The sequence below is a fragment of the Cuculus canorus genome, chromosome 3 (genome assembly GCF_017976375.1).
Source record: "Cuculus canorus isolate bCucCan1 chromosome 3, bCucCan1.pri, whole genome shotgun sequence".
Taxonomy (NCBI): Eukaryota; Metazoa; Chordata; class Aves; order Cuculiformes; family Cuculidae; genus Cuculus; species Cuculus canorus.
In genome coordinates, this window is record NC_071403.1 from 60,614,261 (window position 1) to 60,665,501 (window position 51,241).

Consider the following 51,241-nt stretch of genomic DNA (forward strand, 5'->3'; position numbering starts at 1 on the left):
TGTAGTCCCTCCTGCTCTTAAGCTTGTGAATCTAAATAAACAAGGTAGGAAGAAGACAGAGGTGATATCATTTAGTAAGTGGCAGCACACTGCCTAAAATGGAAATCACTGAAGTCACACTGCAGCATCTCAGTCACTAAGTCACCAAGTCTCAGAGCTTTTGAGGGGGGCACGTCCTTATTCCGAGCAAACATTTTATGCCCTTCCACCAATATTTACTGTAAAAGAGTAGGATCAAAACAGCATAGATATGGTAAGATCCATACACTGTGTATTTGTGTGTGCTTTGAAGGCACAACAGACAATGCTTGAGGGGTAAAGATGGAGAACAAAAGCAAGGTTTCATTAGATTTAGATTGAAGGTTTTAATGCCTTAAACCCCCTGACATGGTCTTTGATTATCCTCCTCCACCTCCCGGGTCCTGCGTTACCACCTGTGAAATACTCTGCTAGATTACACTGGTTCTCATAAAAACACTTAAGATGTTATAAGCATATGTAAAAAGTCAAACTTTGATACAGGCTTTCTTCATCTTGGAATTGCAAGCTATTTTCATGTTCTCTTTTCCTGCAGGTCCCAATCACCCATGACCTCCTTTCCTTGCATGTGTGTGTGATAGATGTGCAATGACATGCAGGTTCAGGAAGACAGAAGCAACAAAGACTGCACAGCTACCAGCTGGGAGTTGCAAGGGTAAGGGAAGTTACACCTAGAATGAAATTGCTCCTCTCCTTTCATAGTGCAGCTTTATTTATGTCGGTCTTTTGCTCTCCTCATCATCCCTGTTCCCTTTCAAGTCTTTGCTATTAAAGTTATTAGGAAAATTATTCATTCAATTGCTTGTAGAAGCTGCCCAAAGATAAATACATTCAGCTTAATAAACCTTGTTAGCAGGAAGGAAGGGGAGAATACCTAATTAATGTATTAATGATTATAATGTACTTTGAAGATGAAAAGTGCCGTGAGCTCTAAGGGCACATTTCTGCCATCCAAAGTCCCTAGGAACTGTGTACAGAAGCTACTTCTAAACATTACTGCTACTACAGCGTGGCAGGGTAAAAGATGCATGTACTGAAACTACTCCTCAATACACTGGATCTGCATGTACAGGTCAACCCATCTCCCAAATATTGCCTGTGTTAAAACAACACAATGTCCTTTAAAAACAGGAATGGAGGAGTGCCAGGAGGAACCACTTAATGTAGTTCATCCATGCTCTGTGGGTACACAGACCAGCTATAACACCACAACGCTTATCTAGAAAGAATAGATGGAAAATTCGTATCTTGGAATTTGAACACTACCATTTCTTACCACTCACATTAATGGGTTTTCCCAACTCTTAGCATGCTAAGAACCTCCTCTCAAACAAGAGCTGCTGGGACAGTCCACTTGCAAACAGACAGCATGCAACAGGTCTGGTAATGCTTTTAGCAAAATAGCAGCTTAGGGCAGAAGTGCGGGCAGAAATACTGTGACAGATGATAATCCTTAGCTATTGCACTGAAAGGGCACGTGGGTCAAAGGAGATTTCCAGCTGGTGAAGTTTCCATGGCTCAGGAACAGAATTATTTCTCCCCCTAGGTTTCTCCTCATCCACACAATACAGCACAGGCTGAGATCTGAAGAACAGACTTGCCTCTTGCTGCAGTAAGAAATCTGCCTTTACAGCAAGGGAAAATAAGGTGCTTTAAAAGTCTCTTAGATGTCACTGCACAAACAAAATACGAGCTGCTAATAACAGGTTTCTTAGACACACATTTCCTTTGCATGTGGTACCAGGAGGCACATACTCTAGGCTCTCATTATGATGGGCTTAGGTTGTGAAAACTTCAACGAACATATTTTAAAATGTCAGGCTGAAGAAATCAGGTGCTAGCTGCTCACATTTGCATAGTTGTCTCCTGAAAACACTAAGCAGTCTCAACAAAACCTTGAAAATAAAGTAAAATGGACATTAAAACAATAGCAAGTTTCACAGGTGTCTGGTGCAAGGACAAAGGGGGCAGAAATTATGCTGTCAGTCTACATATTTTCTGGTTATCACTTGGAATATTGTCAATAAACCAAATAATGCTGTATTACTCACCTCTGTAGCATAAAAAAAATAATCTCAGTTCACCTAGGTACCCAGAGAGCATTAAACATTCTACAAACCTCACAAATACCATATGGGGAAGACTCAACAGCAGCCAAAGAAGGCAAGGCCTTGGCAAGCAAAGCACACAGGTGACCTGCAGCAGATGCAGAGACAAAGCCACGCCAAAGCTCTAAGTTTTCCTGCCATCCACTGGTGCTCAGAACCAACTGCACCCCCCGTGCCTCACAAGGAGGAACAAGCAGCAGCCACTTGCACTTGGACAGACCAGCTGGGCTCAAGAGGCAACATTTTTTGCCAGGCTAAAATCAACATCTGTTTGTTCTAGTGTCTCTTCTCAGTGATAAGCATGGATGGCTACTTTCCTTCCAGGGGATTACAGGCTGACAACTACGGACCTGATGAAAAGCAATACATCAGCCTCCTCTCCTTAAGTCATTACACTGTCCGATAAAGCTGAGGCTTTGTTTGCGCTGGTCACGTAATTCAATAACGGCAGTAGCTGATCAAATTTGTATGTGTCCTAAAATAAAAATCTGATTTTTTTGTAACATGGTCCTTTACTCTTTCTTTCTTTTCCTGGGATATTAACAAAATCCAAGCCCAACAATACTATTTCCTGAGGTTACTGAAGGGAACTCCCACACACCGCTCTAAAACTGGCATGAAAAACTAAACACAAATCCATCACTTATCCCTGTAATGTTGTTTCTCTTCTCCTACCCACCGTCTCTCACACCTGGCAGTAAGTTAGGACAGTGAGCACCTGCCCACAGATCACACTGCTGCACAGATGGAGGTCCATCACCAAAGAAGGTTTCTAGGCACTTGTAGTACACCAAATAAGCAATGGATGTTTAAGATGCACTGAAAACCAAGAACAGACTGGTTTTCAAAGCTGCTCTGCTTTCAGCCACCAGGAGCTTCTTTCCTTCTTGTAAGCTGCTGATTCCTATCCAAAATCAGATCATTAACAAAGTCATCTCATCAGCAAAGATGACTGCATCCCAGATCTCCATTCCTACTCTTTTTCTTCTCTCCTTTCCTACAGCAGAAGCAGGCCATGGTCTTCATCCTTAGGCAAGCCATGATCAGCCTTGTGCACGTTCTTGAGAAGCCCCAGCACAGCTCTGGGAAAGCCTGTAGAACCAAGCAGAGGCTGTAGAAATAAAAGCAGGGATGCCTGAACCTAACAGAAAACTCGGCTGCTGAATGAATAAACAGGGGACATATCCCTGATTTCCCTCTCCTTTTATTCTTTGCTTGTTTTGCAAATCCTCTCCACCAGCTCTCAGCAGAAAGACCCCTGTCCTTAACTTGTGGGAAAGAGCTGAAAAGGAATTAAAATTACTTCCCTGACGGAAAAAGAGGGCCAAGGCTCTGCAGCGGCCTCCAAGAAAAGATGTCTAGTTCAAAACACATCATCTATCACCTTCAAGAAAAAATTCTGAATCCAACTTCTGCACTAAGTAATTAAATCGATGCCAGTTTTTAGGAGCAGCAGTTGGTCTCCACTAATCTTATAGAGAAGCCCCAGAACTACATATCAGAATAAGGTTCTTCTGACATAACTCTCTACCTAGAAAGGACGAAGCAACTACTGCTAGAAAGTCATTGCACGCCTGTATCTCTTGCCACTCTGTGCTTGCATTAAAAGAAGACTACAAAAGACAAAATGGATTTTGCCATTTTCATTCATTACCATCTTTAGAAATCGGTACAAAAAAGTGAGTGTCCTTCATCAGGTGGAAAAGGATGGCAATACAGCTGAGGCACTTGGAGTGCTTTTATTTAGTCTTTCCAAATTCTCTTGAAGAACAGTCAAGGGGTTTGCTAGAGGGCTCTCCTAGACTAAAAGCTCTTAGAAGGTCACAGGGACACACTTTCTTTCACAAATCTTCCAGGCTTTAAAGTCACCCAAAAAAAAAAAAAAAAAAAACCCAAACCCAAAACCCAAACCCCTTTCATACTTTAAAAAAAAAAAAAAAAAAGAACTATGTGAATACAAATCAGTGCTACTCAGTAGCAACTCAGGTTCCACTTCCACTTGCCTGTGGCATAAATCTTACCAGGCAGATACAATAACAGGAGCATTTTCCTTTTTTTTTTTTGGAAACTTTAACTGTTGGCAGAATACTTCATTGATGATACAGTAGCAAATGTCAGCCCTGCCAACAAGGATACAATGGCACTTTTGTGTGGTTCTTATTGAAAAAAATCAAGCAGCCATCATGCTGAAAAAAAAAAATCTAAAAAAAAAATCATTTTTCCATGCAATCACTGTTGCAAACACTGTTTCAGACACAAATGCAGTTCTCCACCTAAATGGTTAGAATCTGCTTCAAAGAGAAAAGTAATTGTCAAACCTGAAGGCAAGCTTCCTTACAAGTCTGTTACACACAAAGATTATAGAATCCCAGTATAATTATTATCTTAAGATCATGGAATACCAGGTTAGAAGGGACTACAAGGATCATCTGGTCCAACATTTCTTAGCAAAACCACCATCTAGACAAGATGGCTCAGCACTGTGTCCAGCTGAATCTTTAGTGTCCAATGTTGGGGAATCTGCCTTTTCTCTGGGGAGATTATTCCAATGGCTGATTGTTCTCATTGTGAAACATTTTCCTTTGTGTCCATGCAATCTCCCTGGGAGCAACTTGTACTCATTACCCCTTTTCTTTTTCACAGACTTCTCATAAAAAGAGAGTATCCAGCTTCTTTGTAGCCACCCTTTAAATACTGGAACATGGTGATAAGGTCTCCCCTAAGCCTTCTTTTCTTAAGGCTGTACAAACCCAGTTCTCCCAGCCTTTCCCGATCTGGCAGGCCTCCCAGCCCTTTGATGGCCCTTCTCCGGGCCCTCTCCAGTCTGCCCACACCTTTGTGTGTAGCGGAGACCAAAACTGAAGTGGAGACCAAAACTGAAGAGGGTAATCCAGGTGTGGCCTGACAAGTGCTGAATAGAGTGAAATGATGACTTCTTTATCTCTACTGGTGATGCCTTTGTTGATGCAACTCAGCATCCCACTGGCTTTCTTCACCGCAGCAGCACTGTGTTTGCTCATATTGAGCTTGTTTTCCCCCAGGACCACCAGGTCCCTTTCCACAGAGCTTCTCCTAGCCGGGTAGATCCCAGCCCGTGATGCACTTCTGGATTATGCTTTCCCAGGTGCAAGACCTTAACACTTGTCCTTGTGAAATTCTGGTTGGCCCAATCTTCTAGCCTATCCAGGCCTTCCAGCAGGATGGCTCTCCCTTCCAAAGTGTCCACTTCCCCACTCAGTTTGGCATCATCGGCAAACTATTATTACTGTAGATATTTTAATGGTTTGATAATAATGATACAGGAATCTCTCCTTTATTTGTGCTATTATGATTTAACCCACAAAGGAGCCTTCAGAAGGAACCTTTTGTTATCCAGCAGCACTGGACTCACATCAAGAAGTAAACTGAACCATTTCAAATGAGAAGGAGAGTACTCAGTATGTTGCCTTCTACCAGCAGGTAAGAACAGGAAAAATAACTTCTTTCTAAATTAGAAAAATAATTTCTACCATTTTACACTTTCACCATTTTTGGCATTTCTATCCAAAATAGCAAGATAAATCAAGCATCAAGCCCCACCCCCAGAGAAGAAGAAAAATCAGCTGATTTTTACAGCAGTTTCACAGAAACAAGGGATAAACAAAACCAAAGTGATCTTTGCTGGTCATGAACGTTCTGCTTGCCCATCCTGTCTCTTACTTTATATTTGAGCTGGGTTTGGCACAGCATACTTGGGCACTGCCTTGGCACAAAGAATGAACACCACACCCAGAGCCACAGGCTGAACCTGCGGCACAGTCAGCAGGACCCTGATATGTCAGCCTGCAAGCTCTGCCTATGGCCAGAGTACAGAAGAAGTGAGAAAATGCTACTGTTAGTAGCATACCTGTTAGTACAGTAGCAGTGAGGAAAGCCCTTGGAAGAGATGCACTGCATCAACAGTTGGAAAACTAGCCAAGATTAACTGTTGCAGAAGCCTGTAAGGACTGTGCTTTCAAGCTCACTGGCAGGAAGCTAATGCTCAATTGAAACAAAAGTTGCAACCCTGCCCTTTAGCCTTGAGGTGGTGCCTCTTCCAAACTCTTTTACCTTCCTGGTGCTAATCGCTCATCAACTCACTCAACCTAAGGAGAAAGACATCAAACAACGCGATTTCAGATGGTGCTTTGGCACCCTTGCAGGATGGCTCCACCTTGTGACAAAACAGGAACACTGCACCCTCATGGGAATGTACTCAATAAAACAAAGCCTGCTTTCTCAGCAGGTGGTCCTCTGCCAGTGACTTAATTTATTCTAGCTAAAAAAAACCAGCAGTTCTTGGGACAAAGACCTAGGATTAGCAGATAAATAGAGAATTCTTTTTAACCCCTTTGTAACTTCTACACAGAAATGCTGCTTTGCATTTCAGAACTCCGCTGCATAGTCTGGAGAAAGAGGAAGGCTGTGCGTAAGAGGCAGTTGCACACCATATTTTAAATAAATATTTAATTGTGGCAGGGTTTCAATTTTTCATTCATTCAAGCACTGTGTCCTTTTTATAGTAGGAGACTTCTATTCCTTTCACCCCTGCCCATGCAAGTTACACATTTTCATTTCCAAGCCAAGTTAAATTTGATAAAATTAAGAACGCTAATGAAATAAAACTGATAGCAACTTAAGTAGCTTATCTCCTTTAAAATGATAAGTAAGATGTTATTTACTCTGTGGTCTACACTCAAAAGCTTTTGACTTATGTGCGTGGTTTGCAACCATATGGCTACATCAGGGGAGCCTTGACACTTACAGGTCAGAGATGCTACCTCACTTCCTTTCCCCCTGCTCCAAAACCTAGCTGTGCTTTTTTTCATTGTTCTTTCAAGATCCTCTCTCAACATTCATAACCTTCCTTCATTTTACTTGCATATTAACTGTCTTCACCCTGGAGACCTCCTCTCTTTCATGCCCATTTGGCTGCACCCAGCACAAACACATTTCCCTTCTGAGACCTACCAGGCACTTCAGTGTCCCACAGCCTGGTGGGGCAGCAGTAACTGTCCTTCCCAATGCTGGCCCACATCAGCTTTTCACTTCTGAAACAAAATACAGAAATGGCAGCGATGTACAGGGTCCAGCTTGGATGGAGTTAACTTGCTTTATAGCAGCCCATATGATGCTGTGCTTTGCATTTGTGGCTAGAACAGTGTTGATAACGCACCACTGTTTTGGCTACTTCTGAACAGCACTTGCGTAGTATCAAAGCTTTCTCTCCAAGCTTCTTGTTCAAGACAGGAGGAGGATCATCTTCAATTCAAAGGATGAAGTTTAGCCAGCACAGGAGGCTCCACATGGCAAAGATGGAGAAGGGGAGTGGGCACCAGTGTGAGTTGCAGAGGTACCTACTGCCAGGTCAATGGCAGACCTCTTTTGTTCGTGCACTGTGGAGTCTCCAGCCTCAGCCAAATTTCATCCTTTGGACCTTGCTATGAGGCACATTCCAGTCTTCCTCTGCCCATTCCCCTATCTGCAGATTAAAGCAGATAATCATGTGAGAGTAGAGTTCTTACTACTAACTGTGTACACGTGTGAAAGTGGTTTACCCACTTCGAAACTAAAGATCCAAACTTTTACCTATCATTTTCAACAAAATAAACTTCTGTAGTTTAGCTAGTGAAAGAGAGCTCATTCATAAAGGTACATACAGGTTCAAATGTGCTTAATTTACCACCATTTATTAAATTACTGTCAGCTGAGCTGCAGTTAATTCCAGGGTTTGCTCTTCACCTAGAGTGAATGCAAAGCACCAAGGCTGATTTTAGACCGAATAGGTCTAGGATAGGTCTCGGTACTTAGCATTTGCCACAAAATAGAAACGTACACTGACAGCAGCCACAGCTCAGATGAGGAAGTATAATTCCTTAATGACAGTAAATCGACCAGAGTTCTAACTAGTCAGTCTTTTTAATTATCGTGACATCACAAGACAATTCCATTGGGAAGGAAATTCAATAGGTCAGACCAGGTTGCCCAGGGCTGGACTCAGGAGTAAAACCAACCAAGCAAAGAGATACAAACTTTCAAATATTTTACTGTATTTCCACAGTTTTGCACAGCATCCACCAGGCAGCTGTGTTACATTCACAAATTTCTTCAGTAACAAAATGTAAAATAACAGGGTACAAAAATAAACACTTTAACTGTTTTAATTCTGCTTACCATGGAAGCGAGAGTAGGAGTTATAACCCCCCCACTAGCTTTTACACCAGACTATTGCTTCCACAGCAAAGCACCATGATGTGCCAAAGCCTGAAGCCTGACATCTGCTGACAGACTGCAGTGAGCTCCCCAGGGTTCCCAGCAAGTTTGCCGGGACCAGCGCAGGTGCAGTAGTTCTGCCATTTGTGGCACCCAGCAGGACCAGACCTAACAGCACTTCCTCCCACTGCATTCCTTTTTTCCCCATAATGAAGGCTGGCTGGATAGAGATAGATGCAATTTATGTTTAGAGGACCACCTTCAAATTTGATCCTACTAGTCATCCCAAGCAAACAGCAACTGAGGATTTTCTGAGTGCTGTAAGATCAATTCATAACAGATTATGTAGCACCACACAGGATTCATCATGCAGTATACTTTTCCTCCCCATGTTTTTTTGCTTTGTGGTAGTGTTTGTAATCATTATACAGATCCTTAAAGACTTCGCTTACACCAGCCGGTAGTGATGCATTTAAGAACTTGACGTCCCGTTCAATGCAAAGGTCAAGGATATGATATATCCCTTCTGTGAGATGTTTCTTCACAGCCGGGTGCAAAGTCACCTGTGGGAAGAACAAAACTGCATTGAACTTGAAGACAAGAAGGCAAGAAAACATCCTTTCCACATTTAGTATACATTAAATGCTGACAACATGTTATCCAGTACATGAGACCATCTGGAACAGCCTATAGGATAAAATCCAAGATTTTGACTTGTGCAATATTTTCCTGATTTTTGCAAACATATTTTGCAGTACAAGCACGCCCCTTGCAGTAAAATAAACAAGAGTGTTACTGTACACATCGCTGCAGAGGCAAAGACACTGATCATCTTGGAATCACATGAAAATTCCTCAGCAGAAAAACTGTTATCGAAAAACCGTAAAATATGCACCCTGGATAATGTCTCGTATTAGCTGTATGCTACTAAGTCTCAGTTTCAAATAAGTGCTTCCTTCAAGCTACTCTAGTATTTACATTGGGTAGTCAATTGATTTTAATTTATCACTTAATAACTTGATATTTATCTAACAATCTGTATCTGAGTACTTTAACATACAAGCCTTAACAAAAGAAGCCTTCAAAAAGCTCAGGAGATTTGCATTTCCTTGATCTCTTTTAACATCAGAAATCAGGTACCTCGCCTGAAGTCATGCACAAAGTTGAAAGAATATGATGAACGACTTGGGACTCAGTGCCCTGCTCCTGCCATTACCCCTGCTCATCTCCACAACTAGCAGAACCACCACTACAACCAGAAATATCAGTGCTGATCCTGGAATCCTCTGGTGCTCCAAGCTAACCAGACTTTGTCCTGTGCTCACGATCACTTACTAAACATTTCACTGCCTGAGGGGGTGTGGGCTTTTGGCATAATGACATTATTTCTGCCACAGAACCATGTCTTATCTTTGCTGAATCCCAAAATTAGCTTTATGCCTCCAGACCTGAGTCTCTGCACTCCAGGCATATTGAAAATTGCATAAAAAGTTGTCATTAAAATTCAGACTTCTTTCTTCCTGAGGCAACTAATAAACTTTCCATTAATGAAGTGCACTCCTAATCGCTGTGACAGGCTTCTGCTCTCTTTCTGCTCTAAATGTAAACCAGCTAATATATTTTATTAGACCTGCTAATACAGCTGGGAAGAAAACAGAGCAGACACATAAGCCTTTCTTTGGATCAGCTATCTTGATGAGTTTGCACATCCAAAAGTTTGTCGTTTTCCCCCTTTATGTTAGTTGGTCTATTGGTTGGTTTTTACAGATGTTTTTCTCCGTATACCATGCACTAAAGTAACAGAATGGCTGAGCATCACAATTCCCAGTGAATGCACTGGGCTGGCCTCTCACTTTCTAGGGCAGAGAAATGATTGCAGACAGCAGAGACAAGAAAACCCACAGCTATTGACAAAATGGACCAGATGTCCCACTTGGGATAAGCAGATACCTCAGAGCTGCAGTAAATGGAACTGCACCCCTTACATCACAAATCAATCTGGATCCATGACTTATTTAGGTCATTCTTGCTTTGCAGTGCAGTTTCCTATAAACACACTCCAATAACACTATGGAAAACAGAACCAAAGATTTAAACAGCTGCCACTACTGGCTGGCAGTTAATTATGCTTCTAAGTGTTTTATGGTTTATATAGTTAGCACAACCAATTTGTCAAGCATTACAGAGCACTCAATGTGAGACACTAAATGTGTGAAGAGGTATTTCACTATTGCTGAATTAGGCAACTGCTCACTAACAAGAAGGAAAAAGCACTGTCAACAGTATGAAAGAGGCTATAGACGTCACCCACTCCAGTGAGGAATCTTTCTAGACTAACATAAAATAATTCACGAGGCTATTTTATTTCCTGGTACAAAGAGGAAGCACTGAGGGAACTGTTACACAACTACTTTAGGAGTCAGTGACTGTTTAGGCCAGTAGCTTACATGGGTTTTAGTTTGCAGACCCTCAAAAGGTTTCCAGTAAGTGTGCAGATGCCCATTTAAACATTTATATCTAACATGTTTTTCTCAGCTACCTTTGATGGATCCCCAGGGTCTTCAGATCACAGGCTAAAGGCCACTGAATTTGACTCAAAAGAGAAGAATAGTTGAAGGACTTTTACTCTCCCTCTGCAGAGCAACATGAAAGATGTGTACCTGCCTCCTTAAGACAGGCACTCTGAGGCCTCCCATTCCTCCGATATCCATCAATTCTCACCAGTCTAACAAGCAAATAAATCACCACTTACTTGTTACCTATCTATTCTGTCAGACAGAAAACACCCCTTTGTCATAGCATCTGATGGCTCACTACACCAATTCCCCTTTCCATGCCCAAAGGTTCCATGCATACATTACTGATCCATGGTTTCAGTTATCATCCATCACCTTCCATTTCCCAGTGATAAGTATTGTACAAAACTTTCCCAGAAGTCTCATGAGACTTTGTACACTGATAATACTGAATAAGAGTCCTTTAACTTGCAAAGGTCATTTGGCAATTCAAGTCAGGCCTTCTGACTGAAGGCTCTACAACCAGCAATTAACAGATTTCAGAGTTCGGACAGTTAAAGAGAACAGAAATGGTCTTCATAGTAATTCGTACCCAGTATTTGCTGAACTGTTATGTTTACTATGTAAACAATAACCAACATACCAGAAACGCTAAACATGGCTAAAAAATGACACATCCCACTTTTTGCTCCCAAACCTTGGGAAGAAGACAAGCAATAAGAAGGCAGCCAAGTTTAAACTACATGACTTCATGGTTAGTCACACTGGTTACACCATAAGCCTCTAAAAACATAGGACCAGTTAGTTATTTTTCTGGTAAGAGAGTTTAAAACCAAAGGCTAAAATTGCTCTTCGTGTTTCAGCCCAGGTCCAGGCCAGAGCCACAGATAATCTGCAGTTGCAACATCAGCAGCATTCAAAACACTGGTGAAATCCAAATCCATTAGGCTGAATAGAATAACAACTTGAACATAGGTCTCAATGCGAGAAGCTACTGATCTGGCTCTGGCACTCATAGGAGTAGCTGTTTTCAGAAAGGATGAGAATGATATCTTTGGTACGGAAGGAGAATTACTGAAAAACTAACAGTTCCCCAGCTTGGTACATTTTCTCCATTTACTCACTCATTTAGACCAGATTAAATGGCATTTCCCAGGATAATTTTTCTCCATTACTTTCCTCAATGGGGCCCTACCTGCTATCAATCCTGGATAACTAAGACTAGCTGGGAGAAGAACCTAATGATCACATGGAGAAAAAACACTACTCAACATGACAGAAAAGCCAACCAGTTTTATAGGTAGGCATTGCATTGTTTCGCCTTAAAAAAAACACACACACCTTGAGAAAGTTTTCAGGAGCTGTGTAAGAAAGTACCTCAGGAACTTTTGAGCAAAGTAACCAAGAGTCTGTATCAAACCTGTATCCCCAAGAGGTACAGTAACTTTGATAACTTCACAGATTTTACAAGACTGAACACATCTGCCTTTGGAACAGGAATGCCAAAGCCAGCATCAATACCATAACACTTTCCAGATGGATGGGAACATTACCTTCTGCAATTCAGTCACATACTGAGCCACAATGAAAGAAGAAAACACAGTGAAATTTTCCATTTCTGCAGCAATATGAGTATACATCCGTTCCACCAAGTGTGCGCACTTCAGTATAACTTCAAACTCATCTGTGTTGCCTAAAACAGAAAGTGAGTTGCAGTCTGACATTTAAAGCTTAAAAAAAACAGGAAAAAAAATAATCACCCAGTCTCCCCTATGATTCTTGAACTACACAAAACCAATACCAGCTTGCCTATTTTATCTTCTTTTCCTATCAAGCCACAGCTGAGAGGCCCCACACAACCCCACAACATGCCACATACATCTCTTCCAATGGTTATTTTGTAAGAGCACACCGATTCCTGCTCCACACGCACTGCAAGGCAAAATGTATTTGTTATACATGCTAAAGTGCTAAAAGCAGCAGTTGTGGTCTCTTCCATGATTCAGTCCCCAAAACTAGTACTGCAGAGCAGATAACAAGTAGAATGGAAAATTATATTCTTTGCCTACAAAAAATCAGAAGATATCTTTCAGAAACAGCATAGTAAGAAAGCTTTGTGATGCAATTTATTACATGAAATACAGCAGCAGAAGACACAGCACTGGAGATATTTAAAGTGAGACTGCTGCAATCGCCAAAAAATTTGCTCTTTCAGTAGGCAGTGAATGAAGAGATCTAGCACACACAAGGCACAAGAGAAATCTGGAAATTACTTTCACATTATCTGTTATGAAAATAAAACAATCCTGCAAAGATAAGCAGCATGTTTTTAAACTTTAGGACACTGTACCCCTAAGTTTCCTGTGAGCCTTGCCTTACACAAGCATATTACAGAAGCTGGCAAATTCTCTAACTGTTCTGGTTTGAGCTAAAACAGAATCAGTTTTCAAACTTTTCAGCTAAGTTACACCTAGGTAATGTCATTTTCTGAAAGTTAACTACATGGTTTTGGACAGTATCTGTACCTAGAAGTAATAACACTTATATTTTACGACCACTATCAAGTAACAGGGCACTTATGTACAGAAATACTGTTGCTTACATCTCCCCCTGTGGAGATGAAAGTCATTCTCAAGTTGCTCGAATGCCCTAAGTTAAAGAGGTGAAAAAGGGTTGCACCTGCAGGAAGGAGTGGACAGGACAGGTGACCCAAAACTGACCAGAGTATTCCACCCCAAACACATCACACTCAGTATAAACTGAGGGATAACAAGGGTCAAGCCCTCTTCTTTGATGCCCACCATCTAATATGGACCTCATTGGGAACACAATTACTTACATTTAGCTGCTAATCACATCAGGCCAGGGCTAAACTATGACACCAACTTTGGCACCAGTTTAACATACCTTTTCCTCTATCATTGAGCCTTTGTTAGGATATTCCTCCATGACTCACATATACACTTACATTCACCCACAGTTTGGGGCAACGTATATGCTGAGATACATCTGAACATGGAATAAGCTGTAGGACATCAGTGGAAAGCTGGGATATAAGCAGTTGCAGGTCACGAGGTCAACTTGTCTCAAAATGTCACCACTACTGATGACAAGATATTTGTGTCCTGACCAGCATAACGCACGGAAGGATTACCTTAATCACTGTGAACATATTTGACTTGGTTACTTTGACAATGTAAATTCTACAGCAACTTCCAATAATCAGTGTTTAGGGTTTCTTTTCCCTCTTCCTTTTGAAATATTTTACTACACTAAACTCCAAATCCTTAACCATACAGAAATGTCATCTAATCCCAACTGATACTTCAGATATATGTAATGTTCTGGCTTTATGCTTAGCACAGAACAATTCAGGTGACAATTCAGGTCTGCAACAAACATAGTTCCAGTCTCAAGAAGCTCCATTTAGTAAGACCTGTTTGGGGCTATAACTCAGGCATATCAGCATGTTATCACCAGAGTTCAGTCACAGAGGTGTATAGGAAAAGCAGAAATTGGGCACTGCAAGCCCTACCAGTTCCTGTCTACTTGCCAGCCAGTCACTGAAGAACACCTTATTCACCTAAACCAGAGCTTTTTGCATGCAGCTCCACAGAAGCCCCAGTTATCTTCATAAGCCCACAACACTACAAAGCTCATCCTCAATTTCACACAGGGGACAGACAGGACTAATGGTTCCAATGCCACAGCTAGGTTTTGAGGACTTTGCTTCTGATGTCAGACTGCCCTGTTCTGCATCTCCTCTTCTAGAACACATAAAATTACAGTGTGTATATATAGTGCATAACTGGAAAAGATACGGTACCTTTGTCTCCTTTCTGACGTCCTTCATGCATGACAGAAACAACCAGACGATGGAAACTGCTCAGAAAGGATGGTGCTGCTTTCAACAGCACCTGAAAAGACATGAAATAAAAACACCTGAGATTATGTAGTAAAGGGAGTGGAGAGGGTAGAGTTATGCCACCCCATGGTCTGAGGGAAATAATTTCCTGTGAAAGAAACTATATAGCTTACACAGCTCTCAGGAGCAGAGACTATCTTTTCATTCTGTATCCATACAGTATCTAAAACAAGAGAATCCTGGAGCAAGACTGCAATCCTGGCCATATTAAAATATAAATAACAAGCAAAGAGGATATTAGAGTTATTCCACCTCTCCAAAGCAGCATTTGATTTAGTACTGTAACGTCCAGGGAATTTACTCTTTCTGGTAGAGAACCTGTGTAGCCAGACAGATTCACAGAAGGCAGGGTCCAGTAACACTACAGATCACTGTGTAAAAATAGCCTGGATAGACAGCTTTCTACCACAGGTTGCAGGGGCATTCTAGCAACACACACTGCCTTGCTTTTCGAATTTGCCATTTCCCCATCTTTAACTTTTTTCTCTCTCAGTCCTAACACAAACTCACGAGGCCCCTTTCCTTTGTCCTTCCACCTCCGTCTACATACTCAATTGCAGGAGTATCTCCAGACCCATGCAAGTCCCGGCAGGTCTTAACTTTCCCATGCCAGAAGGCTGACAAAAGCACCAGGATGGTACAATATTTGAAGGTCACCAACTTCTAATGTCTAAGCCCTGTTTTCAAAGGCCTGCGGAATCTTGATCTCCACTGAGAATGAGGTCCTAGAGCCACAATCATTTGTCTTTCTAGAAATCAATCATAAAAAGCGAAACTTTTATTCTAATCTAGCATCAGATGTCATTAAACAATCTGCTGCCAAAGATGAACACTTCAAGCATAAAACAAAGGAAGAGGGCAACTGAAAAAAATGTGATTTTGAGATTCCTAGCCTTTTAAATGACAAGTGGTACAAAGCACTTTCATACTATCAGGACAAATTATTTCAAAGCCAATACTAAAAATTACTTTCCCATCACCAACCTCTGCATTGGTTCTTTCTACCGTTTTCCCCCCCTCCACCCATCCCCTCACAGATATACCTTTGGATGACATTGCACAATAGAGAATAGTACTTCATGGACTCCCAGGAAGACACTGCGATAGTCTTCTGTTTTCAGATGATCCAAAGGGACTGTTAGGAGGATGCTGAACACCAACGCCACATGGTGTGGATTCAAGAGAATCCCTTCTCCTTGCCTTAGCAGAGCTGCTACAGTCTCTAGAATAGATACAACTATGGTTGAAATCAGTGATTGGTCCTGACAGGCCTCTTTGGCTTGCATCTACAAGAAATCAGGAAATAAATCAGGAGAAGCGTATTAGTCACCTATCACTAGCATTCTCTGACTTGAGGATATATGCTCTGACTTGAGTCAATGGAACTCCAACAGTACAAGCTGCACTGGCAGGGAGACTCCTGTAGTTTAGCCATGTCCATGCAACTGCACCCCCTGTGAGGATATTTCAAGCAAGCACTGCTGTGAGTGTGGAGCACTGTAGTGTTCTAACTAGTCTCCAGTCCCCTGACAACTAGCACCTAGTTGCACCTTCTCACATGAATGCATTGATGCAGTTATCTCCTCTACAAGCACACCAACCTACCAAGAAAGGGCACAAATTGCATGCTTACAGTTCTCAGGCACTGCAGAGCCAACCTTGGACAAATTCTGGTCTAGAGACACCATCACTATGAGTGCAGAAAAACATACATCACATGGCTGACAGTTACCTTCTCCTTTGGACACATGAAAGTACAGGAGACTCAGACTCTCTCCTCTGCAGCCTAACAAGTTTCTCTCAACCTCCAGATGACATGGCGCAGTCCCAGAAAAGTACTGGTAATAAGGAAAGGATGACCTACACGCTGTACTCAGAGGAGTAGATTTACTTGAGGAAGAAGAGAAGGGGTCTAGACAAAAAAGTGCAGGTGAATCTATATGGATTTATGTAGTATCCACAACTTTTTCAATCCTGTATGCCTCTGTGTATGTTAGACGTAACTACTACAGACTTCATAAATAAAAGGGATAGGTAATGAAGTTACAATAAAGAAATACTTACAGCTAAAGCTGTGATTATCTGTGGGCTGGCAAACCAGAAAGCTTTCTCTTTGTCTCCATTTAAAGGGCAGCTGAGCAACAATTTGGTTAGTGTAACAGCCGACAGTACTTCCTGCAGAAAGCAGATTGATGATCAGTCACAGATACAAGATGCACTGGCTCCTTTCAAGTACAGAAGAGCTCTTTCAAGGGCAGTGGCAGTTTTGAGCACTACCAGAGCCTTGACACATGAAAGTCCTCTCACCAACAGATCTCTCTGAAAACCGTGAAGGAAGCTGCAGCTCAACAAAATCCAATACGCTGAGCAGCACTGACCCAAATGTACTGTGTGCTACATTTATTTTAGAATCAGCAACAAGGTTTATGTGATTTGTAAGAAAGGAAAGCCTTCTCCTTCAACTGCCATTAGATAACAGAGGGAAGCTGGGGGAATACAGGGACACAGGTACACTATATGCTAAGAATGCTGCTTTTGGTAGAGATATTTTTTTACTTGCTGGCTGTTATGACAGACTGACCAAAGAAACATTAAGAACTATAATCAAGTGGCAGGAATTATACACGTAGTACAGATATTCCAGATACATTTTTAAAAGGACATTTTAGAGAAAAAAAAAGAATTGATGTAGTACATCTGTGTCTATTCCTGACAAATCAGAGAGAGCCTTATAAACCCCCGAGTTTAATTGTCACGTCACTGAGCTTTCCGTGGAGGTTTCAGCTGGATATTTTTGCCAGGAGTGTTCCATATATCATGATGCTGCTTAAGCTGCTCTGGAGAAAGGCACAGTATTTAAAAAGCTACTGAGAGGTATCTGATTACTAAAGAGTAAAGGTCTTTATAGAGACAAATACCAAAAGCACAATTGCAGTTTTGGTTTTACTTAAAAACGCCAGCACTTGTAAAACCACCTCTAACCCTGTTAAGAGCCAGGGTGGTTACACTCGCTGACTGCCAGCATCTGCTGTGCAAGAGCTCTCATTGGCAAGCAGAAAAAAAAACTGAGCATGGCCTGTAACATCACAGCTGCGCCATTTCCATTGACAACACACAGAATTAAGACTATTAGTCCTTAAACTAGACAGAAAGTTTTTCCAGTAGGTTTCCATGATCTTTCCACCCCTCTCAATTTATAATCAGAGCAGATCTCAGCAGTCAACACGCCCTCAACTATGTAAATTAATTTGACGCAACCACTGAACATAAAGCAGGAAGAGGAAAAAAAATATTTATCAGACGTCATTCAGCCAACAAGTTTTTCAACATATAAAAAAACTGAAGAAAGGAGTTGATGGTAAAGTAAGCTCATGCCTTACTTTAGCCTTCTGTTGCCAAACATTCCTCATTTCAAGTCCCTGCAGCACCAGCCTCATTATGGCATAAAACTCCTCAGTGGAGCAGTTTCCCAGCAGCTGGACAAGCACCTCTGTCAGCTCCATCTCCATACTTTGGATCACCTGGGCTGTGACTGCAGGACCTGCATATTCAAGAGACACAAGCATGTCTTAATCAATTCCGAAGACAGTGACTTCCACATGTAAGAACAGGGCAAAATGAACTTTAAAACCACTCTGCAGATACAGTTTAACATTTGAACACATAGAGGGCCTCTAGCTTTCCCTTTACCTCCCTCCACTCTAGGGCAATGAATTGATGTTCTCAAGTGTTTCCTACCCTAGGTCCACAGAGCACTCATCATATCAATAAAAAGCCTCCAGTAGTATGGAAATTTTACAACAAAGCACGCACAGAAGCCAAAGGACTAGGCTGAATGAGCCACTGGGCTTGACTACAAACACTGGCCAGAGGGCCACCAGAAGTCACAAAAGCATTAAGCTCACAAAGTTCAGGCCTCTGCTGATCATAAGCCATGCTCCCCACCTACTCAGTTATTACTACATAGACAGTCCTCAACTAACTTGTATCTTAACTAATCCTGACAGCTTGTTTTTAAGTTCCTCAAGTACTCACAGGGACTGGGGCAACGCTGAAAGTTGTCTTCAACAGAAATCCACATTTCATGGTATTAAATACTTCACTTATTAATTAGAAATTCTTATAGATTTTTATGGTCACTAATTATGTCTCCAGCTTAAAGCATTTTACCAGTCTTAGTCTGGTAAAGTGAGGCAGAGGATGAGAGAAAGAAAAATCAGCAAAAAATAATTACAACAATTGATATGAACTCACAGTCCCTAGTTGTAGTGCGAAATCCCTGCTCTCAGTGCCCTTACCAAACCCCACAACACTGAAGCATCAAAATGCAGGCCAGGGAAGAGAGAGACTAAGCCTGTATCTATATGTAAGTTCTAGCTCAAAGTCAGCTGTGCAAATTCAAGATCAGTTTAGATTTCACACAGCGAGTTGTGCTCCGTACCCAACTATCTAATGCCAATATAAACAGAGATGATGACAATAGTACATTTGAGCAATAGCCTCCAAAGCAGGGTGTGCACACCCCAGAGTGCACAAGACCGTCCACTGAGGTGCAAGAGCTATAAATAAAATCCCTTTAATAAATAAAATAAAATGTAAAAAGTGTTTATTTCATCTTTATCTCATGTTTTTAAACTTTTTTAGTGCAGGCTTTGCAACGTACCCAGTATAGAGTAGCATGTGCATATAATTTATAAACATATATTAAGACTGCATACTTTATTTTTTTTTTACCAATAGATGAGTACAATCAAAAATGGTTGGAGGCCACTGCACTTGAGCATGTTAGTGGTAAATTTGATAAACTGAAGCTGTTCGGAGAAGTCAAAGAACAGTTATGTCTATGCTGTGTTTAGTTCACCTCGCTTTCTGAACATGATATAAGGGAGCCGTTAGGTCACACAGTTGGCAAGAGAGGTTTTTCATGCAATTTCTAGCCCGGACTCTATCTGATGGGGATAAAGGGACTGATCTGCCAATTTCTCACAGACTTTATCAGAATTAAGGGTGTTCAGCATCCTAAACAGTTAGATTTCCACTGTTTTATAACCTTGCTCATCAGATACAAAAATAGGTGACTACCTCCAAGGTCCCCAGAGATCCTCAGGTAAGACATATCAGATCTGACTGGTGCACAACAGCTGCCTCAGTGGTGCCTAATATACCAGCTATATGAGTAGAACACCACCACACCTTCAGCCCCACATCCAGAAGTATTACCACATTCCAGTTACTGTCAAAATGCTCTACAAAGATGAGTACCCAAGGACCTCAATTCTATTAGGATGTTTGCATCTTCCAGGAGATCATTACCGATTTAAATAGCGGCTATGGCTCAGGTACCGCAACACTGCTCCCCTGAAAATTCACCCGTCACGCATTTGTAAAAGGGTATCCTACTGCTTTAACACAGGTAAGGAGATACAGACTTTTCAAAAAGCTGTTACTATTTCCTAAATGGCTTTTAACTTGCCTCTGTGCTGCGAAATTAGGAAAGGAAGCGGAGTAAGAGTTTTCATACCAGTGAGAAGCTTTTTTATAGCAAAAACAACCGTGACTGCAGTTTCTTTTCCAGGATACAGCTCCGGCACTGAGCAGAAGACCGTTAGGAAGTGCAATGCAGGCTGAAGGAACTGCAGATTACCTCCTGCACAGGATAGCTCTCTCAGTATCTGAGAGTAAAACTTTTGGTACAGTTTAATACGAGGTTGCTCCAAAAACCCACTGGGCTCCTTCTGCCAGCCCTTCTTGATGGCATGGCTCAGATCTGCTTGGAGAAGAGTAGTGACAGATGGTATGAATACTATAGGCAAAGGCTGATTTGGGGTGTTATTCTGAAGACCGTGTTCAACAGTTCTGACCATCTGCAGAACTACCGGCTCCAAGAGAGCAGACAGTACATCCGCAGAGTGCAGCTTCTTTTCTGGCAGCTGCTGAAGGTAGAGCGTGACAACGTGACACAGTGTGGTGAACGCCATGAGCAGTAACTGCCCAGCTGCGGGATTCCAGTTTTTCCAGCCCTTGCTTTTGGCTGCACCAACATCTGGCTTGCAGCTCACCAGGAAAGACATGAACTTTTCCAAGTTGAGCTTCACACTTTGCTTTCTTTCAATAATCATCTGAAGAAAGCTTTCCAAAAAGGCTTGGATTTCCTGGAAATACTGTGCCCAAACAGGAACAGTCAAAACATCAGTGGAGAACTTGCTAGTTGTGAGCTGGGAGGTCATGACTGCCTCAAGAACATCACTAGCATGAAACACCTTAAAAACAGAGTTGGCGTTCCTGCCAGCTTGCAGGCACCTCAGGAGGTGGAAGCAGGTACTAAAAAACTTCAGTAACAGCAGCTTGCTGCAAGAGGCGCTAGCCCTGGTATTGGCTAGCAGGGACATCAGCACCAGAAAACACCGGGTACAGTCAGAGGGAAGAAGACCATCTAGTTTCATCAGAGAAGCAATTTCTAGCAAACCCAAGCAGCTTTCCAGATGACTTTCGTTCAAGATGACAGGGCAGCCGTTTTTTGCTAACAATACTATACATTGGGCAACTTTCTCCAGTGTTTTCCAAGACAAGCTGAGCTCATTGTTCAACAGTTTGTTTTCTGATGGTGCTTCCAGTGTGTCAACTGGCCTGCAAGAAGACAGGATTTCTTCATGCCAAGGGATATTACCTGCAGACAGCTGTTGAAGTGGCAGATCTACTGAATCCTTGGCAGCAGAGGGCAGCACCCTAGCAAACTGATTAATAAGACTGGTAAGAAAAGCACAATGCAAGACCTTCATTTCCGGTAGAAAAGAGCTATGCATCAAACCAAGAGATATCTTTCCAATGCTGAGGAAAGACTCCGCATCTGTGTCAGCTTCCTGAGCTCTGGCCAATACTAATGTCTCTAGAAGAACATCTGCGATGTACTCTACATCTTTCAGAGAAATATGTGGCAACAGGATAGTCAGGTTGGAGATGACGAGGTGCCAGTGGGCCGTGGGGTAGGTGAGATCACTTATCGTGCTGATATCTCCATCCCATGGTTCAGATTCTCCCCCGCTTATGCTGGATCTCCCAGACTCCAAGATGAAAGCCGCAGCTTGCTGCAAGGCATGCAGGTCAGCTTTGGTTTGCATTAAGATCATCTTCATTTTCTGAAGTGTGAGCAGTTCTAAGCAATATTTACTAGTGGAGGCAAAACTATTTGCAAGTTCCATGACTCTCTCCCAACACTGCTCCTCCACACCAGGGAGGAAATTGGAAATACCTCCATGCCTTGCAGCAGATGCAGTAACAGCACCGGCAATTTCAGTTGCTGGAGACACATATTTACTACAGCTAACACCAAACAAAGCATCTACCTCAACCCAAGTGTAAACAAGAAGGAGAGCAGAGTCACTGGCCTTTCTTAGCCAAAGGTCTGACTTCTCTTTCTCTCTCCTAGGAGCCTGCAGCAGCTCTATCAGTGGCTGGATTATTCCCTTCTGCATCTTTGCCAGCAGACTCTGAGTGCGAAGGACCACAGGGGGAGGAGTGATATCATCTAGGCTCCTCATGTTGAATAAAAAAGCGTGCAGCATTGAGCTCACTGACAGCAGCTTCAAGGCCATGTCAGATGACCCTTCAACAGCAGGAACGATAAGGGTCTGGCATTTCTCCACAAAGAGACACAAAATGTCCAGAATCTGGTTGGGCGGCAGTTCAAGAAGGCACTCACAAAGCTTTACTGTCAGACCGACAGAGAAGACAGGCAGCCTCAGTTCATCATGAGCAGGCCGGCAAATGACTGTCAGCACCTCCTCAAAGAGCCGTGGGAACTGTCGCAGCTTGGAATAGGTCTGAAACAGGGTGTCAATGAGAGCCTCCTGAGGCTTCTTTGTACGCGGTTCAGAGGCCTTAGCATCAATCCAAGCTGAGGCCACTAAGTCCTCCAAGTCTGGCTCTATTATAAGGTGATTTAATGACATCAAAAGTTTGAGACACCTGAACCAAGCAGGGATGGAAGCTTGGGAGTGACTCAGCAACATCTGTGCTAGCTTGCGGTAAAACCCAAACTGTATGTCCTTGTGCCGGATACGGTCACTGGCCACATTATAGATATCACTGCTAAGCACCAAGTTCAGAAGCTGTTCCAAAGCAAGCAGCTCTGTGCTCCAATCCACAGGAGAAAGCACATCCTCCCTTGTGCCCTGTTGCAGGCCAGAGAGCTGGAGACAGTCAAAAAGCCTTCTGAACATGTGGAAACACACAAGATGGCTTTCCACCTTACAGTACGAGTCCAGAAAGAGCTTATATAGCAGGGACACTGAACCAGCCACAACAGCTCCATGGAGGGCAGGTTCACAAAAGTCACTGCCTAGCTTGGTCTGCACTGTGTGGACTGGCAGCAAAAGACTTTTCAAAGTTCCCTTCTTCTTCTCCTGGAATTCTTGCTCTGGCAGCAGCTCCTCTTTGTAGGATGCGAAAAGCTCAGGCTGGAACAAACCAGCCTGCAGCAAAGCTTCTACTTGGTTTCGGATTTCCCTGCTCAGGTGCTGACGCACATGGTTGTCATCGGCTTGCGTCCAGCTCCTCACAGTCAGCAAGTGCCTCAGGAGCAGACATGGCTGTAACAAGTGACCTGTCACTTGCCCAAACACACGATTTGGGTTGGTTTGCTGCCTCTGGATCAGGAAGTACTGAGCAAAGGTAAGCCGGAGGACGCTGAACACCTTAGAGCCCACAGTGTCATCAGAAGCCAGCTGCTGACATGCCAGCGCAGACAGCTTGCTTAGAAGATCAACCAAGAGCTCATACTTTGCTGTGTAAATGATGGAGAGTGAAGGAGTAGAAAGAATGCCACTGGAGCAACTCAGCACCGTGCCAATGTTTTGCTGTGTTTTTTGAGAACAGGCCTCTGATAATCTTTCATTTATGACCTGAAGATTGAAAAAAAAAAAAAAAAAAAAAAAACCAACACCAACAGTTAATTTTGCGCACAAGGATAAAACTCATCATAACAAACCAACAACACCTTCTAGGAACTCTAGCTGAAAGAAGAAAGGAACCTGCCAACAGCTGCTGCTGAGCCTCTTGTATGGTGGTTCTCAAAGCAGAAGATCCTCCGGCCAGAGAAATGTCCCTGCATTTCTTTGCACTACATGAGTGAGGAAAACCTCCTTCAACACCTGTGCTGAACAACATAGCTGGCAACAGCGTAAGACTATCGATACTTGATTCTAACAGTTGATCCCGCAGAAAAGTAGCGGAGGCAAACTCCATCCCTTCTTGCAAGTTCTCCAAAATTACATTTCAAACAAACAACAGAAACACCACAAACAAGATACTTCCTACCTTTGATCCAAGAAGCTTATTCAGTAGGAATGCCCAACTAAATGAAGAAGTAGACCTGTGTGAACCTCCTGAGGTCCAACAAGGTCAAGTACAACATCCAACACTTGGGTCCTCTCACTCAAGACTCCCATACAAAATGGCAATAGAAGCAGTAAATAATATAAAATAACAACATGCAGAACTGAGTCTTTACTTACCTACTGAAATACTTAAGCTAGATCACTCGCTGATAGTTTGAAGAAGTTAAAATACAGAGATGATGATTAACTTTGAGGTTATTATTAGAAGGCTCTGCCATTTTTGGCTTTTGTGCTGCACAAATAGAAATTGTACTCCAAAACAGAAACAATATTGTACTCCAAAACAGAAACAAAACTGAATTTTTATTATGGGTCCTAAAATTATGGGTCAGATTAATTATTATATATTTCACATAACACCCTGCATTGTGAGGAAGTGTCACACACAGTAGCAAAAACACACTGTTACATGGTCTGTTACCAAAAGCCCACGGTTTTAGTTACCTGTGCAATTGAAAAACTCAGACCTATTGTCTTCCCACTCTTTAAGAGATTCTGTAGTCTTCTGCTATGGATAATGTTGTCTAGATATGCCCAGAGTTTCTCAACAACTTCATCCTCCAGTTCAAGTTTCTTATTGTAGTATGAAACCAACGTATGGCTTACCCAATCAAGCAATACCTGTTAATAAAAGAGAAAAGTAATCTCTAATAACCCCCATGTCAGAAAAGACAAAAGTAGTACCTCTTCAGAACTACAACACTCATGCCTTGAGAGCTGGCTCTGAATGAGCGAAGAAGTCCAGCCTTGTAGGTTTTAACCAAGACCTAAACTCCCAAGAGCTTTCATTCTAAATCCTGTGGCCCTGTGCTTCCCTCTACCCTCCCAAGATAGCTTTCAGGAGTCAGCATCTCCTTCATCGGCAGTGTTCATCAAGGTATAACTGACAGTCAATACTGATTAGCAAACATAGTCTTTTAAATCAGAACTTAAAGAATCAGATGGTTTTCACTTTCTGACAATTAGCATTCCTTTCACGTGTTTCTTGGTATGTTTAAAAATACTATATAGAAATTCAAGCCCAGGAATTTAGAAGTATGGACACTAGAAAAGATTGAAGCCTATTAATTTAAATTCATAATTTTAAAATAAAATTATGGTGTACGGCTAAGTTTAATATTCTAAGTAACTGAAACAACAGGAACTCAAAATATTGATCTCAGATGGTGCAAACACTCGACTTCACAAGACTATCAGGCTGGAGGAGCAGCACAAGATCCCTCACTCAGTGAAACACTGAGCAGACCTTCAGAAAATGGGTAAAACAAAAGACTTGAGGGGAGAGAGTGGGTTCCAAGCATCTTCCAAGGAGATGCCCATGAATCCAGAGTGCACACTTTCCATGTGCACAAATGCAGAACACAAATGCAGCTACAAATGTAGCTAAACACAGACTCTATAGCTACAGTCAGTTTGCCATCCTGAAGTTCTAGTTCTTAACTACGATCAGATGCATCAGACTTCAGAGCATCCTGTGCAAGATATAATAAACAATGCCAGTGACAGCTCTGAAGACAAGGGTTTCACTTCTATTTGGGAGACAAAATACACACACACTATAAGGAAGACTTCCTGTCTTAATGCAGACCAGTTCTAGATTCTATTAATCAATTCATCCTCAGCAGTAGTTAATCAACAGAATTTTTTCTTTTTCTCTTTACATTAAAAGATACTCACTTGCTCTTTATTAGGCAGAACACACTGCTGAGAAACCCACGCAAAACGGGCTAGTTTGAGTTTGTCTTCCCAAGAAGTCTTGGCGCTTTTCAGCTTCAGGTAAACCCCGGAGTAGACGGCTGCCATGGGGACAGCAGATGGGCCTCCAGAGAGAAAAAGACACACCTGAACCTTATGCCAACCAGCAGTCAGCAGGCCAGAGAGGCAGCCTCGCACCTACCGCTCTGTGCCTATTAGCCCCCTCACCTGCCTACCCCCTCATCGGGGCCCCCCAGACCCCGCTCCTCACTGCCACCTCTCCTCCACCGGCCCCCACAGCCCCCAGTCCCTCTGACAGGACCCTCACCCGCCGGTGCTGCCCGGCCACACCACACCTACCCTCACTGCAGGCCTCAGAGAAGCACCCAGGTCCCCCACACCTCTTCAGACCCCGCACAGCCCCAGGCCCCCGTTCCCCACTACCCACCGGCCCCAGTCCCTCTGCCAGGGCTCTCGCTCCCTGGTGCCAGTCGGCCCTCACCGTCCTACTGGGCTCACGTTGCCACCGCCCCCCACTTCAGCGGGGTCCCCGCACTGCCCCGCTCCTCACCCCTCCCCCAGCAGCCCCCAGTCCCTCTCACAGGGCACTCCCATCCCGCCAGGCCCTCCTCGCTTCCTCCCCCGCACCCCCAGGCACCCGCTGCCACCACCATCTCCTCCCGCAGCAGCCCCCGCACCCCCAGTCCCCTTCACAAGGCCCTCCCCACCGGCCTCAGCCCCCAGACTCCGCACAGCCCAGGCCCTCCAGGCCACCCTTCCCGCTCCCCACCGCCCCCTGATCCCTCTGCCAGGGTCCCCCGTCCCGCTAGGCCCACGCTGCCCCCACACTCCACCAGCGGGGCTCTCCCGCCAGCGCCGCGACCCCCAGCGGAGGAGTCCAGGCCCGCCCCCGTTCCCGCAACCCCGGCACAGCCCACGGCCCTTACCGGTGCCGCTCGGCGCACGCCTCCCCACCCTAAGCACGCGCTAGTCAGCGCCAGCCGATCGCCGATCGTGTGGGGTGGAGAAGGCGGTGGCGGTGCAGAGCTCACGCCCATTGGCGGCCACAGGGCGCCTGCGCGCGAGGCTGTCCCGCCCCCTTCCCCCCTCCCCCCCGCCCCGCCGCCCGCCCGCCGCGGCGCGTGCCAGCCCCAGCCGGGCATGGAGCGGCCACCGCCGGGCCCCGCGCCCCGGGCAGCTCCGGCCGCGCCGACACCGGCAGCACTGCCACACCGGGCAGGCGGCAGCAGCAGCACCTGCGGAGCCGCCGCTACCTCCGGCAGCGCCCGGCGCCGCGGGGAACAGTGACAGCGCCGCCCCGGCCCCGCGGGGCCCCGTCTCCTCCCGCCAACGCCGCCGCCGCCTGCGATGCTCAGTGAGTGGCGGGGAGCGCTGGGAGCCTCGTGGCGGGGCCCGCAGGCCCGGGCCGCGGGGGGCGGGTGCTCGGGCAGGGCCCCGGGGATGGGATGGGACGGGACTTGGATTGGGATTGGCTGGGATTGGGATTGGGAGTAGGATTGGGATGGGCTGGGATTGGCGCTTCCCTGCTCTCGGGGGTCGCGGGGCGGGCTTTTCCCATGGTATTTTGTAACTTGAAAGGTGCTTGAGGTTAATTAGCGGCTTCTTATGGCACCGTCTCTCTTTTCCTTTTTGTATTTCCTTCTTTTTTTTTTTTTTTTTTCGGTAGGGAAAGACTTTCGCTTTTATCTCCCTTCAGATTCCCACTCGGAACCTTGGCCGATGGGGGACTGTCCTCGGAGCTCCCAGTCCTGCCGTGGGTGGGAGGCTCTGTCCCCAGGGCTCCTGGCTCTGTTCCTAGCACTCCCAGCCCTACCCTGGGCAGGGGGCTCTGTCCCCAGCCCTCTGGGTCCTGCCCCGGGGCTCCCAGCTCAGTCCCGAGGGGAGACTGTCCGCAGAGCCTGACGGCTCTGGAGAGGAAAGGTTGGGTACTGGGAGTGAGGCTTGAGGTGTGGGGCTGTGCTGTGAGCAGGGTTAAAGTGTGTCCTGTCCCCATAGAGGGTGAAGTGCGCTGTTGGGCTCTGTCTTTTCGTGAATAAAAAACCCAACTGTGGAATTGGCAAAGCTGAACCTGTGGACGGTGAAGCCAGATCCAGGTCTGATGCAAATGGATGCAGGCTCTTCTGAAATCACAGCCACTTCATCTCTTCTGCCTCTTTGCGTGAACACCACTACTCAGGCAGAAGCCTTCTCTGTATTCCCTGCAATGTGCAGCGCTGTTCCTATTTTGCACCACCACGCCAAGTCTCCATGTCAACTTGTCGTGTTTGCTTGCCCTTTTCTGAATTGCAGCCACTGTGTGTGTGAAGTTCCTCGGCTCTAGGTGCTGATATTTGTATCCGCTTATCCCTCTTTATTCTGAAATGTTATGAATCTTAGACTAACTCGATGTCACAAAATTAAAAGTTAGGTGATTTAGTGTCATGGGCAGACTCCAAATTTTGCCTGTAGTGGTAAGAGATGAAATATGGCACTTCTCTGTCCGCAACTGAGGCCTGAGACATAGTTCTCAACAGAGAATGCCCAAAATGTGTTTTTCTACATTGTTTTATTGTTTGGGTTTGGGTTTTTTTCCTAAGATTGCTTATCCTTGGTTCTTTGATGCTCACAGATCCTTCCTCAGTCTGTTGGAAGGAAGAGGCTTCTGTCTCAACATCAGAACAGGAGTGCAGAGCTTTTAAAAGCACGTTTCCAATGCTAGTTTCCAAGCTCTTTTTCGTATGTCTGTACTGGTGGTATTTCAAGGCCATGGAATCTGCCTAAACCTGTACCTGAGATGTAGCGTAGGCAGGAAATGAATTTCCAGGGCCCAGTGCATAGTATACAGCTGTTTTCCAGCTTTTCTAGGAAAGAGGAACTTGTGATGTGTTTTGTATGATCAGCCTCTTCTCTGGCTTTCTTCAGTATTTTTCGTTCCTCCAAAACAGTTAACCTAGTGTAGGGTTTTTAATCTTCTGTACTCCAATTTGTGACGCTGCAGAAGCCACTGCATTGTAGCTGTGCAGACTCACGACGTGATCTTTCTTCTCGCTTTCCTCAGGTATTTTGCTTATCAGTAAAAATAGTTAATGGCGTTAGTATTTATTGTTCTCTCTGGCTGTTTGAGAAGAACAAGGCAGCTGGGACTTCCGAACAATTGTTTCAAGCTTTCTGCAGGCATGGACAGGGAACGTGATATGCTTTCAGTTCGCTTCATGTTTTGGAGATTATCTTCAGGGTTGAGAGCTAAAATCTTAAGGTTGGTTGGAGGTTAAAATGGCAGGCTTGTCCTTTCTTGCCTTTGAATTTCTTCGTCATTGACCTGTTGTGAATTGGTTTGGTTTGAACCCAGCTGAAGGTACTTTGGCAGGCTGTCCTTATGTTTATTTTATGATATACTCTGAATTTTGAGGGCTTGATAAAGAATATTTGTACGAATGTTTTGCTCTACTTGCACTTTTCATGAGTGATTTTGCGGCTCCTGTGTATTGCTCTCTGTAATACAGAGGGTGAAGTGTAAAGGCAAAGTGAACAAAGAAACAAAGACCTGAAATGGAAGTAGGAGTGATTGATAGTGTGCCTGATGCCAGCGGGTTTTTCTCGGTGAAGATGCATTTCCTGTAAGGTAGTTCCTGTTCTGTCATCTGGGAGTAGTGAAAGAGATCTCCTCGAGACATTTCTCGTAACACCCACTACTGTGAGTGCTGGGAGGAGTATACAAAGTGTGTGAAGGGAGCAAGAAACTGTACAGGTTGCATAAAGCAGCTGCAAACACTACCTTGGTAATCTCGGCTGAAAAAAATGGAGCTTCCCTGTTATCCCCAAAGCTCTGAAAAGGCTTGGGTTTGAATCAGCTGCCAGCAACTGCTGCTTTCCCAGACTCTTTCTTGCTGCTGAAATATCCGATCGTGATATTAGAATTTGAGATGGCTTGGTTACCTGCTTATCATTTAAAATTTACCATTTTCTCTGTGTGTCATCTGCTCATTTAACAGCTTGAAAGGACTGATCTCGGTGCCTCTCTGTTTTGTCACTGTCATTTCAAAGGATCCTCTGGAGTTCTGCATCTTTCACACACCAGTTTTTTGTTTCTCTGATCCATTATGGGTTTAGGAGGGATTATCTCTACATGTGTGCTGTGCAGTAATGAATAAGGGTTTTCTTGCCAAATCTAACCTAGCGCAGATTGATCCTGAAACTGGAGAAAAAAGTATGGGCAAGGATATTTCTAGATGCTCTCTCTCTGCAGTTGAACCGCAAACTTGAGGCTGATTTGCCGAGTTTTGACTGGCTGAACCACTTCAGAAACATTTAGTTGAATCTGTTCCATGCCATTTGGGGAGTGAATTTCTTTGGTATTATAAGCCAAATACAACAATCTAGATGCAAACTCTCCAGAGTGGCTTCTAAACCTGAAATAAACATCTGTGAAAGCATCTCAGATATATTTAAGTTGCCACCCAGACCTAAGCTGTACAGCACAAGGCATGCAGAAGCATTCACATGGACCTGGGCTGGTCACCTGTACGTGAGCCCATGCTGCTAGCTGAAATGCAGAATGGAAATGTGATACACTGTGAGGCCTAGTTCAGGGTGTGTTTTAGGAGGATGCTAAGATACTGGCCCATCCCAGTGTCCACCCTTCTTCATGGTCTTTGTTAGGATTCTGTCTTTCCTACAGTTTTGTGCAGCAGAAAGCATTACATTTGAGACAGTGTAAGTCTCAAATATAATTTATTTAATTGCAGGGAAGATGAAAAGGAAGTTAGCTTTTGGAGTGGATGAAGTTGTGGTTGAAATCTGTGATGTTAATAGGTCTGCCTGGATATGCTTTGAAAACTCCACACCTGTTGATGCCCATTCTCCACCCTCAACAGTTATTTCACCTGCAGGAATAAATGGAAATCTTTTTAAGGCTTTCTGCAGAGCAAATGGGTTTGAAATTGTGCATATCTGTTTAAAGTTTTGCTGAAACCTTGCATTTCCATCTTTGTGGGACTCCACAAAGGGCTTATTGTTCTGACAACTGGGATAAGCACTAAAGCGTGCATGGGTATTAGAAAAGGCTCATTTATGATCATATTTTTTAAGCTGTCATTTTGTTAGAAATGTAGCTCATATAAGGGAGAGGAATGGGCATCCTTGTCTGCCTCTGGGAAGCTGCGTTTCATTGGATTTAGCTGCTCAAACCAGAAGGCATGTGCACTTGTAAAGTGTTTGCAGTTCTTGTGGCAGTGGGGCTGTAAGTTGTAGAACCAATCTTGAAGCAGCCTGTACCTGTGGAATAATGCCTGTTCTGGTGGAATAAAATGGTTGCTTGGTTCTGCTTTCTTTAAAGTCTTTTAGTTTGCCTAAGCATCTATCTAAAATTGATGGCTGTTGCAAAGGCTTGGTGGCAGTCAGGAACTGCTCAAGTAACAAGGGAACTATAGCATTCTTGTTATTAAGGCTCTTTAATTACAAGCCAGAGGCTAAGAGCTGGCATTGAGCTCTTTTTGGTTTTGAGATACTACTAAGCCATGTTTGGGAGGGTGGCTTTCAAAATTTGTATAAAGGAAACTTCAAAGGATTTTTTTAAACTCTTGTGGGAGGGAAGTCTGGATAGGTGGGGGCAGGCGAAAAAGGCAGAAGGCTCTGCTTTTGTTTTCAACTTCCCTGTTGTTTTTTTCTGGGCACTTACCTGACTGAAATCCCAGAAATCTGGCTCTGGCCTTTAAGTTCAGTCTATAAGCTATTGTTTCTCGGACTCCCCAAGTAGGTAAAATAGGTGTGCTATTTAAAGCATTCTGAAATTTCCTTCCTGTATACTAATTTCGTGTTCCCTCAACTCTTCTGGTATTGTTTCATTGGTTGTTTAGGCAGAGGAATCTTAAAATAACTGAATACCCAAACTGCTACTGTAAAAGAGCAAGGAGTAGAAACATTCTCTTTTTATGAGTTAATTTTTAACAAGATCAAGTACTTCAATTCACCACTGCAGTTCTAGTCCAGAATGCTCAAAAGGATTTTGGATTCCTCAGTAAAATTAGTAGAATTAAGCAGCAAAATATCTTCATGGATCAGATTTGAAGTGTCTAGTCACTCCTAAGTACTAAGAGGCAGATGCCTATAGGTTTTGTTTCATACTTCAGCAATGAAGTTGTTTGACTTCAGCAATGAAAATACTGAGCTGTTTTGTTCTCTGTCAGTTTTAGCATGTACCTACACAATAAGAACCCATCATCTCATTCTTTTCTTTTGAAAAGGTCATGAAACGCGTACGCACAGAACAGATTCAGATGGCAGTGTCCTGCTACCTCAAGCGCCGTCAGTATGTGGACTCAGAAGGTCCCCTAAAACAAGGGCTGAGGCTGTGTCAGACTGCTGAAGAGATGGCAGCTAATCTCACAGGTAATCCTATCATATGTGAGCGCGTATACGGGTAGCACCATGAATTTGTCTGCGCGTGTGGGCAAATCTCCTTTTGAAATAAAGATATTTCCCAATGTGAGGTTGGCATGAGTAATGAACTTCTGAAGAATGAAAATGTGGATGATAAGGCAACAGGGTGAGGTTCATGGTCAGTGAACCAGCAGGCTGAAATACCGGGTCATACTAGTCTAAAGTGTGTATGTTGTATCTCAAAGAACATGAAGCCTGGTGAGTAGTGGTGCTTTGGGATGGAGGTGACAAGAACCTAGATGAAGGGTTAAGCAGAAGCAGAAAAATGTGTTGTACATTTATACTCCCAGAGAGCTATCTCATCTGAAACAAAAGTGATACAGCCTGTGTTTCTATGGCCTAGTCAGCTTTCTAGTTGTGAAAGCTCTGCTCTGTCACTTGGAAAAAAATCCACACCTCGGTGGATGAGGTGGTTTATTTCTGTGCAAGCCTTTTCTTCTCTGTCTTAAAGGCTTCTGTATCCTGCTACACTTCCTCTCTTTCAAATTCTGTCTGCTATATTCTTCACTGTAACTATTATTCTTGTTATAAAAGATAACACTACGGCTTCAGCATGTACAAATATTGAAAGAATGCAAGCAACGTGGAGGTTATAAAGATTAAATTTAGTTGTAAAAGTAATAGAAAATACTGGGCTGACCTTTAGGTGAAAATGCAAAGAGGAAATGTTTTCTGTTAATTAAACTGCTTGGATTGTGACAGTATCCCAGGCTAAGAGTGGTGGAAATCTTAGTTACTTGTGATACAACTTGATTTGACAAAACAGTAGTTGCTATATAACTCTGTGCTGGTATCTAGATAAGATAGGATGCTAAATTAGCTCTTCCACCTCTAGAGAATTTTGCCATAGTTGCAATCCAAAGTTGAGTGACTTGTGGGTAAATGTTCAGGCTGACTCAGGGGCCAGAAGGAAATTGGGTAATATTTCGTTATTAGAAGTGACTTATATCTGCTTAGTACTTTTCATTTCCTTGCTGTTTTCAGAGTAGCTATCGGAAGTTTGTTGCAACTCCCTGAAATACTGGGGGAGGTGGAGAAGGAATGAAACCAAAGTAAAATGCTGAATTGTTTTTCATGTGAGGTTTCACAGGAGAGGTTGACAGAAAGGTCAGTGTTGAAATGGGATTAGAACGTAGAACCAGTCCATACCAGGAGGAGATGAGTATCTGAAGTAAGAGTGATGAACTGGATTGCAAGTCCTTGCATTCGCACATGGCATCATGCAGAAAAAAAAATGTTTCAGTAAAGAGTGTGAATGTGTGTGATTGGATTTTATCTTTTTACTAATCTTCATCAAATGTTATTACTTAACTTCTTCTCATTAGTCTGTGTCCTCTTGCCAGTCAAAGGGGTTTGTGGCGAGTGGTTCAGAACTTAGTCATCAGTTTTCATTAGAACTGAAAATGGTCTGCTCTCGTGTGTTGAGCTGCTTACTACTGCTTCTCGTCAAGCATGGTCGAAGTAAGATGTCAGTGAGCATCCTGCAGTTTGCGTGAATGACTGTTGAAAAAGAAAAACCCAGCTTGTAGTTACTCTGACAACAGAGGCTGAGAATACTTTCTGCTACAGTCATCTTAAGGAAACTGAATAAAGACTGACCAGATTCTACAGCCTTCATTACTTCATTTTGGGGACAGCACACAAACATTTTTGTCTGAAGATGGTTTTGCTTATTCCTTAACAAGACTCAACTCCTTTCTCTGTTCAGCTTTTTTCTTTTGTTTGACTTTTAAATGAACCAACCTGTATAAATGGGAGAGTTACTTACTTCTGTCTTCAATTCTGTAACTACTTCTTCCACAGTGAAGAGTGTCCACTAGTTTTGGGTTTTAATAGTTTTGTTTTCTCAGTTTTATCACAGTGTTTCTTTTTGTTTTGTTACGGAGTCTCTCCAGTTCAGCCCTTCTCCATTACTCCATATACTTGCTGTATCTGTACAGCTCTTTTTTCATAGAATCACAGAACAGCCCCCAAGTTGAAAAGTATCTCAAAAGATCATCTGGTCCAACTTTTCATGGGATAGAGAGGCCAGAGGAGATTATCTAGCATGCTGTCTGATCACATCTGCAGTAAAACACAGCACGGAGCTTCCTTGTGACTACCCTGTATTTCTGGAGAAAACTAGAAGAATATTTGAGGACAGAATGAGTGACTTAAGGAACGAGTTCCTCTAATATTGCCCATGGTATACTATCGACACATAAGACTACCTGAAATAATGTAAAATTATATATCTTTACACTCACCTAAAAGAGGAATCAGTTACTGAGAAACAGCATTTACAGTAGTCCTGCATTTGTTAGCTGGAAGCAATGATGCTCATAGCCAACCAAGAAGATCAGGAGGCACCTGTTCATGTCCCTGAGTTAGGAGTGAGTTCTGTTGAATTTGCTATCAGGTCGCATCACTAGCTACAATCACTGGAAGTGAAGTCAAAGAGCAAACGTTTCCAATAGTTGTTCTTATGACCACTGGGGAATGTGGAAAAGAAACCATGGTAGATTTATTAATATATTAGTAGGTCTGAAAATTTACTCTCTTGTTTTGGAATCAGTTGAGCTCTTGATTCCTTTTGCAGTCTGGTTGGTGTAAAGTTTTGGGAAGGAAAAGAATTACAATTTGAACTTGTGATAACTGTCCGGTATGCGGGGTTTATTTACCATTTGTTTGATGGGAACGAGCTCTAGCATCTTTACTAAAGCAATAGGGCAGTCAGACTACTCCAGGATAGGCAGCCAAAGATGATGTGCCCCTTTTAGAGGCATGAAGTAAATCTTAATTTTGGAATTAAGTTGTTTTTAGAGAATAAGTTAAATAGGCAGCATGGAGGAACACTTCATAAAGCCAAAGACAGTTAAGTTGTGCTTGCATGGCATAAGCAAGGTGGCAAGTCATTCCCATTCCTGCTGAAAGGAGACCATCAGAACTTTGTGAAAAGTTGACCCTTGTATGCAACCCTGTGACGCAGCATAAAAGACAGGCTCTGCTATTTCTTTTTTTCTTTGCTTTTACAGTGAGCAGCATGTGTGACATTGAAAATTGTCACTAAGCATTTTTGAGTTTCTACGCATGCATGCATGCAATTTACTTTCTCATGATGAATATTGATTATATGAAATTTTAAGTCTGAATAGGAGAGTTTCTACTTTAGACATTAAGTAATACTAGTATGTGAGCCTGAAGTTCTTAGCAGCTTTGAGTTTCTGAAGCAGGCAGGCTGTAGAATGCACAGTGTATCTGTATCTTTCAACAGATTATAGTTGTTTATTTTGAAACTGATTTGAGTGAAGACAAGTATTGGTACTAGAATCTGTATTTGTTTTTTTCCCATGAAACAATGATAAGCACAGCCTGGCTGGCTGTTTTAGAAGTGCAATTCAGATTGCCCTGGAGAGGAAGTAAATATATCTCCTTTATTTCCATAAGTTCCAGGAAGATAGACCTGTGTCTTACCAGAGAGCGAGAGGAGAGAATAGTGACAGGGTGCCTGCGCACCATGTGCTGATCTCTTTCTAATTAGAAGCATTGAGACAAGCTGGAGGCTGGCCTATCTCTCTTTAGCATGTGAAAATTTGATGATGTTGTTTATAGACTTCCAAGGCTGTCAGAGTTGTGCCTCTGTGCATGAGCCAAATGCTGGAACAAAAACCAATCAATCAGGACTAGGAAGGCAAAAGGGGAGGATGGAAAGTGGGGGGGCAGGGGAGACTGAAAGAAGCTGAAGGAGTTGAAAGTGAGAGCAATAAAAATAGGTTTTGTAGAGGGGAAAAATAGTTACGAATTGAAAACAAAGATTAGGAAAGGAAAATGAAGTGAAACTCCTTGCCCTGTTCTGCTTTTCTGGAAGAGCAGATGAATTAACATATTAGTTAAAATTTAGAAATGTGAATTTTGCAATTTGAGTTTGTAGTCACTGGTATTTGTATACGACCAGGGTATGTTGGTGGCTGTGTGTAAACCTGCATAAATGCCCTGTCAAATTTTGAGGGGTTAGCAGGAGAGAAAAGGTTTGGTGCCAGAGAAAGAAAAGCCATCTTCCTTTCTAAATAGTTCAGAATCACTTTTACCCGAGTTGATTCTGAATCTCAAAATCAGTTTAACACCATTTCAGGAGACTATACAAACCAGGTTTGGGGTCAAATACCAGCTGCCCTTAATCCTAAAATCCTCAGTGAGAAGGACACGTTTTGATTAAAAACTAGTTAGCTTAGAGATTCAGTGTGTTTTCACCACCACCTCAGGGAGACTAGTAAATGATAGCGGTTATCACTTGTAGTATGTGATAATGACTAGGAATTTGAGACTCTGAAGTAGGCCTTCTGTCCATGATAGGTAGCGGGTCCCACTGAAGCAGAAACTGTTTTGCAGAAAGTTGTAGATTCATTTCCTCGGCTTTTCTGAGTGCAAAGCAGTAAAACTACTGGGTATCTGGTAAAAATGTGAAGGGATCTGTAATGGTGTTACTTTGACTCTCTTAAGAACTTAAAGGTGTATCTGAAAATTTTAAGAATGTCTTGGTGGGGGGAGTAAGTGAGTTGTTGAGCCTTCGGGGGAGTAGTTTTAAGCTTTCTCATTCATGACCTGTCTAGGTCATTAATGCCATGTTTAGAAGCTTTAGACTACAGCATCCCTGGACAGTTTGAAAGATGAAACATCACCTTGCTGGTTGCATTATGTTGGATTTTATAAGAAGCTTTGTTTTCAGACATATGTACAAAACTCCTTAAATTCTTACTTAATTTTACTTATCTTATTTCACAGTCCAATCTGAATCTGGTTGTGCCAACGTTGTGTCTGCAGCTCCCTGCCTGGCGGAGCCACAGCAATATGAAGTACAATTTGGACGATTACGCAATTTTCTCACAGGTAAATATCAGGAAGCGAGGAAGAGGAAGGTAGCTGATTTTTTTGTCGTTTCAGTGAGTAAAGTACAGTACAAAAAAATTCAAAATCATGTCTCTAATGATCCTTTGATTTCTAGTTTTGAGATTTCAGTTACTACAATTAGAAATATTTTTTTCTTTCCTTTTTTTGTTGCCCAAGTGCTGAGTACCTTTGATTTTCTTAGTTAGCTGACTGTTTGCCCTTTCTTGTTCAAGCATTTGGCCTTTGTATATGTGTAGAGCTTGTCTAGATAACATCATGACGTACACAGAACAGGCAGAAGATTACACTCTTATGTGAAAGGCAGGTAACTTAAAAATTAGTATAGTTCTTTGGTGTCTCCTAGATTGGGAGTTGTAATTTTATTCACTATTAGCTCCTTTTTATGATGATCTAGTTTATTAAGGAAGCATTGGTTCTGTTATATTTATCTGTACTAGCTTTGAGACTGCAGGTATATGACAGAAAGGAAAAAAAATCTCATTCTGTAGTGTGATGCAGAAGACAATAATGATTGATCGTTTGTTTATTTATTTATTTATTTATTTAGAGTGGGTGGCAATCTCCTGGGTATGTCCTTGTTTCTTCTATGAATCCCAAATGTGGGAAGAAGAAAGCAGATAAGATTTTTTAGATAATAGTACCAAAGGAAGTGAAGCTGCCACTCCTCTGCATTTGTCCAGTGGAGGGAAAGGGACAGAAACAGGAAAGCAAGAAGGCACAGGGGAAAAATGCAAGTGCCTTAGTCTTAGACTTGGAACAGTTCAACACCATTGCACTTTAGTATTGAGGGTAAATCCATATGGCTTAAAAGACTTTTGAGAAGTATGACTGACTGCTATGTTCAGTGGCTTCAATATTGCTTGGGCAAGTGCTAAGCATGTTTTTGGTGTTCATGTAGAATGTTTGCATCTTTTTTGTCCCTCTCGCTCAGTTTTGATTTCTTACACTCTTGGAGAAACAGAAGCAGTTCATGCATATAAACTGTCAGCCAGCCACAAGACACAACAGGATACATCCCATGTCTGTGAAGCCTGCTTCCACAGGCACTGAGTGGGCAGGGAACTAGGACCACTGAGTAATTTGGGTATTACTTCTAGAGATCTCTGGTTCAACCTGCTGCTTAATACAGGGCAAGGTCAGAGGTTGCTGAGGTCCTTGTCCAGACAGGTTTTGAAAATCAAGAAGTGTGGAGATTGTACTATATCCGCCTCCAGGACCCAGCTGCAGAGCTGAACGATTCAGTGAGAATTTCCCTTGCAACAGCTTGCCTATTGTCCTTTCGCTGAGCACCTCTGAGAAGAGGCCGACTTATTTTTCTCCATAATGTTCAATTTGGTACTGAAGAGACCAGTTAATCTTCTCCAGGCTAGACAGACCTTGCTCCTGTAACCTCTCCCCATATGTTCATGAGGAACATTTTCTTCATTCCTGCCTCTGCCAACTTCCCATCTCTTCTGTTTTTCCCCCACTGCAGTGTAAGGTCCTTCCCCTTGTTGCATTTCTGGCCTAGAGCACTTGCACAGGGAAGAGCAGCTGCTGGCTGCTTAGTGCTTTTACTACATACAGACCACTGGTTTCACTGGCTCTGGCCCAGTTTCAGTGGGACAGAGTGATGCATAAGTATGCAAATATGTGTGTATAAACTGCACACCACACGCACACACTCTTATAGAAGCAGGAGAGAGGCACAGTATGGACTGGAGAAAGTCTGGGCAGGTATGTCAGGAGAGGAGAAATAACCTAATGGAAAGGTGGCGGAGGGAAGAGTATGCATTGGTGAGTGCAGATGGGAAGAACAAATTGAGAAGAAGCAATGCTGTTTGAAGACTAACAGTGCTGTTTGAGGATTAGCAATCCCTATTTTATTCCTGTAATTTGCACCATTTGGGCCTTCAGTAACTCATTGTGGTGGCTCTGTGCACTGTCATGGTGTTCTATGGCAGGGCTCTGCTCCTTACAGCTCTGTGCAGCTGGCTTAAAGTGGGAGGGAAAGAGCCCTAAGAAGCTGGTGGAGGAGGAGCTGAGCTGTTGCACAGATCAGTCCCCACGATGTACAGTACAGCACAGCCTAGCTGGGAGTTTGTTACACTGTGTACTAGCAATTACCTCTGGGATTTGCTTTGGCAGAGACGGGGAGAGAGAGAGAAAGTGTGCACACGAGCAGGCACAGAAATAAAACAAGAGCACTGGTGCAGTACCTTTTGGAAACTACTGTACCTTCCTTTCCTCAAGGGACATATTGGTTCCATCCAAAGCACCACATGTAAATTTTATTGAAGCTGAGAGGAAAAAAGCAAAGTTAAGGTCTGCAAAAGCTAGGTAAATAATTTTGACATAAAAACATTAAATACAAAGTTAAATACAATAATTAAAATTTAAGGTCCACTTATTGGAATAAACAGAGGGCATAGTTTTTAAATACGCAGAGGGGAAAATTCAGCTGTCATGTAGTTTGAGGTGATATTTTAATAGCTGGCCCACACCTAAAAAGGATTTTGAAATCTCTGTGTTTTGTTTTGACAGCTTACTTCACTGACTCAAAAGCCTGTCTTCAGACTCATAATAGGCATTGTTGTAGCCCTTTTAAGTGACAGAAGAGGTTCGCTTACCTGCGCTGCCAAAAGTCTCCCCTTGCTTGGTCTCCAATGCCACTGTCGAGGCTTTTTAGAGTAATTGTCTTTGCTCTGTTTTATTCCCAGTAGGAAGTGAATTGAGAAATCATTCCATGTTTGTTGCTGTTTTTTACATAGATTCAGATTCTCAGCACAGCCATGAAGTGATGCCTCTTCTGTATCCCCTCTTCGTCTACCTCCATCTGAACATGGTCCAGAATGGCCTAAAAAGCACAGTGGATAGTTTTTATAGCCGCTTCCATGGCATGTTCTTGCAGAATGCCAGCCAGAAGGATATCATTGAGCAGTTGCAGACTACCATGACTATTCAAGATATCCTGTCCAACTTGAAGCTCCGGGCTTTTCTGGACAACAAGTACGTCATCCGCCTTCAAGAGGACAGCTACAACTACCTTCTTCGCTACCTCCAAAGTGACAACAACAACGCCCTGTGCAAAGTCCTGACCTTGCACATTCACCTGGATGTGCAGCCCGCCAAGAGGACTGACTACCAGCTCTATGCCGGTGGGAGCTCCTCACGCAACGAGACCAATGGCCTGGAACCCAGTGATGTGCCAGCTTCCATTCTGCAGAATGAGGCAGCGCTGGATTTACTGCAGGACAGCATTAAACGTGTCAAGGATGGGCCCCCTTCATTAACGACCATCTGTTTCTATGCCTTCTATAACACAGAGCAGTTGCTGAATACTGCAGAGATTTCACCAAACAGCAAGCTGCTCGCTGCTGGGTTCGATAATTCCTGTGTGAAGCTGTGGAGCCTGCGTTCCAGGAAGTTAAAATCTGAGCCCCACCTCGTTGATGTGTCCCGCATCCGCCTGGCTTGTGACATCCTGGATGAGGAGGTCTGGATACCATTCCCCCCCCCCTACCCTTTCTGCCGAGGTATTTTGGGCCTGCATTGTGGAGTATCTAGTAATGCCTCAGGGGACTTTGTCTGCTCCACAATCTGTCTGCCTTGATGCACAAATTTTATGGCGTACTCTCGTCCTTGTTCTTTCCTGCAGTGGTTGTAAGTGCTGCACTGAGGTGCACTGACTTTCTGCTTGGTTCATAGTTTTAGTCCTAGGTGCTGATCTTCCTCTTCCAGCTGTCTCCAAATATGTGACACAGGCAGCCCAGTAAGGATAGGTGACTAGAGAAGGCTTCTTTCTCTGAGGAGCATGGAGCCTTCTCGTAGGGAAGTTGAAACAAGGAGCTGTGGACAGTAAAAACACACTGTGGTGAGTGAAAACTAGAAGGAAAGCGGCTCAGAACAACCATTCAGAAGGGTGGAGGGAAGGGGACAGTTGCAGAAAGAGGAAAATAACAATAGAGTAAAGAAAGAGCCAAAGTAAGCTTCAGGAAGGAGAAGGAATGCCTAAGTAGAAGCCTGTATTTGAGGAATCACCTTAACAAGAGGTGAAGAGTTAGCATGGAAATATTACGCAAAATGTCTCCATTAAGTAATCTGCAGTGTAGAAACTTCAGAGGCTTCCCACTCTGGAATGCTGGAGATGAGGACAGGGATGTGTACCATCATTCACATGCCAAGCTAGATAGCATCTTCTAGTTTACTCTTTCTTTTGCCTTCTAGTCACGCCCTTCCTCCCCCCTCTGCCACAGCTGCCCACCTATATCTGGTTAGAGATCAGAATTTGTGACTCTTCCTTTGTTTAATCACTTTTCTCTCTGGAACAAAAAAAAAAAAAAAAGCCTCATTTATTCTTGTGTTGAGCATTTAGCAGGTGAAGCATCCTTTTTTTCCACTGTTTTTCTTCTTACAAGAAATACCTACTGGCAGTGTTTTGTTTACATTGGAAGAGTGTAGAGAGCTTGTTGTACAAAGGGATGTATGATTAGGTGTTGCTTTGCTAGTCAACTTGAGAGCTAGAGGCAGGCATCCTGATGAGATATCACAGCAGCATGCTCATTGCTTCCCAGGTTAACCCTTTCTGCAGAGTGAGCAGGTAAGTGGGTCAGATAGAGCCAAGTCCAAGATAGAGCTATGGACTTGTTTTCGTGATAAGCTTCAAGACTTGCTAGCACATGTGACTGTGTGTATTGCCTGTCATGGAAACCAAATGTCAATAAACTGCAACAGAGGAGAATTTCTCTGGTAAATCAGCAGGTCACCTCCATTGGCTCCAGACTATGGAACAGTGAGATATTGTGAGGTTATCAAAAGTGTGTATTAGTGGTTTTGGCACATAGGTGTATATTTGCACATCATGTGTGTATTGTGAAATGGCTGCAGAAGCCTGAGTACAAATGGCTCTTATTGGCTATTTAATATTTTGTCGGTCTTGCAGTATTTATGCACAGGTCTAAAACCAAAAACTGGTCAAAGACCAGCACAGATCAAAATCATCATTGCCCTCAATAACTTCACGACTAGCAAAACAAATGGCAACCTGACCAAGCGTTCAAAATTGAAGTGGGGCTGCCAGCCTGAATGCATTGCTGGTTGTGTGTCCCTAATGTAAAAAAGCCTCTTGCCTACAAAGGAAGTAAATTCCTATATTTGGGACTCCCAAGTGAAAATATACAGGCACTGGGAGAAACCAGCATCCACTTGGGTGCCACAGGAGTAGAACTCTCAGATACTAAGACAGTGTAATTAGCTTTGGGTACTGTATTTAAATAGTAGTGCCTGAAATAATTAATCTTCAGCTTGGTTTCTGATTTGCTGCAAGCAAGCAGGGTCCTTCTATTTATGAAGATATATAAGCCTTAAAACTGTGCTAGTGTCAGTGGATCTTGTTCAGGATGGCACTAAAACTACACTATTTGGTTTATTAACTCTTTGTGTGTGTTTGTGTGTGTGTGTGTGTGTGTGTATATATATAAATGGGATGGCATATATAAATGAGACTTGGCAAGTTGGAGAACAATGTTTTTTCCTAGTTCATGTAAAGCCTCTATGCCAGTAAGGTTAAAGTTGACTACTAGATGTAGTTTTAGTGAATTTTGCTCAATGTGACACCCCTGTGCACTTCACTGATACTGTCTTGCTTCTTGGAAATAGGAGAGGCTTACTGTTTTGGGACAAAGTAGTTGAGTTTTCTTTATACTAGCATCTCACAATTGCAACCTCATAGTCTCTCGTACTTAAGGTCCAATGTGAAAATGCAGTTTTTCAGCTGTGCAAATTGATATATTGTTTGTCTCTGCAATTTTGTCATGCTCATCACTGGTACTGCATAAATCAACACCAGAAAATCCTCTATTTCAAGCCTCAAAGAGTGGCAGCCGTTAAATTCTGTGAAGACCAAGACTTGACCTCATTCAGTCTGTTTCTAAGATTCTGCTTTTAAGCGGCAGTAGTTCTGCAAGTGGTAGTGAGTGGTGATGATGCTGACACCTTGGTGGGTGGCAAATAGGAGGGAATTCTGGAAAGAGCATTAAGAAATGTCCTGCAAAGACAGCTGTGGTATCTACTCCCTCATCTTTCCCTGTTGGGAGATCCCTACTGTAGGCAGGTAAGAGATCTTCCCTTGTGACATCTTAAAGAGCAGTGCAGGATGAGAGATGATGACACCCAGAGAAACCTGTAGCATGTTACTAATTATAATAAAAGAAAAAGTGGTGAGATGGTTTCTTGTTTTCATTTTTTGAGGTTATTGTTGCTTTTTGAGGTTTATTCATTCTCTTCAGGCTTATGCTGGGTGGAAGATCAAGATAATTTTTGTCAGCTAGGTAAGGTTTGCTGTTCACAACGTTAAATGCACTGACAGTAATTTGTTCTGGGTTCAGATGACCACTTCACAAAATCCATTACTGACTTCAGTAATGGTTAAGGAGTTGGGCAGTCTGTCCATAGGTGTATCATTTGGAAGGTGTCCTGTGTAACAACAAAACATGGCAATATTTTTGCTCCTTTCAATTTCTTAATAATATAATTTTTGGGAGTCTTGTACTTGCTCAGGAAGATTTCCTGTTCACTGTTGAAGAAAAAGTTATTTTTATTTAGCTCATTTTAGTAGTGCTGATATGTTTTCCAGTTTATCCTATTACTTAAAATCAATTTTGATGGGTCTTTTTTTCAAAATGGATAGTACAAATAATAAAAGGTAGGTTTTCTTGTGTGTGTGTAGGCTAGTGATTAAGATAGGCTTATATAGCTTATTTTCTCATCAAGGAAATACAAACGGTTCACACTAACTCGCAGAGCAGCCACTTTAGAAGGAGCCAGTGGTTATCTGGGTAGTTCCCAGGGGTATGTTATATCCAGGAAACATATTCAGAGTGCGAAACTGGTATCCTGAAAAAATACTATGATGAGAGATTCCCTGCCTTCTGATCCATAACACAGATTGCAGCCTTTCTGTAGCTGCTGTGTATATGTTCAGCTACATAGTAGTAGCTGTGGCATGTGAGGAAGAATGTGCTTGATCTGGCAAAGAAATTAAGCTTGGTTTTGCAAGGCAGTAATATCGTGGCTGCACTTCCAGCTGCTTGGTTAATCTCATCGGCAGACTAACTTGGATAGGGAGGAGACGGAAAAATGTTATGACTCAGAAGCGTTATAAGTGTACCAGTTCTGGTGACCTGTAACAGCAATGTGCTGTTGTTATGCTAAGTGGGTGTCAAACAGAAGTAAAAGATAAGATTTGCTACCTGTGACTGTATAGGAGTGTGGTTTTGAATGCTTCAGCAGGCACTTTCTAATGAGCTACTACTGTAATACAAGAGAAGAAGAGTAGATGCTCATAAAGAAAGAGAATATGTGCTTGGAGGCAGCTAAAGTGCCACTCTATGAATTTGAAAGTATAAAATTAAGTACCTGGACTTGCAGAATTTACAGAAACTATTATACAGTATAGATAACTTGAACAGGCTTCCACTGGTAACTTGTCAGGAATCTTACAGTCATAATTAAATAGTTAAAATACTGCAAATATCAGCCTCTCTCCTTTAAAGTGGCACATAGGCTAGAGATGCTGTGGATTCCAGCAAGCAATGCTCTATCTGAGGTAGAAAAAGCAATTTCAATAAGAATGGGGCTTTGCATGCTGCAGCCTGCAATTTCTCTCTGCCTCACCTCCATGCTAAAGATGAAGTTGGCTCTCAGCCACATCGTAAAACTTCCATGGGCCCTGACTACTCTGAAGAGAATTAGCATTACCAAACAGCTTGCTGCCTCCCACTAGACATGCAGTTGAGATGAAGAAATCTGCTCACCTCTGCTGTGAAATTTGAAGCCACTGGAAGAGAAGAACTTTCAGGACTACTGCTAAGTAGAAGCAAAACTGTCCATGGGTCCTGAGGTCAAAGGGATGGAAGATGTCATGTCAGCCAAGAGAGCCACTTAGGATGCATTGACTAGTCATCAGCAATTCAGCAGCCCTGGGGAAGCAGGCTTCCTCTTGGAGCAGGAAGTGCTCCTTCAGCAGGAAACAGGCCAGTTTGTGATGATAAAGGGGCTGCTCACAAACAATAGGCTCTTGTGTTGACTTTGATGCGCGGAGATTGTCTGCAGATGAGTGTTACTGATTCAGTACTGAGGAAAAGTGTCTGCCTGAAAACCCTGAGGAAGAGTGGTCTCACGATATAATGCAGGTGAAACCCAAGTCGTGGTTGTATTACACTGCCAGTGAGACACCAGCTTGTTGGGCAAGGACACTCGACACTCCCTTCTGTTGAGATTTGTTGAAACTTGTGCGGTCTGTAGCCTTTGAGTGTCAGGAGGTGCTACTTGAATAGACCTTCAGAGACTCTTATCCTCCATTGGGAGATTCCATTAAGCGTAGCTCAATGAACAGTCTTTAAACGTGAAAGCTTTTACTTGTTGACTATCTGTTCTGGTACTTGAGTTGGAAAACTGCGGGATAAAAAGGTTTACAGTACCATCCTTTTTGTGATTATTCATCTCCTCCTATCCCAAAATAGATCCTTTGACCTAAATAAGCTGCATACGTTTGCTCTTCTTGAGAGCTGCCATTGAAGGGTGAGAATGTGAAAGCATCCCAATGGAGCTTGTGTAGAGAAATAGACATTCTGGCTTTACTGGGTTTCAGTTCACATTCAGAGCTAAGAAGGAATGTCCAACAGCTTGTCAAATGTGCTTTGTCTTTCCATCTCCTGCCTTTTGTTTAAAACATCTCTATTTCTTTTTCTCTGCTGTGAGATTCGCTTCCAATAATGACCACACCAAAAGAGCAGATGCCAAGATCTGTTTGGACATCTTAGCCAAAAGTTTAGTGGAGACCAGAGAGGGAATAAGCATATGTTTTTAGCAAGTGGAAAAATTTCTTTTCCTCTCTTCCCCTCATTTGCATACAGTCCCAGGTTAAGGTGTCTGCTAGAGTGAGCATGAGGCCACACAAAATGAAGATAAAACCTTTATATAAAGTCTTACCTTGCCATCTCTTTGAGCATTAGTGTAGGTGTAGTAAATGCACTAGCAATGTTTGTGTCTCAGGATTGCAGAAAATGAGCCACATCTAAAATAACTTACGTATTGGCACCCGCCTGTTTTCCTTATGGTGGTTCCCGTATTTGTTGAAAAGATAAACATGCTTTCCTTTCTTGTTTCTTTTTTTCCTCCTCAACCAGGAGGAAGAGGACGACAGCGCAGGCACAGAAATGAAGATCCTGAGAGGACACTGTGGACCTGTGTATAGCACAAGGTTCCTTTCAGACAGTTCAGGACTCCTATCTTGTTCTGAGGACATGTCCATCAGATACTGGGACCTCGGAAGTTTTACAAACACTGTGTTGTACCAAGGACATGCCTATCCTGTCTGGGATTTGGATATTAGCCCCTGCAGCCTGTACTTTGCCAGCGGTTCCCATGATCGCACTGCAAGGCTCTGGTCGTTTGATCGGACGTACCCGCTGCGAATATATGCAGGCCATTTGGCGGACGTAGACTGTGTCAAGTTCCACCCCAATTCCAACTACTTAGCAACAGGCTCCACAGACAAAACTGTGCGCTTGTGGAGCACTCAGCAAGGCAACTCGGTGCGTCTTTTCACCGGGCACCGTGGCCCTGTGCTAGCACTTGCGTTTTCTCCCAACGGTAAGTACCTGGCATCAGCAGGCGAAGACCAGCGGCTAAAGCTGTGGGACTTGGCTTCAGGAACTCTTTACAAAGAACTGAGGGGGCACACGGACAACATAACCAGCCTTACTTTTAGCCCCGACAGTAGTTTAATTGCTTCAGCATCCATGGACAATTCGGTCCGGGTGTGGGACATACGGAACACTTACTGCAATGCCCCTGCAGATGGGTCTTCCAGTGAACTGGTTGGTGTATATACCGGACAAATGAATAATGTACTGAGCGTACAGTTTATGGCCTGTAATCTTCTTCTAGTGACTGGAATTGCACAAGAAAATCAGGAACATTAATTTTGTTTTTCTTAGGGAAGCGGGTGGGTGTATTGAATGCCAGAGTCCCTTGCAAGCTGAGATTACTGACTGTGAAACACTTTTCTTCCTCTGCCCCCTTGAAAGGCCTGTTCAGAATGATGCAAACACTTTAAAATGTCTTGTCCACAAAAAGGCCCGTGCTGTTGAATGGAATAAGGAAAAAAGGAGGAGTGATGAAAATGCATATATGTTCTAATCTTGTACTAGTAGGGATGGGGAAAAGGGGAGGAAATCCAGTAGCTTGGGGAAACCAAAAGCTTGGTCCAAACAAGTGAAACTGCCAACCAGATGAGCTGCTGACCTGCACTTAAATGTCCTGCATTGATTGATGGGCACATCTTACCTACTGTTAACTGAGGCTTGAGTATGTGAGAACTACTGGCCCAGTGATTTTTGTTTTGTTTGCTTTTCTTTTCCTGGTATTGCAGAGGACCAGCATTTTAAGACCCTTATATTAAAAGAACATTAGATATTTTCTACAGTTAGAGTAGTCCTAAATATTACAGTTCCCTATAGCACTTCTGGAATATTTGGGACTAGCTAAGTAGAAAATACCATCTTTCTTTTTAGTAAGGGGATGAAAACCTGACCTCAGTTGGGGCCCATCTCTGCGTTGTCATTTGGGTTTGGTTCCTGGTACTAGCTGTGATAGTTTTATTTATATTCCATTAATTAGGAATCTTTCTGAATCTGGTTGCACTGTGTTCTGAGGATGGGAGGACAGTGGGGGTTGAGCGGTGGCTTTAAGGTTAATAAATGACTTGCCTTGTCTGGAGAGGGCACAATAGAACTGAAGCGGCTAAGTTTGGACTCCCAATGGAAAGCAGGGCACGTCAGTCCACCGCTGCACCTCACAGAAATATTTCCGTAAATGGAAGTTGGCAGTTTAGGGAGAGGGGGACAGGGAGAGAGAGACACACAAAGTGACATGGGAAAAAATAGTATTACTAAGTTATTGTGCGTACACAGAGGCAGCTCTGCCAGTGTTGGATTTTTCTCAAATTATTGCAATATCAGTTTCATGAACACTTTGTGAGATAAATCATCAGCATTTACAAAAAGGTTCTGCGGAAAAAGCACGTTCTAGTTTGTCATTTGGAGAGATTAAATATTTCTGCTTTCTGGAAAGAGTTATTTTGTATTTTGTTTTCTATTAAAAGCATTTAGTTTAAAAAAAAAATAAAATAAAAATGGTTTGGTCCCTTTCTGGGAAACTTGCTCTGATTTGCATGGGAAGGAGAAGGCAGGAGCATGCTTCTGTTGCACTGCTTGAGCCAGAGCCTACTTGACACTTGGAGGCTGAATCTGGTGGACTCGCTCACTTGGTGCCTGCTGCTTTGGTATCCCCCTATTTGCTCTCCACAGAGCTGACTTGGCAGGTCATGAAGTAGGGCATTGGCACAGCTTTGTAGGTCAGCTGAAATGCACGTGGAGGATCTAGGTACCCCTTGAGGTTATCACTGTGCACCAAAAGACCTCGTTCTGTAGCACTGCACAATGTTTACTCTGTAGTTTGACATCTAAAATGCCTCTTTCAAGCAAAGACACAATCCTTGTGTGTTCTAGGTTGGCTGTCGTTATTAAGTACTTATTCCCTTCAGCTTCCTTCCGACCTTCTGGACTTTCATGAGAGAATTCTCTTGAGAACATCTAGTCCACGAATTTAGATGACAGCTCACAGTTGCCTGGTTTTTTTTGTTTGTTTTGTTGGGTTTTGTCTATGTATGTTGGTAAATGACCAAAACTTTTTATCAGAAATTCATTTGACCTTTCTGAGATCAGTAACAATGTGTGCTGTGGCTGAGCTCTGTGAGTACCAGAAACCCCTCTATGCTTGGAGCTGAATGGCACTGTTAATCTTCTGACAGTTGGATATCAACAGCGTGAAGCGGGCTAACAGACCAGGATCAGGCATTTTGTAAAAAAAAAAAAAAAAAAAAAAAAACAGTATAGGAGATGGTTGTTTTGCTGAAGCTTTGTGCTATGGAACTTCTCCAGATGTATAGAACTGATAATGCTCATCAGACTAAACACGTGTTCTTCAACCAGCAGTAATCTCCATGATTATTTTGAGTGGTTTTGCTCGATTCTGTAGATTCTAGCCCAAAGATTTCATTGTGAAATGACTGCTCTTGAATCATAGCAGAGTACTGAAGTTCTTGGCGGGATGCCTGTGTGAATACCGAGGAAGGATATGGCTCACCAGTGTTTACTGGAACTCATTTTGCTGTTTGTTGCCATATGTCCTGAGCACTGTTTAGATTTAGAGCAGCTGGACTTTGGGTCCTGAAGGAGAGCAGACGGTGAGAAAAAGGGTGGGGAGAGGGAATAAAGGTGAGATGGACAGAAAACAAAAGTTTCCTTTAACATCTTACTTCTACGGTGGAACTGGGGTTTTTATTAGTTATGTTATTCTAAAGTATTTTGCATATGGAAGTGACAAGTAAGAGACCTAGGAAGAAAATCCTATTATACATACAGAGGCTAAAAGATGTAAAAGTGATTTCTGAGATGTTGTAAAAATAATATACATTTCAAGTGCATTGTCAGTGATAAACTTTTATATATTGTGTAGACAGCTTTTGATGCTCGTGGAATATGTTTGAAAGTGGGAAGCCAGGAAATAATCTAGACTGTAAGAAATGTCTGCAATTGATAGACAGCCTGAACTTCAAGGCAGAACTGGGAGGAAAGTATGAGTGGAAGGAAGCAACACCAGTCTAGCAGAATTTGGACCATAATCTCGATTAACTGTGTATTTCAGAAATAAGTCTCAGTTTGCACAGACCCCTTCCTTTTTCTATTTTAAATATGTATCATAAAAAAAAAAACACAAAAGCACGTAAGTTGACATAGTTAAGCACTCAAATATTAATAAGTATCATAGCTGGGACTGTGGCTGCTTGTGAGTCTGTGTGTTAAAGTCATTCTCAGTCACGGAACGGGGTACTCCTCTCCCTGCAAAGCTTTGCTCACTTCATCTGCCTCCTGGACGATGCACAGTGCACCAGGTGCCACATGATATCAGGCAGTGGCTAACAGGAGATGCTCAGAGAAAGAGGACATATAGGCAGTGATCCTTCCATGGTTTAGCTGCCCCTATCTTCTCACAGTTACTGTGTGCTGGTTCGGGTTGTGTTTTTTAATAGCAGACCTCCAGAGCTGCAAGCTATGTATCTGCAATAGCCGCTGACAGATTTAATTTCCATTAGTTTTCTCTCATACCTTTTATTAATCAGCTATATACTTGTAGCTTCTGCAGTTTGCTGCTGCAAGAAGTTCTACATATTTATTTTATGAGAGGGGAGAAGTATTTCCTCGGTTTTGACATCTGTTGTCTGATAAATTTGTTCTGTTACCCATCCTTTTGAATTAATAAAGGCAATGAGCAGCTAAACACCATTTTGAAAGGTGTGAGGCAGTCCAGGCCACAGTAAATATAGACAGAGCTGAAGTACACGTCCCTGCTTAGTCATTGAATACTGATGAAAGGAAAGGGTATTTGCTCTAATAAACAAATTGCTATGTCTATTCACAGGTCTATGTTAAAGTTGCTCTTCCCATGTTTAACCCTGGCATCTCCTGAGCAGAGTGCGTCCAGTCTGTTCAGTCTACATGTCCTAACTTGGGAAACGATAGAGTTCATCCTGTTCCTCCCCATTCTGGTTCCTTTGTGAAAAAGCTGTCTCCTACAAGTGTCTTAAGTCTAAAAAACATTTTACAGAAATATTTCCACTAATAGATCCTTTGGGTTCGCCAAGAAAAATAAAAAGGACTTCAGGCAATTGGCTAACCTTGTTTAAACTGTGGCTGACTGTTTGTTAGCCCTCCAGGCTCAGCACGTTCAACGAAGTCCTGAAATGGCCTTCCTTTTGAGTGGTGTCTAGTTGCTTATGGTGAGCCAGCCTCTAAAACTGGAGCGTTACAAGACACCGATGTGACAGTTAAATTAACTGCCTGGATGTCCCTCGCCAAAGACTCCCATCATGCTGCACATTAGCTATGGGATTTTTTTAAAAGT

The 51,241-nt window shown here is 43.0% G+C and overlaps 2 protein-coding genes across 4 annotated transcripts; one reads left to right on the forward strand and one right to left on the reverse strand.

The window, feature by feature from the left end:
• Positions 1-5,581: 5,581 nt before the first annotated feature.
• URB2 (URB2 ribosome biogenesis homolog) lies at positions 5,582-27,000 on the reverse strand. Of its 3 annotated transcripts, none has more exons than XM_054061357.1 (10): positions 26,857-27,000; positions 25,892-26,034; positions 24,659-24,835; positions 20,293-23,719; positions 18,200-18,360; positions 16,884-16,994; positions 15,863-16,105; positions 14,721-14,811; positions 12,448-12,587; positions 5,582-8,941 (listed from the first exon to the last, which is right to left on the reverse strand). In XM_054061357.1, exons 2-10 carry the CDS (start codon positions 26,015-26,017, stop codon positions 8,744-8,746), a joined length of 4,674 nt encoding a protein of 1,557 aa, XP_053917332.1. In that variant the 5' UTR covers positions 26,018-26,034; positions 26,857-27,000; the 3' UTR covers positions 5,582-8,743. The 3 variants fall into 3 exon arrangements, with proteins under 3 accessions (XP_053917332.1, XP_053917333.1, XP_009560408.2); XM_054061358.1 differs by lacking the exon at positions 26,857-27,000 and adding an exon at positions 26,764-26,842; XM_009562113.2 differs by lacking the exon at positions 26,857-27,000 and having other exon boundaries at positions 5,585-8,941; positions 20,341-23,719; positions 25,892-26,171.
• Positions 27,001-27,027: 27 nt separating this feature from the next.
• TAF5L (TATA-box binding protein associated factor 5 like) lies at positions 27,028-48,902 on the forward strand. The gene is given in 6 exon segments (XM_054061359.1): positions 27,028-27,284; positions 32,152-32,296; positions 37,109-37,213; positions 39,985-40,723; positions 40,725-40,749; positions 46,402-48,902. Coding segments are annotated over 5 exon segments (1,809 nt in total). The 5' UTR covers positions 27,028-27,284; positions 32,152-32,154; the 3' UTR covers positions 47,200-48,902.
• The last annotated feature ends 2,339 nt before the right edge of the window (positions 48,903-51,241 follow it).

What these genes read in the sequence shown, in the direction of transcription:
- URB2 (XM_054061357.1), bottom strand. Translation starts at nt 26,017, where the DNA reads ATGGCAGCCGTCTACTCCGGGGTTTACCTGAAGCTGAAAAGCGCCAAG. An exon ending in TTCTGCCTAATAAAGAGCAA is followed by an intron (nt 24,836 to 25,891) that starts GTGAGTATCTTT and finishes TTTTATTAACAG; the next exon opens with GTATTGCTTGATTGGGTAAG. An exon ending in ACGTCAGAAAGGAGACAAAG is followed by an intron (nt 12,588 to 14,720) that starts GTACCGTATCTT and finishes TTTCTGTTTTAG; the next exon opens with GCAACACAGATGAGTTTGAA.